Here is a 72,089-nt window from a genome sequence, read left to right as displayed (position 1 = left end):
AATTTATTTATCGCAATTTAAATTCTCGCAATATTATTTATTATCATTTAATTTTTGTTATTTATTTTACGCACTTCAAATATCGGGACACGTATACAAGGTTTTGACATATCATATCGACGCATCTATATATATTATTTGGAATAACCATAGACACTCTATATGCAGTAATGATCGAGTTAGCTATACAGGGTTGAGGTTGATTCTACAATAATATATACAGTTTGAGTTGTGATCGAGTCTGAGACATGTGTACGGGTCACGATACGTATTAATTAATTCGAGTATTATATATTAAACTATATATAAATTATTGAATTATTAATTGTGGACTGCTAACTGTGGACTGCCAACATTGGACAATTAAAATAGATTAAAATATTGATTTTAACATATGAAACTAAATAATTCTTCAAGTTGCCACTTGATTTCATCTTAAACCTCGTTTGTATCTTAACGATTACAATCTGCGTTCAAACATTTCATGATTCTTGAAAACACCTCGATCGAGGGGATGAACCAACCTCACTTCACCTACGGAAGGAAAGATTTATGCATATAGTTATACACCTGAAAAACTCTCGAAACCCGAGTAAACGTTTAACACGTATATGTGCTAGCTCCTTTGGCATTGTTAATATCAAAAATAACACTGCAATTTTTTTTTCAAATTAGTCAATTTTGTCACAGCTTCAGCAAATCAACTTCGACTTTCATTCGGACTAGCCTTACTATAACCTTGATATATATGATTGCCTTATTCATCATCGTTACAGGAGAAACCTTTTATATTCCACCATATTACCATCAGCGTTTAATCATCTAAAAACATAATTCTCCTGAAACCACCTCGAATTGATAACCGATGACTCAGATATCGTAGCATTAAATGCAGAGGAAACAGAAAAATTGTAGATGGTATAAACGGCCAAAAGTTGATGATAAAGAATTGTATGTTGGCAAAGCTCAGAAAAAGTTTGAAACTGAAAAACTGATTAAGCAAACTACGAAGGAGTCTCTGAACAAATCACAAGGACTAAACTTGTACATTAAGAATCCTGATGATTCTGTTTCTGATGAAATCTTTAGCGAATACCTTGCTTCTGACTCCAAACTCTTGCGGACAAATTTTCTTCACCATCCTTCGATATTAGAAATTCCAAGATATCATAGTATCTTTCATTATAAATATCCTCCATAATTCTGAAGATATTTTGTGACGACCCGGAGATTTCCGACCAAATTTAAACTTAATCTTAATATGAAATCGACACGATAAGTAAAGCCTGTTAGGTTTAGTCTCAAAAACTTTGAACTGGTTCATCTATTCATTTGACCTTCGACTGCTCTCGACGATTCACGGACCATTATTTGTAAATAGATAAATATATATAAATAAGTAAATATAAATAATTATGCATAAGAATATTAATAAACTATTATATACAATATACAATTTGTTATAAATAAATATGTAAATTAATATAAGATATATTAAAATTTATTATAAAAGTGAATATATAAAGTATGTTATATATATATATAAGAAATTTTGAAGTTATTTAGCAAACGATCATTTGTCATTCAATTGATAGTAAACGAATTAAAAAGAAACTTATATTATTTTAAAATAAATGGTGATACAAAAATGAGTTTTATAAATTTTAGGCTTACTAAAATTATATTTAGGACCTAGTTATTAAATTTCAACACTTTTTATTTTCATCCATAAATGAGAGGGACCGTTTAGGTAATTTTTATTTAACAAGTTAATGCTCGAATTTTATACTATAATGTCTGAAATAAATAAAGATAATTAATTTAAAATTTTGAGATTTTTCTGGAGACTTTTATCCGCCACCGATTAATCACGGACTACGATATATCACTCCGTGTAAATCTGCCGGTAGAGTGAATACAAGAAGGCTGCTAATATATATTTAATTAACACATTTTCTATTTATTAATTATTATAATATTACTTTATTCTATTATTATAACATATATCTCTATATAAATATATATGATCCATCGATTCATTAAACCACCAATTATTGGTTATTGTTCAACACTACCCTACAACACCACTCAAAATTATTCATTGGGATCTGCCATTTCACCACTACACATTTGTTCATTAATTTAGCCTTTCATGTATATCTATAAAATGGAAAATATACTTTTGTGAGATACATTAACGGCTATTTTGGGGTGTTCAACCTCAATCAATGATAAGTTCTTCAGTAACAAGCAAGTCTCTTATATATTTTCATTGTTCTTCAATCGAGACAACTAGTTTTGCATTACCATGCTCAATCTTCTTTTCGCAAGCTTCCTTGCATGCATTATACGAGACGAAGTCATGTGGAAATTCTCATCACTATCTAACTCTATATATATACATGTATAGATATAGATATATACATAGAACCTCACAATTTTAGCTATAACAGCCACCACCATACCTGCTATCTTCTACTTCTTCTTCTTCACCCAACAACCACTACAATACCACCATAACCCACCACTTGATGATCAATTCAATATCTTGAACTGCTCCTAATTCTATCGTATTATTCAGACCCAAACCACCCACAGAACTTGCATGTCTACTGCTATCAAAGTGCAAGTAGGCTGCTCAAATAATTAGTACAAGACTGCTGCTCCAGTTTCTTTTATTACTCCGGTCATTCGAACAAACACCACTCGTTCCCTTTTCCTCGTTCAAACCAAAGGTATAAAACCCTAAACTTGTGTTTTTGATTCAAGCTTTAAAAGACGTACATGTTATGATTAACAATGCAAGATTTAAAAAAAAAATGTAAATTAATACTTTGTTACATGGTTCTGCTCAAACGACTGCGAAAAAAAAAAACTTAAAAGTAAAGAGACAAGTACTGGTTTTCATGTATATCAAATTTTGAAAGTTGCAACAACATTTGTCTTTATTTTATTCATATAAATAAATAATTAATAATTATTAATTAATAAAGATATGTGCTATTGAACCAGCTTTGGTCTAAAAATCGAATGATTAGTTAACAAAAAGTTATTAATTCACTCAAAATTTCAGCTTTTCTCTTCTATGAATTTAAAATAGGGCTCACCTCTATAAGGCACGAACACTATGTCAGTATTCTCTCTATACGTGGCATACAATTACGACTATCATTTAATAACTTTTCTTTTATTACTTTTATTTTCATTCATATTACTAATAACACACTCCTATAATATTAATAATATTAATTAATATTAATAGTACATGTAGTCAAATTAATATTGGTAATAAACATAAAAATCAAGCAAATGCTTCATAATTCATGCAGTAAGGAGTATAATGTTAACATACACTTAATTACACGATACTTAATTATGTAAGTATATGAACAGGGACGGATCTTTGGGTGGTATGGGTGGACCATGACCCTCTCAAAACTTTGTGTTATTAGTGTAAATTTCAACTACAAGGATCTATAAAATTATATATTTTATGTTGCAACCTCTCTAAAATGATATTTAAACAATTTTGACCCTCTTACTAATGTTGTCCAAGATCCGCCCCTGTATATGAAGACATGTAATTCCAATTAGGAAAAAAAAAAGATGTAAACTTAAAAATTAAGAACGTAAAATGAAAAAGAAAGACGTAAATGAAAAAGCGTAAATGTAAAATTTAAAAACATAATTATTACTACAATAATTAAGTAAGGATATAAATGGTCTAAAGAAATGAAAGGATGGTTCATTTGCATAAAGCTTATTTTGATTGTCATTCAAGACCTGTACCATTACGGGAAAGAATTGACATTTTAAAATTTTCATAATTAGTCCCTAGACTATGAATAGATTTTAAGTTAATAATAAGGAATGAGATAATTATAAGTACACTCTTTAAACGATAGATATTTAAAAAAAAATTACTTTTAATAAGAATTTGATATATAAATATTAATTATTAATTTAAAATATATACATAATAGTTATAATTAATATATTTATTAATATAACATATAACAAGTATATTAATAATATTAATATATTAACTTGTTAAATATTATTATAAGTTTTAATATATATAATTGATATAGGTTCGTGAATCCAAGGCCAACCCTACATTGTTCAATGTCGTCATATGTATTTTTACTACAAAATACAGTATAGTGAGTTCATTTGATTCCCTTTTACTCTTTACATTTTTGAGACTGAGAATACATGCGCTGTTTTTACAACTGCTTTATTAAATGCTTTTGAAATATATTTTGAACTGCGAATACATGAATTGCTTTTATAAATGTTTAACGAGATAGACACAAGCAAAACATTCCTCGAATGAATTATGTGGACATGATAATTACCACCTTTGAATTATGTGGACATGATAATTGCCACCATTGAATTATGTGGACATGATAATTGCCACCATTTAATTATGTGGACATGATAATTGCCACCAATTGATATGAATGTTATGTATCGAGAGAATGATTTTATACACAGGTTATGTGTATGTTATTTTTGTGCACGAGATATGTGTACGGTTACTAAGATTTATGAAAGATGATTTTGTATATGAGAAAGGTGTACTGTATTTAAAAAGATATTGCATGTACATTACAGGTGGGTATAGGATTCGGGCCCATTTGTACCATGCAGCATTTAAATCTTGTGGTCTATCAAAATGATGAATTTTATTGTTTTATGATAAACTTATGAACTCACCAACCTTTTGGTTGACACTTTAAAGCATGTTTATTCTCAGGTATGAAAGAAACCTTCCGCTGTGCATTTGCTCATTTTAAAGACATTATTTGGAGTCGATCATCGCAATGGGACCAGATGTTGGTGACTTCGTCCAGATAGATTAGTACGGGGTATGACATGTGGTATCAGAGCGGTGGTCTTAGCGAACCAGGTCTTGCATTAGTGTGTCTAACTGATAGTTGTTATGATGCATTAGTGAGTCTGGACTTCGACCGTGTCTGCATGTCAAAAGTTTTGCTTATCATTTCGTGTCGGAAATCATCTGCTTATCATCCTTAGGAAATTACCTGCTTATCATTCTTAGTCTAGACACATCTTACTGCATTGATTGCATTAATAGTGTATAGACAAATTCATATCTTAGCATATCTGCTAATTCATATCTTAGCGTATCTGTTACTGTTACCTTTGCCTGACAGCTTCCGTAGATCCCTCCGTAACTTATGGGATTTTAGTATTATATATGCATATGTAAATTATGTATTGCAGGGTACTAATCTACATTCTATAATCTATTTCTTATCGAAAATCCTTCATATGATCGTACGAGATGAATCCCTCAACCAGTTCGAATTCCACGGATTCCGACAGCTATTTTGATATGGAGTTTCACCTAAGCTCCGAAAGCAGTGTCACCAGAATGAATCAACCAATTCATTTGATGGGTTCGTATTCTTCTTAATCATTGGAGACAAGAATAAGGTGATTCTTTTCATCGACCGAATTCACCTCTTGGCGATGAACCTGAAGCACTTACCGGCAAACCTATTCGAAACACCATTTTCACCCTCATTTCCAGAATATCTCACCATGATTATATTCCATCTACAATTCTAAACCTTATTCATCCGCTCGTTCCAACCGACAATCCAACCGGAATAATAGAAGAAGTCAACGAACTTCGCGCTCGTGTAATTAATTTGGAGAATATGGTGCAAAATTTACCAGCTTCAACAACATCATCGATACCAACAGTACCATCAGTAACAGCACCAGTACCATCAACAATCCATACCTTAACATCTCATTCTGTACCTCGAGTATAATCATCGTTCTACGTATCGTTCTACATCAATTATATTCGTTCAGTATGGCGATTATGTAATCTCTAATGTTTTAGAGATTATATATTCTCATTCTAACAATAAATCAAATGAGATTAATATCACATTAACTCATTAAATCCGTGATTATATCTGAAGAAAATATATATGTATATATATTTTCATAAAGATTATAATTAAAAATTCTTTCGTGCAAACTGTTAATGGTGAAAATATTTTAACGGGTAGGTAATACCCGAGGAATATTTAGATTTCACATTAATAAGTTACATTGTACATTCTTCGAATCTGATTCAATAGTCATTTACTATCCTACTTACATCCACAGAGATACGTATCCGTTCATCGCAGAATAACCATTTTCATTCAATTTCATATTTGGATTTTGACTTATCAGAATCCAACAAGTAGCATAATGAAGAAAACATTAGACAAAATAAAATTTGTTAGAAACAAACAAATTAACCATGAGAAAATTTTGTTAAGAATCCACGCTAACTGTTCCTAGCTAATTATTCCTAGCTAACTGATTACATTTTATTTATCGTAATTTAATTATCGCAATTTACATTCTCGTAATTTTATTTATTGTCATTTAATTCCTGTTATTTACTTTACGCACCTTATTTATCGTCATTTAATTTCTGTTATTTATTTTCCGCTCTTTAAATATCGGGACATGTATACAAGGTTTTGACATATCATATCGACACATATATATATATATATATATATATATATATATATATATATATATATATATATATATATATATATATATATATATATATATATATATATTATTTGGAATCACCATAGACACTCTATATGCAGTAATGGTCGAGTTCTCTATACAGGGTTGAGGTTGATTCTATAATAATATATATACTTTGAGTTGTGATCGAGTCTGAGACATGTACACGGGTCACGATACGTATTAATTAATTCAAATATTATAAACTGTATATGAATTATTGAATTAGTAACTGTGGATTGCTAACTGTGGACTACCCACTTTGGACAATTAAAATGAATTAAAATATTGATTATAACATATGAAACTAAACAATTCTTCAAGTTTGCCACTTGATTTCATCTTAAACCTCGTTTGAATCTTGACGATTTCAATCTGCGTTCAAACCTTTCATGATTCTTGAAAACACCTCAATCGAGAGGATGAACCAACCGCACTTCATCTTCGGAAGGAAAGATTTATGCATATAGTTATGCACTTGAGAAACCCTCGACAACTGAGTAAACGTTTAACACGTAGCTGTGCTAATTCATTTAGTGTTATTATCACCCAAAATAACTTGGTGATTCCTTTCAAAGTAGCAAATTTTGTCACAGCTCTAACAAGACAACTTCGACTTTTCATTCGAAACAACCTTATTATCACTTTGATATATATGTGTGCTCTTTTATTGTTACCGGGAACCTTTCATATTCCACCATATTACCATCAGCGTTTAATCATCTAAAATACAATTCTCCTTAAACCACCTCGGATTAATAACCGATGATTCAGATATCGTAGCATTAAATGCAGAGGAAACAGAAAAATGGTAGATGGTCTAAACGGCCAAGGGTCTGATGATAAAGAATGGAGTGTTGGGAACGCTCGATAGAAAATTTAGTACTGAAAAACAGATTGAACTAACCATGAAGGAGACCAAGGACAAAGACAAGGACCAAACCCTATATTCAAAGAATCCAAGTAATTCTGGATCTGATGAAATCTTTAGAGAATATCTTACTCCGAAGTCATGTTAAAATCTTGCGGAAAATTTTTCTTCATCAACCTTCAAACTTATAAATTCCAAAATATCATCATAAATATCTTCGATATTTCTGAGGATATTTTCATCAATATTCTTGTCCGAAATTATCTATCTCTTCGTGTTTTCTGTATCCCATTATATTGAAAACTTCTGTAAAAATCTAAGTATAAATTATGAATGAATTGTGGAGAAGTGTTGGGAATTGAAGCATGGGTTAGTATAATATAATGACGCTTGGCCAACGTGATTATATTACAGTAAGTCATGCTGAATTTCTAATGAAACATGATGATGGTTCACAGTAGACCATAGCATCATCATGTGTCATGTTACATAACTCTTTCATTCTGCTTAACTTCTAAACATATCAAGAAAATATATTCTTGATAGTTCTATTCTCAGTGATTCTGGTTATTTGACAAATCAAATTGTGCTATTATGTTCCTTCCTGCTTAGAACATTATGATCATTCGAAACTCTATATCTATGAATTCTGGACCATTATTCGCTTGGTTTAGAATCGGGAAGAGGAAACAAGAGCATGGAGCTTCGAAATATAAGGGAAAATATAAAGTCCGATAACAGCACTGAAATTACAAACCGTGCACATTAATACGAATAGCAATATAAAGACACGGGAGTATGATAAACACAATAACCCCAAGAGAGAAGTAGAAGTAAACAAATTTCTCCGGTGGTTGATGAAAAAGGAGAATGATCTATATGAAAGTCAGGAAAATATCCAGAATTAAAACTGGATGAAGCATATTGACTAATGATTTAGAAGTATGAATGGAGGAAGAAAGTATGGGAGTGGTGAGAAATAATGGAACGGAAGAAGTTTATTTATAGTGGAAATGCCAGACAGAGCAATCCGGACAGATGATCGCATTTAATTAAAGAGATCTTAAATTCCATAAATTCCGAAGAACCAGTTCTTATAGATTTCCATGATTTTATTTTAAATTCCTTGAATTCCGGAATTCAACCAAGACAACATCAAAAGATAAGACGCACCTTATTTTCTAAATTCAACCCTGCTACGTCAAAAGTAAGACGAATCTTAAATTCCTCATTTCACTCTTTTGTGACAGCTTCACTCTTACGCTTCACATAATCGAATCATTTTATCTATATTAATCAATAATGATAAAACTCTATTTATCAATTCATATTCATCATGAAAACATTTTTATTGTTAGCCATGACCACCTCACTCAAATTTCGGGACGAAATTTCTTTAACGGGTAGGTACTGTGACGACCCGGAGATTTCCGACCAAATTTAAACTTAATCTTAATATGAAATCGACACGATAAGTAAAGCCTGTTAGGTTTAGTCTCAAAAACTTTGAACTGGTTCATCTATTCATTTGACCTTCGACTGCTCTCGACGATTCACGGACCATTATTTGTAAATAGATAAATATATATAAATAAGTAAATATAAATAATTATGCATAAGAATATTAATAAACTATTATATACAATATACAATTTGTTATAAATAAATATGTAAATTAATATAAGATATATTAAAATTTATTATAAAAGTGAATATATAAAGTATGTATATATATATATATATAAGAAATTTTGAAGTTATTTAGCAAACGATCATTTGTCATTCAATTGATAGTAAACGAATTAAAAAGAAACTTATATTATTTTAAAATAAACGGTGATACGAAAATGAGTTTTATAAATTTTAGGCTTACTAAAATTATATTTAGGACCTAGTTATTAAATTTCAACACTTTTTATTTTCATCCATAAATGAGAGGGACCGTTGAGGTAATTTTTATTTAACAAGTTAATGCTCGAATTTTATACTATAATGTCTGAAATAAATAAAGATAACTAATTTAAAATTTTGAGATTTTTCTGGAGACTTTTATCCGCCACCGATTAATCACGGACTACGATATATCACTCCGTGTAAATCTGTCGGTAGAGTGAATACAAGAAGGCTGCTAATATATATTTAATTAACACATTTTCTTTTTATTAATTATTATAATATTACTTTATTCTATTATTATAACATATATCTCTATATAAATATATATGATCCATCGATTCATTGAACCACCAATTATTGGTTATTGTTCAACACTACCCTACAACACCACTCAAAATTATTCATTGGGATATGCCATTTCACCACTACACATTTGTTCATTAATTTAGCCTTTCATGTATATCTATAAAATGGCAAATATACTTTTGTAAATACATTAACGGCTATTTTGGGGTGTTCAACCTCAATCAATGATGAGTTCTTCGGTAACAAGCAAGTCTCTTATATATTTTCATTGTTCTTCAACCGAGACAACTAGTTTTGCATTACCATGCTCAATCTTCTTTTCGCAAGCTTCCTTGCATGCATTATACGAGACGAAGTCATGTGGAAATTCTCATCACTATCTAACTCTATATATATACATGTATAGATATAGATATATACATAGAACCTCACAATTTTAGCTATAACAGCCACCACCATACCCGCTATCTTCTACTTCTTCTTCTTCACCCAACAACCACTACAATACCACCATAACCCACCACTTGATGATCAATTCAATATCTTGAACTGCTCCTAATTCTGTCGTATTATTCAGACCCAAACCACCCACAGAACTTGCATGTCTGCTGCTATCAAAGTGCAAGTAGCCTGCTCAAATAATTAGTACAAGACTGCTGCTCCGGTTTCTTTTATTACTCCGGTCATTCGAACAAACACCACTCGTTCCCTTTTCCTCGTTCAAACCAAAGGTATAAAACCCTAAACTTGTGTTTTTGATTCAAGCTTTAAAAGACGTACATGTTATGATTAACAATGCAAGATTTAAAAAAAAATGTAAATTAATACTTTGTTACATGGTTCTGCTCAAACGACTGCGAAAAAAAAAAAAATTAAAAGTAAAGAGACAAGTACTGGTTTTCATGTATATCAAATTTTGAAAGTTGCAACAACATTTGTCTTTATTTTATTCATATAAATAAATAATTATTAATTATTAATTATTAATTAATAAAGATATGTGCTATTGAACCAGCTTTGGTCTAAAAATCGAATGATTAGTCAACAAAAAGTTATTAATTCACTCAAAATTTCAGCTTTTCTCTTCTATGAATTTAAAATAGGGCTCACCTCTATAAGGCACGAACACTATGTTAGTATTCTCTCTATACGTGGCATACAATTACGACTATCATTTAATAACTTTTCTATTATTATTTTTATTTTCATTCATATTACTAATAACACACTCCTATAATATTAATAATATTAATTAATATTAATAGTACATGTAGTCAAATTAATATTGGTAATAAACATAAAAATCAAGCAAATGCTTCATAATTCATGCAGTAAGGAGTATAATGTTAACATACACTTAATTACACGATACTTAATTATGTAAGTATATGAACAGGGACGGATCTTTGGGTGGTATGGGTGGACCATGACCCTCTCAAAACTTTGTGTTATTAGTGTAAATTTCAACTACAAGGATCTATAAAATTATATATTTTATGTTGCAACCTCTCTAAAATGATATTTAAACAATTTTGACCCCCTTACTAATGTTTTCCAAGATCCGCCCCTGTATATGAAGACATGTAATTCCAATTAGGAAAAAAAAAAGATGTAAACTTAAAAATTAAGAACGTAAAATGAAAAAGAAAGACGTAAATGAAAAAGCGTAAATGTAAAATTTAAAAACATAATTATTACTACAATAATTAAGTAAGGATATAAATGGTCCAAAGAAATGAAAGGATGGTTCATTTACATAAAGCTTATTTTGATTGTGATTCAAATCCTGTACCACTACGGGAAAGAATTGACATTTTAAAATTTTCATAATTAATCCCTAGACTATGAACAGATTTTAAGGTAATAATAAGGAATGAGATAATTATAAGTACACTCTTTAAACTATAGATATTTAAAAAAAAATTACTTTTAATAAGAATTTGATATATAAATATTAATTATTAATTTAAAATATATACATAATAGTTATAATTAATATATTTATTAATATAACATATAACAAGTATATTAATAATATTAATATATTAACTTGTTAAATATTATTATAAGTTTTAATATATATAATTGATATAGGTTCGTGAATCCAAGGCCAACTCTACATTGTTCAATGTCGTCATATGTATTTTTACTACAAAATACAGTATAGTGAGTTCATTTGATTCCCTTTTACTCTTTACATTTTTGGGACTGAGAATACATGCGCTGTTTTTACAACTGATTTATTAAATGCTTTTGAAATATATTTTGAACTGCGAATACATGAATTGCTTTTATAAATGTTTAACGAGATAGACACAAGCAAAACATTCCTCGAATGAATTATGTGGACATGATAATTGCCACCTTTGAATTATGTGATCATGATAATTGCCACCATTGAATTATGTGGACATGATAATTGCCACCATTGAATTATGTGGACATGATAATTGCCACCAATTGATATGAATGTTATGTATCGAGAGAATGATTTTATACACAGGTTATGTGTATGTTATTTTTGTGCACGAGATATGTGTACGGTTACTAAGATTTATGAAAGATGATTTTGTATATGAGAAAGGTGTACTGTATTTAAAAAGATATCGCATGTACATTACATGTGGGTATAGGATTCGGGCCCATTTGTACCATGCAGCATTTAAATCTTGTAGTCTATCAAAATGATGAATTTTATTATTTTATGATAAACTTATGAACTCACCAACCTTTTGGTTGACACTTTAAAGCATGTTTATTCTCAGGTATGAAAGAAACCTTCCGCTGTGCATTTGCTCATTTTAAAGACATTATTTGGAGTCGATCATCGCAATGGGACCAGATGTTGGTGACTTCATCCAGATGGATTAGGACGGGGTATGCCAATTTTCATAACTATTCTTATATGAAATCATTAATCTCTTCGTGCTATCAGTGTTACATCATATAGAAACTGTTAGTTTCTATATTCTATAAACTTTCGAGCTTAAAATATGAATGTTATTGAAGTAATGTTGGAAACTGATGCATGAGTTAGTATAATATAATGACACTTGATCAACGTGATTATAATACAGTAAGTCATGCTGAGTTTCTAATGGGACGTGATGATTCACAGATCATAACGTCATCATGTGCCATGTTACATAACTCTTTCATTCTGCTTAACTTATGAACATATCAAGAAAGTATATTCTTGATAGTTATATTCTCAGTGATTTAGGTAATTTGACAAATCAAATCGTGCTATTACGTTATTTCTTGTTTAAGAACATTAAGTTCATTCGAAGTTCCATACTTACGAATTCTAGACCATTACTCGCTTTACTAGAGGTCGAGAAGATAATAAAAAGGCAAAGAGCTCCAAAATATAAGAGAAAATATAAAGCCCAATAACAACACGGAGGTTACAAACTGTAGATATTAATACGAATAGCAATATAAAGACACGGTAGAATTAAGAATAGTATCACCCCAAGGTAATAGTAAAAGCAAACAAATTTTTCTGATGAAAGATTGAAAAGAAGGATGACAGAAATGATAATTAGGAAAATATCAAGGATTAGAAAATGGATTAAGCATTTTCACAATCTTTTGGATGTATGAACTAAGAAAAAAAGTATAGAAATGGTGAAAATAATGGAACGAAAAAAGTTTAATTTATAATAGAAATATCAGACAGAGTAATCGAGACAGATCATCGTATTTAATTATAGAGATCTTAATTTCCTTAATCGCCAAAGAATCAAATCTTTTAGATTTCGAAGATTTTCTTTGAATCCCTGGAATTCCGAAAATCCACCGTGACTACGTCACCGTTAAGACGAACCTGTATTTACTCATTCCACTCTTTTGTAATAGCTTCACTTGTACGCTTCAATTAATCGAATCGTTTTATCTATATTACTCAATAATGACAAAACTCTATTTATCAACTCATATTCATCATGAAAACATTTTTATTGTTAACCATGACCACCTCACTCAAATTTCGGGACGAAATTTCTTTAACGGGTAGGTACTGTGACGACACGGAAATTTTCGACCAAAATTAAACTTAAATTTTATATGATTTCGACACGATAAGCAAAATCTGAAATGTTGCGTCTCAAAATGTTTTGAACTAGGTCATGAAATCAATTACCCTCTGACTATTTTTGATGATTCACGAACAATTGTTTGTAAATAAAAAATGTATATACATATATATATAAATATAAATATAAATTTAATGCATTTAATTTGTTATATAACTACTATTATTATTAGTATCATTAGTATTGTTGTTATCATTATTCATACCGTAAATAGTAGTAAGATTACAATTTTAGTTACTATAAATGATTATGTATTATCATTATTATCTTTAACAAGATTATTATTATTAATATCATTATTATTATAATTAGTAGTAAAAAGTATAATTTTTGGTTATTATGTTTATTATTTTTACTACTACTAAAAATAATCATTTTTATTTAAAAGTTATTATTATCATTATTCTTATCACTATATATATTATTATTATTTTTTATTAAGATTATTAGTATCTTTATTTGTAATTATTAGAATTTTGTGGTTAAAATATTTATAATTATAAATTAATAATGCGAATCAGATGGAGATAAAATGTTTAGGTAATAAAGTCATAAAATTGGTACGAGTCTGTTTAAATTTCGCTATCTGAGTATTCTTTTTCATATTGTGATTGATTTTCCTGTCTACGAGTTTGATACACATCAAATTAAATTCTCAATTCAAACAAAATCAATCATATCATATGTACTACTTCAACTGCTTGATTACCATTCATATACACATGCTTACATAATTGATACCCACTTCTATATCACCAACTACACTTTTGTGTTTCATGACAACTAACATTCACACTCTCTAGTACCATTTTTTTTCGCCATCTCCAAACCATCATAAACGAGAACCAAAACTACCTTCGTTACCTATCATTTTTTTTTCGTTCACTAGCACCACCATGACCATCACCAACAACCATTATTGATCCACCACCTTCATCGTTTTTCTCCTCCAACCACCACCATCTTTTCCATGTTAAACCATCAACGAACCCTTTTGAAATTTTTGTTGTTGCGTTTGAAGCAACATCAAATCACCACCATCATCCTACACCTCTTCTTGTTACAATTACAAACCCACAACTTCGAAAACGTATACCATCATCAGACACCATCACCGGTTACTACCAAGTTCGATTCAACACAACACCGCCCCTACAACCTCAATACTCACTGCAATTGCAGCTAAGGTATTGCTACTACTAAACTACTTCTATGTCTGTTTATAATCATGATTCATAGAACCCAACATCAAACGAACATGCTTCATGTTGATGTTGTATCTCTCGTGACAAAACGACCCTACTTGATCACGGTTTCATTCTTTTTCAATGCTACTATAAACATTTTCTTTTTTTCTCCTGTTTCTACTGAACCACAACCCAACAATAAACACCTCACTTCTGTTTTATGTTTTCCTATCTCCTGTCATTGCTGCTGCTATTCCGTTCAAATCATCACCAAGTCTATTGATGTATTCGTTGTGAACGCTGTGATATTACATAAATTATTGATGCGATAATAAATAAATGCAAAAGTAATACTAGTAGCAGCCTAAATTAAATAAGTTAGTGGAATCGTGATGATGAAAGGTATTTCTTAAAGTGTGGGCCGGGGAATTGTTTACGTATCAAACTCAAGATATTGACACACTTGTGGTATGGCCAGAAAGTTAAACACACTTGATTATTATAAGAAAAGGGAACGAGCTGTACTAGATAATAGAATCGTTTTGTTTACAAAGTGGTTTGTTGGGCCACATTTTATTTTGTTAATTGATTTTGAGCCGAGAATTTCTTCATGTGGGTCGTACGTAGTAGGTTAGAATATTAGGATGAATAAGATTGATAGTGATCGTAAAAAAAATGATCATGATCCAAAATAATAATGTTAAGTGATGATTGTTTGATTATGAATAACGATGACGAGGATGGAAGAACAATTATGATGATATTTATATTATAATGAAAGTAATGATCATGATAATACACGATCATGAGGGTATACGAATGTTGATAAGGGTTATATGATGACATTTAAAAAGAAGGTGATAGCGTGAATGTTGATCGAATACATAAACTGGTAATATGTATTTTGAGCCGAGTTCTATTTTAGTGTAGTTGGGGTCGAGGTTTAATTTAACTGTTGGGCTCATGAAATTGTTGTTGGACTCCTTAAAACGGGTTAAATATATTTGGGTTACAAATTAATTCAGGAAAATAGAATTTGTGGAGTGGTTTGTGATGGTATCGGGTTAGCGGGACGTCGCGGGTGCAAATCCGGGCTTGGGCATTTTTTTAAGGGCTACTTTTTTTGAGGTAGTATTACTAATACCATTATTATTATTATTATTATTATTATTATTATTATTATTATTATTATTATTATTATTATTATTGTTATTGTTATTATTACTATTATTGTTATTGTGTTATTACTAATAATAATATATATATATATATATATATATATATATATATATATATATATATATATATATATATATATTATCATTAACACAATTAATATAATTATCATTATTATTATTATTATTATTAGTATTAGTATTAGTATTAGTATTAGTAAAACTATCATTATTATTATCGTTATTACTATCATTATTATTATTTTCATTAACATGATTTTTATATATAATTTTATTTACATTATTATTATTATTATCATTAATATTACGATTATTACAGTATTATTATTACTACAAATATAATAATATTATTTACATAAATATTTACATATAACAAATTTTGATTTAACAATATAATACTAATTATATTGATATATATGTATTAGTATAACTATATGTATAAATAAACAAAATAAATATATATCTATATATTACCTTTGAATTAACAAATAGATTACTAAATTAAATAAGTAATATACATAAACTAGGTTGATTATTATTACATGTTAATTATGTGTTAATATACATACTTGATATAGGTTCGTGAATCCGATGCCAACCTTGCATTTGTTCAATGCCGTCATATGTATTTTTACTACGAAATACAGTATTGTGAGTTTCATTTGCTCCCTTTTTAAATGCTTTTGCAATATATATATTTTTGGGACTGAGAATACATGCGCTTTTATAAATGCTTTACGAAATAGACAAAAGTAATCGAAACTACATTCTATGGTTGAATCGTTATACCGGATATCGCCCTTGTTGAACTTGGTAGCCTAAGAATTGGTGTTTATTATAATTGCCACCAATTGACGCGAATCCTAATGATAGATCTATGGGCTTTGACACGCCCCAGACAGAGAATTTGAACTGCTTTAGTACTTCGATATTTATTTATGGGGATATTCTAGATGCATTTTGTTAATGTCGGTTACCAGGTTTTCAATCCATACGAATGATTTTTTTAAACACTTGCGAGTATATGATTATTGAATAAAAGGAAATCTTGTGGTCTATTATATTATTGAAAATGATTGATTATGATAAACTAATGAACTCACCAACCTTTTGGTTGACACTTTAAAGCATGTTTATTCTCATGTATTAAAGAAATCTTCCGCTGTGCATTTGCTCATATTAGAGATATTACTTGGAGTCATTCATGACATATTTCAAAAGACATTGCATTCGAGTCGTTGAGTTCATCAAGATTATTATTAAGTCAATTATAGTTGGATATAGTATGAAATGATATGCATATCGTCAACTTTCGATGTAATGAAAATTTGTCTTTTAAAAACGAATGCAATGTTTATAAAATTTATCATATAGAGGTCAAGTAGCTCGCGATGTAATCAACTGTTGTGAATCGTTTGTAATCAATATGGACTTCGTCCAGATGGATTATGACGGGTTATGAAAAATTGTTATTGTTCGTAAACAGAAAAAAATAAATACACCGGTTGGTTGTAGTTCAAACGGTAAACAGAAAATTGGTGATGGTTTCGATGGTGATCTCGGTGGTTGAGTCGATGGTTGTGGTGTGCGTGGATGGTGATCGAGGAAGGTAGTTTGGTTGGTTGTTCATTCAAAATAGAAAAATAAAGGAAGCAACAGCACTAAACGTTCAGTAGGAGTGATAGGCTGTGTTGGTGCTCGTATGAAAAAAAAAACATGGAAGAGAAATTGAGTGTTGCAGGTGTATTGGTCGGTTGTAGTGGTGATTCAAAGTAGTTGCTATTTAAGGTGATTAAGGTGATTAGTGGTTGTTGATCGAAGTAGAACAGAAGATGACTAGCGGTGGTGTTTGGTGGGTTTCGATGATCATGAAAGTTATAATCAAAACAGTATCGTGATTGAGGTTGATGGTATTTGTTGTGATCGGTCAGATAAAAAGGATGCAGTAGTAGGAACCATAACAGAAAAAGAAACGAGTTTGATGGTGTATGGTTGCAGGTGGTTTTCCTTCGGTTTTTAAACAGTAACACAGAAACAAATTAGCTGCAACAGCTATGGTTCGATGATGGTTGTTTATGGTTGTGGTGGCGGATGGTTGTCACGGTGGTGTAGTGGTAGAGGCCAGAGGTAGAAGAGGATGGTTGAACTATAGGTGGTTCGATTGATCAACGAAAGAGATGATTGATCGGTGGTGGTTTGAACCAGAAATATATAGCAGCTGCAACAGTGGCCTGTTCGGGTTGATCAGGTAACCAAACGAAAATATTTAGTAGTTTATGAGGGTGTTTGATGATGAGGTATCTTCGGTTGGTAGTATGCAATATAGCAGCAACAGTACATAACCGATACAGTTTATCGAAGATATTGGACTGATCAAAGTGATGAGGTTATGTTGTTTGGGCTGTTTCAATAGAAAGCAGTAACGGTAAGCATATAGCGAAAGTTCACGATGGCTTTAGGTTTGTTGGATCAAAACAAGAAGGAATATGTAAGAATCAAAGGTGTTCGATGGTGATGGGGTTGAACATGGTGGCTCGCGGTTGTTGGCTTCGAACAGAAACATGAGGGTTGTAGCAGCAGCTACAACGAGTGGTTTATGGTGCTGTTTGGGTGGCGTGGAGGTTCACAGTAGTAGCAGTCGACGGCTTAAGCAGCAGCCTTAGTCACCAGTGGGTTTGGTTTTGGTTGTTGACATAAGTATGTAAAAAAAATATGTTGAGTGAATTGATTTTTGTAAATGGTTTGGAGTATATGATTATGAGTTCAAGGAACTAAAATGATATCTGAATTTTGTATATGCAAGTCGGCTTTAAGTATTCAGATAAGTTAACATGGGGTAATTATTTGGACCGACAATTATGGAATAATGATTAAGTTTGTTTGGCTTTGTGCATCTCAAATAATTATCAAGTTCATTACTCGTTTTCATATTTTTAATTTGTAAACTCATAGATACACTATATTCCTAATTATTAAAATAGTACAGAGTAATATTTGAATTCAAGTACTTAAATCTTAAAATTATCATTTTAACATAGACTCGATTAGTCAGGCCAAGTCATTTCTAATTCAAGTTTGAACTTTTAAAAGTGATAGGATTTTAATCACGTATTATTTTACATTTTTAGTTCCAACGATTAAATCGTATATTATTTCAAAGTATATTTCAAATTAATATATATATTTATATATTTAAATATATATGTATCTATTTACAAATAGTTGTTCGTGAATCGTCGAGAACAGTCGAAGGTCAATTGCATATATGAAAATAGTTCAAAATTTATGAGACTCAGCCTAACAGACTTTGCTCATCGTGTCAAAAATATAATATCGTATCGAGAGTTTGATTTAAAATTAGTCAAAAATTTTCGGGTCATGACAATCTGGACTCCGTACGTTGTCCTATTTGCAATGATGATGTGGAGACCGTCGAGCATATTCTATTAAAATGTTCTTTTGCCAAAGATTTATGGGAAAGAGTTTTTCGATGGTGGAATATAAATTTTCAATCTTACTCCAGCTTAGAAGAGATGTTCAAAGGCAAAAGAATTCGACATCAAATTCATCCTCAAACATTTGGTAAGCTATCGAGTAGATATGTGGTTACACCATTTGGCAAAATAGAAACCAAGCCATCTTTCAAAAAAGAAAGGATATGGTCCTATGGCGCTAAATGAAATCCAAGTCAAATCATTTGAATGGTTATCGAAACATTCTAGAAAAATAAAGCTTGAATGGCACCAATGGCTCTCAAATCCGAGTTATTTTGATGATCATGGTTGAAATTGTAGAAAACAACCATATTCATGCGTCAAAGTCATATGGGTTGTAATTTTTCTTCATGTTTATGCATCTGTTTTTTTCTTCATCCATGGTAAGCTCTCGCATACTAGTATGTATTGTACTCCTTTTTATTTAATATAATTCGGTCGTTAAAAAAAAAAAAACTTATATGTAATGACAAAAACATATTGAGTATTAAATATAATATAATAAATAAATATCTTACTAAAAATGAAATATATTTTAGATAAACAATTAATTGTCATTTAGTTAAACAATTAATTGTTACTTTTAATCTAGGAATATGTTATTCAATTCATTAATTTGATTCTACTATATTTTAGATAAGTTTGTCTAATCAATTAGAATTAAAATTAGAATTCAATATAAAGATAATGTATACAACTACTCTTTATTTAATTAAGTTGGTATACAACCTTAAAATACGAGATTAAAATTAAGTTTGTATTACAATGTATACAACTACTATTTATTTAATTAAGTTTGTACACAACCTTAAGATACAAGATTAAAATTAAGTTTGTATATTACTAAGTATACAACCTTACACTTCATTATTTAATTTTTTGACATGATTTTAGTGGATGATAAAATACATATTACATTGTAAATATTAATAAATATATTAGAACAAATGGTGCTGAGATATATTCCATTACAAATTTTCAATGAATTCATATTTTCTTTAAATATTACGTACTATATAATTTATATATAATAAAAAAATGATATTAATGGTGATCGGTGAGAACTAAAAAAAATATGTAGGTGTTAAGTTACTAACACTACTCAAAACCACTTATTAAATTTGTCAATACAGCTCTTAAACTCAAAAGAACTTTTAAAATTTGTTAACATCACGAGATCTTAAATTCAAAAGAATAATTGTTTGAAAATATTATTTAATTTTGCATGATTATTTTACTCACATGTGCAATGCACGTGCTCTAACGTTTTATTTACTTTCACTATTTACTATTTATATACTTGAATGAATGATATAATCTGTTACGATTTTTGTACGATTTTTTACACAACCGTGCAACGCATGAGCTATAAAACCCAGTAGATATAGATATATATAATAAAAAGTATCGTATATAACATGCATGTGAAGGTATTTGCATATTCCATTAATGGTTAATTTGCAACAAGAATCAATGTTTGATGGCTTACGAAATGAATGTTCAATAAATAGAACTACCAAACAACCTAATCATAAATCAATAGACCACATAAATCAATAGACCACAGCTTCATATGATTACTTCACAAATTCATTCCAATTTAAGCATCAGATCATAATTTACATATTTAATGATTCAACAAAAGGGCTAGTTTCGGCCATGAATTACCAAACTTTTCTCTGACCCATAAGCCCAAGAACCTCTTCCCAAAGCCCAACACTTCCTACAGTTGCTAGCCCAAATACATTTGGGCTACAAGCAGCAACAGACCAATATCCAGCCTTTATCTCATCTCTCAATTGTTCTTTTTCCCACCCACAATATCCATCAAAGAATCTAAACTCACCAACACTAACCATATTTCTTTTCACCATTTCAGCAGCACATCCTACACTTTCTTTAGTCCCATAATACAACCCATTCATTACCTCATCAAACACACCACTATTGTTAACCCCTTCATCCCCTCTCACCAAAAACAACCCTTCTTCAAGTGGCCCACCAAAGAACAACGGGCGGTCAGAAAATGTCCCCGACACGTCTAGTGAAGTTGACCTCATTTCCTTAATTGACATAAGTGAAGGGCGGTTGAGTATTATGCCCGTTGGGCCCACTGGGCCCGTTGATAGTAAAAGAACTACTGTCCTCTCAAAGATGTGGACCCCATCTAGTTTCTCTGTTGCTATGAGTAAGCAACCTTTTTCGGGCTCATGTATTGCATGAGCCCATTTGTCACCTATTGAAACGGACGGTGGCCCGTCCGTTATTGTATCACGATCGCTAGTTGGAGAAGATTCTTGTGTGCTAAATGCTTGTTCTCCGGCTACTAGTCTTGCTCTAAACGATCGCCAATCCGCATTTAAAGGAGTCCTGTCCTCGTCTCTAGATGAGGGCGATGGTGAATTTGATTGAGATTGACAACCTTTAATCCGATACATAAAAATTCATCAAATTAAATATTAAAAAAGGAGTAAACCAAGCACACAAAGCAAACTAGATAACCAAACGTTCATAATTAAAATTCTTTTTTAACATATGCATATCTTTTATAGCCATAACAATTTATCTACTTTAATTAAACTGCCCCTGTGTGATATCGCAAACAGCCAAACACTAATGATAAAAACATACAATACAGTTTTTGGAATATGAGTTATTGGAAAACAGGTGCCAAATATCATAGTTTCTGTTATGTACACTCGCATTTTTACAGAATGCCCAGACTATCTAATTATACCAAACTTACTTATCTTTTGGGGTACTATACATAAACAATGATCACTAAAAAATATCAATGCAATACAACAATCACTCAATACATAAAGCATCATCTTTAAACAATATAGTGTCATCACAAACATAAATCTACAGTGATCTGTAATAATTAAATAAATTTATGACAAATGAATGTTTAGTAGGAAAAAACTTACATGTTGTTGAAAAGTGAGTGCCAATTTTCCTAAGATGAAATTGGGAAGATGATCTCTTGGGTTGCACAATGATTCTTGCTTTAATTGAAGGGATGACAACATCCAATGATTTAGTGAATGAATTTGAAGAAAGAAAGCAAGCTTCCATGTTTCTTGATTCTTTAAATAAATGTATGTTATATAATCAATGCAAGATTGAGTATGCAGTTGAGTTACAACAAGTTTGATGTCATTCATATATAATGGTAAACTAGATGAATGTAGACCACAAGGTTCTTTTTAACCTAATCCCATCATAGTAGGATTCGCCTTTTTCCAAATTATCAGTATGGGCCAGTGGATAAAGTTTTACATATTAGATGATATAGCCAATAAGATGGTTACATATGGTCCTTAGGTAGTTGAAGCAAACTGGCAAATAATTTAAGTGCTTTTGAGGGATGTGTCTTGTTCCTTGCCATTTAGTTAGGTGGAATATTTAGACAAGTATGAAATGTTGAGCAGCTGTCTAAAACTTTACTAGGGAACCACTTAGAAAAAGTGCACCTTTTGTATTGATGATTGTAAGATACATTTTTCTCCCCAAAAACAAATATTAAATTAAGATTTATCTCTAATTATTACAAAAATTGATTTAGACCCGAAAACATCTAACTGATAGATCATATAATCTTTTTTTTTTTGAAACGCAAGGTGAGATTTTATTACCATCAAAACATCGAATGTTTACAAAGTATGCTATCGGAGCTAACCGAAGCAAGTAAAGATTACAACTCGAATATACAAGCAGGGAGCGAAGAGAGCATCACACAACACTTAGCTACCTAAATACAAAGAGGGATTTGTGAGCCAAGTGAGCCAATCGATACTTATGCCTTTAACTCGATTCGTAATCCATTCGTAAGATCTTACTTGGATTTCGTTTAGCACAACCGGGGGGCTCCAAGCTTTGTTTTGGAAAACCATCAAGTTACGATTCTTCCAAAGATGATACGCACAAGTCCACAACACGGCTTGCCAAATTATCAAACCATGAGCAGACATATTACACAATGATTTCCCGAGTAACAGATCATGCAAACTATGATTTGGAGAAGGAGCTACGTTCCACCATTTCAAAAGTCTAGACCAAATATCCATCGCGAATTTGCAAGAAACTATTGAATGATCAACCGATTCGAGGTCTTCATCGCAAACGGGGCATCGAATACTATGTAGGTCCACACCCCTTTTGTCAAGTTCTATCCGAACCGGTATCCTTTTTTTCATTAACCTCCACACAAATATCTCCACTTTTTTGGGAACGAGGTTATTGCACAAGGTTTGTTGAGCTGAAACAGTGGGGTTGGAGAGAAGCTTCTGATCAATGAGATGAGCAAGTTTCTTCACCGTGAAAATACCATTTTTAGCGAGACTCCACGACCAAGTTTCACCACCATTAACATCCAAAGAGACTGAACGTAGCAGATTGGATAGCTCTTCTAGCTCGGTGGCTGTTCGACCCGTCGGGACACGCGACCAGCACCAATTAAAAGAAACCGAATTGTTGCTGCTGCTGCCTGTTACTGTCACGAAGTCAACACCGCTGCTGTTACCTTGATGACTTCTATTACCATTCGGAACAGCTTGTCTGTCATCGGCCATATTATTGTTGTTATTGAAACCCATACGAAGTCTGTCTCTGACCGCCACGTCTTTGTTGCACTCGAGCCTAAAAAGCCTAGGGAACAAATCTTGAAAACACATTGACCCGCACCATACATCCTTCCAAAATAATGTTGATCTTCCGTCGCCAATCGATTTTTTAAAAGACTGTAGGAATGGAATTTGAGCCATCTCAATTTTGCTACCTGCAAGAATAATATTCCTCCAAGTGCCCGAGGTCGAGATATGAGCAAACCCATTCCCCGACCGCAAGCATCCGTCAATTCCATAAATGCTACGAATAAATTTGGTCCAAAAGCAATTGGTTTCAGTTTTAAACCTCCACCACCATTTGCCCAAGAGGGCAAGGTTCTTACTTTTAAGCGACCCAATGTTCAACCCACCCGACCCGTAAGGAAGAAGGGTATTATCCCATTTGACCCAAGATATTTTAGAACCCGAGAGATCCCCGCCCCAAAAAAAGTTGCGTCTCACACTCTCTAAAATTTTAAGCACACAAGGCGGGGCACGAAAGAGCGAGAAGTAATACAAGGGAAGACTACTAAGCACCGATTTTAGAAGAGTCAACCTTCCACCATAGGACAACGTTTTCATTTTCCATTCCGATAATTTTTTCTTGAATTTGTCAATTACCGGCGCCCAATCACACAACTTCTTCATTTTTGCACCAATAGGGAGGCCAAGGTAAATAAATGGGAATTTCCCGGCTTGACATCCCATAAGCCTAGCAAGAACATCTACCTCAGCCGAACTAACTCCAACACCATAGAGACAACTTTTTTGAAGATTTACTTTTAACCCCGATGCCAATTCAAAACATTTTAGTATATATTGAGGAGATTTCTTGCATTTAATCTAGACCATTCACCAAAAAAAAGAGTATCATCGGCGTATTGTAAGTGCGAAACCACTACTTTTTCCATCCCTATTTCGACACCTTTGAAAAGACCACGATCCACCGCCGCTTTTGTAAGAATGGTAAGGCCTTCGGCTGCAAGAATGAACAAAAAGGGGGACAACGGGTCACCTTGGCGAACCCCCTACCCATATGAAACTCACCCGTAGGGGACCCATTTACTAAGATAGAGATGCCAGCCGACTGTAAACAAGACATAATCCACTTCCCTCCATTTAATACCAAAACCCATACACGTCATGACCTCCATGAGGAAATCCCAATTCAAGCTATCGAAGACCATCCAAAATGAATCTCTCCTTTAGGATCGCACTTTGTTCCGACCCGACTAACCTTGGCATAACCTTCCGGAGTCTATTGGAAAGGATTTTAGCAACGATTTTGTAAAAACTCCCAATGAGGCTAATGGGTCGGTAGTCACTAAGGTTGATGGGATCGATTTTTTTTTTGGTATAAGTGTGACAAAAGAAGCGTTACATCCTCTCGAAAATTCCCCATTACTCCAAAACCAAGAGATAGCATTAAAAACATCACCTTTGATGACATCCCAAAATTTTTTAAAGAACCTGAAGTTAAAACCGTCCGGCCCGGGTGCTTTGTTATTGCCACATCCATTAATTGCCTCAAGTATTTCCTCTTCACTAATGATGGTTTCCAGACACTTCGCTTCATCAGCCGTCAAAGAGGGATAAGATAGATCACCTAGACTAGGTCTAGAAGTCGTGTGATCCTCGAAACGTCCCTTATAATGATTAAAAATCGCCTCTTTGATTTCAAAGGGATCCTCGCTCCAAACTCCATTAATAGATAGTCCCCGGATGTTGTTTCTATTGTATCCTCTTCTAATCAAAGCGTGAAAGAATTTGGAGTTCTCGTCCCCTTCAACGATCCATTTTACACGAGCCTTTTGTTTTAGCATGTTAACTTTTATCTTTTCCTTTTGTAGCGATTCCTTCCTAGCATTCAACCATTGAGCCCTTTCTTCGTCACTAATTAACCTCGATTTGGCCTTTAGTTCAAGGGAGTTCGCCATTCCCTTAAAAGCCTCAATTTCCCCATCCAAATTCCCAAGTTTTTGTTGACTTAGTTCTTTTAACGCAAGCTTTGTTTTTTTCATCTTATTCCTTAAACAACAATCCTTCCTCGGACCACTCCCATCACAAGAATCCCAAGCCTCTTTTATTACCTGTTCCGCACCTTCAATATCGAGCCAATCATCAAAAACTTTGATGGGTTTAGCGCCAAAATTTTTATCATCGTCTTTAAGAACAATGGGACAATGGTCTGATTGCTTTCGATCAAGTGCGACCACTGAAAGACATGTCCATGAGGTGTGAAATACATCGTTGACTAGAAATCGATCCAACTTACTGAACTTGAGACCGTCATCACTGATTCGGGTGTATTTCCTACCGCCAAGAGGAATGTCAATTAACTTTGCTTTGTCAATGAACTCGTTTGTAGTGACCCGAACTTTTCCATGTTTATATATATATATTAAATGAAATTGTTATTTTACATGATTAAGTGTTTTCAACATGTTAAGCAATCAAACTTGTTAAGACTTGATTAATTGAAATAGGTTTTATATAGACAATTGACCACCCAAGTTGACCGGTGATTCACGAACGTTAAAACTTGTAAAAACTATATGATGACATATATATGGTTATATATATAGTTAACATAATATTATGATAAGTAAACATATCATTAAGTATATTAACAATGAACTACATATGTAAAAACAAGACTACTAACTTAATGATTTTGAAACGAGACATATATGTAACGATTATCGTTGTAACGACATTTAATGTATATATATCATATTAAGAGATATTCGTACATCATAATATCATGATAATAAAATAATTTAAAATCTCTTTTGATATTATAAACATTGGGTTAACAACATTTAACAAGATCGTTAACCTAAAGATTTCAAAACAACACTTACATGTAACGACTAACGATGACTTAACGACTCAGTTAAAATGTATATACATGTAGTGTTTTAATATGTATTCATACACTTTTTAAAGACTTCAAGACACTTATCAAAATACTTCTACTTAACAAAAATGCTTACAATTACATCCTCGTTCAGTTTCATCAACAATTCTACTCGTATGCACCCGTATTTGTACTCGTACAATACACAGCTTTTAGATGTATGTACTATTGGTATATACACTCCAATGATCAGCTCTTAGCAGCCCATGTGAGTCACCTAACACATGTGGGAACCATCATTTGGCAACTAGCATGAAATATCTCATAAAATTACAAAAATATGAGTAATCATTCATGACTTATTTACATGAAAACAAAATTACATATCCTTTATATCTAATCCATACACCAACGACCAAAAACACCTACAAACACTTTCATTCTTCAATTTTCTTCATCTAATTGATCTCTCTCAAGTTCTATCTTCAAGTTCTAAGTGTTCTTCATAAATTCCAAAAGTTCTAGTTTCATAAAATCAAGAATACTTCCAAGATTGCAAGTTTACTTCCAAGTTTTCTAAATCAATTCCAAGTAATCATCCAAGATCAAGAAACCTTTGTTACTTATAGTAGGTTATCTTTCTAATACAAGGTAATAATCATATTCAAACTTTAATTCAATTTCTATAACTATAACAATCTTATTTCGAGTGGAAATCTTACTTGAAATTGTTTTCGTGTCATGATTCTGCTTCAAGAACTTTCAAGCCATCCAAGGATCCTTTGAAGCTAGATCCATTTTTCAAATTTCCAGTAGGTTTATCCAAGGAACTTGAGGTAGTAATGATGTTCATAACATCATTCGATTCATACATAAAAAGCTGTCTTATTCAACGTTATAAACTTGTAATCACTAGAACATAGTTTAGTTAATTCTAAACTTGTTCGCAAATAAAGTTAATTCTTCTAACTAGACTTTTAAAATCAACTAAACACATGTTCTATATCTATATTATATGCTAACTTAATGATTTAAAACCCGGAAACACGATAAACACCATAAAACTGGATATACGCCGTCGTAGTAAAACCGGGGGCTGTTTTGGTTGGGATAATTAAAAGCTAAGAAGAACTTTGATTTAAAAGCTATACTTCTGGAAAAATGATTTTTCTTATGAACATGAAACTATATCCAAAAATCATGGTTAAACTCAAAGTGAAAGTATGTTTTTCAAAATGGTCTTCAAGATGTCGTTCTTTTGACGGAAATGACTACCTCTTTCAAAAACGACTTGTAACTTGTATTTCTGACTATAAACTTATACTTTTTCTGTTTAGATTCATAAAGTTAAGTTCAATACGAAACCGTGGCCACTGGAATTAGGGAACAGACACCCTAATTGACGCGAATCCTAAAGATAGATCTATTGGGCCTAACAAACCCCATCCAAAGTACCGGATGCTTTAGTACTTCGAAATTTATATCATATCCAAAGGGTGTCCCGGAATGATGGGGATATTCTTATATATGCATCTTGTTAATGTCGGTTACCAGGTGTTCACCATACGAATGATTTTTATCTCTATGTATGGGATGTGTATTGAAATATGAAATCTTGTGGTCCATTGTTACGATTTGATATATATAGGTTAAACCTATAACTCACCAACATATTTGTTGACGTTTAAAGCATGTTTATTATCAGGTGAATACTAAGAGCTTCCGCTGTTGCATACTAAAATAAGGACAAGATTTGGAGTCCATGTTTGTATGATATTGTGTAAAAACTGCATTCAAGAAACTGATTTCGATGTAACATATTTGTATTGTAAACCATTATGTAATGGTCGTGTGTAAACAGGATATTTTAGATTATCATTATTTGATAATCTACGTAAAGCTTTTTAAACCTTTATTTATGAAATAAAGGTTATGGTTTGTTTTAAAATGAATGCAGTCTTTGAAAAACGTCTCATATAGAGGTCAAAACCTAGCAACGAAATCAATTAATATGGAACGTTTTTAATCAATAAGAACGGGACATTTCAGTTGGTATCCGAGCGTTGGTCTTAGAGAAAAAAGAATTTTGCATTAGTGTGTCTTATCGAGTTTGTTAGGATGCATTAGTGAGTCTGGACTTCGACCGTGTTTACTTGAAAAATGATTGCTTAACAAATTTTGTTGGAAACTATATATTTTTAACATGTGAATATTATGTGATATATTAATCTCTTAACATGTTTGATATTGTGTGATAGATGTCTACCTCTAGAACAAATCCCATTGACTCACCTAATAATAATGAAGAGTCAAATGTAAATTGGAATAATTCGTGGACTGATTCACAAGTTCCCGAAGAGGAACCGGAAGAAGAGTCGGAACCGGAAGGAGAATCAGAACCGGAAGAAGAATCGGAACCGAAAGAAGAACCAGTGGGGGAAATAATAAAAAGATTAAGTAGAAGAAAATCCTCAACCAACCGACCAAAGTTAATTATGGTCAACGGTGTTTCCGCCAAGGAAGCAAAATATTGGGAGGATTACCAATTCTCCGATGAATCAGATCCCGACGAGGATTTCGATGATGTTATAGAAATTACCCCAACTGAATTTAAAAGGGCAAAAGATAATAATAAGGGAAAGGGCATAAAAATAGAGAAATCTGATTCCAACCCCGATGAACTTTATATGTATCGTCAACACTCGTATTTCTTAAGTTGTAACAATAACCCGGGAACCTCTAAACCACCAGGTTTTTCTAGACCAATGTGGAAAACGACGGCTCGTATTAGGGGAACATCATATATCCTTAAAAACTTAGCAAAAAGAACCAAGTTCGAAAAAGAAGAAACGAGTGAGTCGGAATAAGATAGTTGTATTTGTGCGGTGTAATATATGTAATATAGTGTGCTTATGCTTTACGATATATGTAAAAATTGCTTGTATTAATAAGTATCTTTTATGAATCTAACTCTTGTCTATTTTACAGTATAAAAACACAAAATGGATAGACAACCCAATATTTTAGAAGACTTACCCGGAGACATGATTGATGAAATCTTGTCTAGAGTCGGTCAGAATTCCTCGGCACAACTATTTAAGGCGAGATCAGTTTGTAAGACATTAGAAGAACGTTCCAAGAATTCCTTGGTTTATAAAAGGCTTTCGTTCGAAAGATGGGGGATATCACATTGGGAAATCCATAAGTTACGATGTGTTTACTTTGACGCATATATTGCGGGGAACCCAAATGCTATTTTACGCAACGGGTTAAGAAATTATTTTGACTCAATATATCCGAATATAGGATTTCGTGATTTAGAAAAAGCGGCTAACATGCAACATAAAGAAGCATGTTATGCTTACGACTTAGTAATGTTCGCTTCTCACCAAAGTGAGAACAAGAACATTGGGCTATAACTATTAAACAAAACGTTCCCACAAGTGACGGAGTTGGTAATTGGGGTAAGAAATGAGGTTTTTAGATTGTTACGGGACTGTTGGACATTACGTAACCCTCGTCCCTTTGACGATGTTACAACACGCTGTCTTATCAACGGCCATAACGGTTATGTTCCACAAGACCAAGGATGGGAAGTAGTCCTAGTAAAACCAGAATGCATGACTTGTTTCTGGACGTATGAATTACGTGTCCTTATTGCCTTTGCTGAACCACTTGTGTACTAGCTAGAATTATCTTCACAACCATCTTGTATCAAATTTATTGTGTGCTATATTTCATGCTATATGTAAAATAAGCGGTATTGTAAGTTTGTAAAATATTGTGTAAAAGTATGAACGCAAAATATTATTATAATCAGTTTTTCATATAGAATTGTAGTAGTTGAATTGTATATTAGCTACTAAGTATGAACTTAACGGGTAGGTACTACCCGAATTTAAACTTATAAAACGCTAATATGAAGAAAAAGCTTTTATAAATGAGTTCATATTATGCTACGAGATACTATTGACTACTCTTAATATTCTGTATGATTAACTTGTTTCATTTGACTATTTGAAGGAAATGGCACCGACTACTCGACAAACCTTGAATATGAGCGAAGAGGAATTTCGTGCCTTTCTTGCTTCAAACATAGCCGCAGTACAGGCTGCGCTACATACCAATAATAACCTTGGATCTAGCAGTACAGGAAATCGTGTAGGATGCACCTACAAAGAATTCACTGCCTGCAAACCTTTGGAATTTGATGGAACCGAAGGACCAATAGGATTGAAACGGTGGACCGAGAAGGTCGAATCAGTGTTTGCCATAAGTAAGTGTACTGAAGAGGACAAAGTGAAGTACGCTACGCATACCTTCACAGGTTCTGCGTTAACATGGTGGAATACCTATCTAGAGCAAGTGGGACAAGATGATGCTTACGCACTACCGTGGTCAGCATACAAGCACTTTATGAACGAGAAGTACCGTCCCAGAACCGAGGTCAATAAGCTCAAGACAGAACTTAGAGGGTTACGAACCCAAGAATTTGATATTACCACGTACGAAATACGATTCACAGAATTGTGCCTATTGTGTCCGGGAGCGTTCGAAGATGAGTAAGAGAAGATCGACGCGTTCGTGAAAGGATTACCGGAAAGAATCCAAGAAGATATAAGTTCACACGAGCCCGCCTCCATACAACAGGCATGTAAAATGGCTCACAAACTAGTGAACCAGATTGAAGAAATAATTAAAGAACAGACTGCTGAAGAGGCCAATGTAAAGCAAGTCAAAAGAAAGCGGGAGGAAAACGGTGATAAGAAAATCACCAATACAACATCAACAACAATTACAACAATAATCGCAACAACTATCCCAACAATCGCAACATCAATCGCAACTACAACAAACGGCCTAACAACAACAACAACAACAACAACAACAACAATAACAACAACAACAACAACAACAACAACAACAACAACTACAACAATCATCCCAACAACAATAACAACCGCAACAACAACAACAATCAGAAGCAGCTATGCCAAAGGTGTGAAAAGTATCACTCGGGGTTCTGCACCAAATTTTACAACAAGTGTAAAAAAAATGGTCATAGCGCGGCGAAGTGTGAGGTCTACGGACCAGGGGTTAACAGAACGAAAGGAACAAATGGTGTCGGAACGAGTAATGGCGGAGCAAGTAGTGTCGGAGCAAGTTATGCCAATGTAGTTTGTTATAAATGTGGAAAACCGGGCCACATTATTAGAAATTGCCCGAACCAGGAGAACACGAATGGACAAGGCCGTGGAAGAGTTTTCAATATTAATGCGGCAGAGGCACAGGAAGACCCGGAGCTTGTTACGGGTACGTTTCTTATTGACAATAAATCTGCTTACGTTTTATTTGATTCGGGTGCGGATAGAAGCTATATGAGTAGAGATTTTTGTGCTAAATTAAGTTGTCCATTGACGCCTTTGGATAGTAAATTTTTACTCGAATTAGCAAATGGTAAATTAATTTCAGCAGATAATATATGTCGGAATCGAGAAATTAAACTGGTTAGCGAAACATTTAAGATTGACTTGATACCAGTAGAGTTAGGGAGTTTTGATGTGATAATCGGTATGGACTGGTTGAAAGAAGTGAAAGCAGAGATCGTTTGTTACAAAAATGCAATTCGCATTATACGAGAAAAAGGAAAACCCTTAATGGTGTACGGAGAAAAGGGCAACACGAAGCTACATCTTATTAGTAATTTGAAGGCACAAAAACTAATAAGAAAAGGTTGCTATGCTGTTCTAGCACACGTCGAGAAAGTACAAACTGAAGGAAAGAGCATCAATGATGTTCCCGTCGCAAAAGAATTTCCCGATGTATTTCCGAAAGAATTACCGGGATTACCCCCACATCGATCCGTTGAATTTCAAATAGATCTTGTACCAGGAGCTGCACCAATAGCTCATGCTCCTTAAAGACTCGCACCCAGCGAGATGAAAGAACTGCAAAGCCAATTACAAGAACTTTTAGAGCATGGTTTCATTCGACCAAGCACATCACCTTGGGGAGCTCCTGGTTTGTTTGTCAAGAAGAAAGATGGTACATTCAGGTTGTGTATCGACTACCGAGAGTTGAACAAACTTACCATAAAGAACCGCTACCCACTACCGAGAATTGACGACTTATTTGATCAACTACAAGGCTCGTCTGTTTATTCAAAGATTGACTTAAGTTCCGGGTATCATCAAATGCGGGTGAAAGAAGATGATATTCCAAAGACTGCTGTCAGAACACGTTACGGTCATTACGAGTTTATGGTCATGCCATTTGGTTTAACTAATGCACCAGCTGTGTTCATGGACCTTATGAACCGAGTGTGTGGACCATACCTTGATAAGTTTGTCATTGTTTTCATTGATGACATACTTATTTACTCAAAGAATAACCAAGAACACGGTGAACATTTGAGAAAGGTGTTAGAAGTATTGAGGAAGGAATAATTGTACGCTAAGTTTTCAAAGTGTGCATTTTGGTTGGAAGAAGCTCAATTCCTCGGTCACATAGTGAACAAAGAAGGTATTAAGGTGGATCCGGCAAAGATAGAAACTGTTGAAAAGTGGGAAACCCTGAAAACTCTGAAACACATACGCCAGTTTTTAGGACTAGCTGGTTACTACAGAAGGTTCATCCAAGACTTTTCCAGAATAGCAAAACCCTTGACTGGATTAACGCATAAAGGGAAGAAATTTGAATGGAAGGATGAACAAGAGAAAGCGTTTCAGTTATTGAAGAAAATGCTAACTACGGCACCTATATTGTCATTGCCTGAAGGGAATGATGATTTTGTGATTTATTGTGACGCATCAAAGCAAGGTCTCGGTTGTGTATTAATGCAACGAACGAAGGTGATTGCTTATGCGTCTAGACAATTGAAGATTCACGAACAAAATTATACGACGCATGATTTGGAATTAGGCGCGGTTGTTTTTGCATTAAAGACTTGGAGGCACTACTTATATGGGGTCAAAAGTATTATATATACCGACCACAAAAGTCTTCAGCACATATATACGGTAGACATGAGTACTGCCTATCATCCACAAACTAATGGGCAGAGTGAAAGGACGATACAAACGCTTGAAGATATGCTACGAGCATGTGTTATTGATTTTGGAAGCAGTTGGGATCGACATCTACCGTTAGCAGAATTTTCCTATAACAACAGCTACCATTCAAGCATTGAGATGGCGCCGTTTGAACCACTTTATGGTAGAAAGTGCAGGTCTCTGATTTGTTGGAGTGAAGTGGGGGATAGACAGATTACGGGTCCGGAGATAATACAAGAAACTACCGAGAAGATCAACCAAATTCAACAACGGTTGAAAACCGCCCAAAGTCGACAAAAGAGCTACGCTGACATTAAAAGAACAGATATAGAATTTGAAATTGGAGAGATGGTCATGCTTAAAGTTGCACCTTGGAAAGGCGTTGTTCGATTTGGTAAACGAGGGAAATTAAATCCAAGGTATATTGGACCATTCAAGATTATTGATCGTGTCGGACCAGTAGCTTATCGACTTGAGTTACCTCAACAACTCGCGGCTGTACATAACACTTTCCACGTCTCAAATTTGAAGAAATGTTTTGCTAAAGAAGATCTCACTATTCCGTTAGACGAAATTCAAATCAACGAAAAACTTCAATTCATCGAAGAACCCGTCGAAATAATAGATCGTGAGGTTAAAAGACTTAAACAAAACAAGATACCAATTGTTAAGGTTCGATGGAATGCTCGTAGAGGACTCGAGTTCACCTGGGAATGAGAAGATCAGATGAAGAAGAAATACCCGCATTTATTTCCAGAAGATACGTCAACACATCCAACTGCTTAAAATTTCGGGACGAAATTTATTTAACGGGTAGGTACTGTAGTGACCCGAACTTTTCCATGTTTATATATATATATATATATATATATATATATATATATATATATATATATATATATATATATATATATATATATATATATATATATATTAAATGAAATTTTTATTTTACATGATTAAGTGTTTCCAACATGTTAAGCAATCAAACTTGTTAAGACTTGATTAATTGAAATAGGTTTCATATAGACAATTGACCACCCAAGTTGACCGGTGATTCACGAACGTTAAAACTTGTAAAAACTATATGATGACATATATATGGTTATATATATAGTTAACATAATATTATGATAAGTAAACATATCATTAAGTATATTAACAATGAACTACATATGTAAAAACAAGACTACTAACTTAATGATTTTGAAACGAGACATATATGTAACGATTATCGTTGTAACGACATTTAATGTATATATATCATATTAAGAGATATTCGTACATCATAATATCATGATAATAAAATAATTTAAAATCTCTTTTGATATTATAAACATTGGGTTAACAACATTTAACAAGATCGTTAACCTAAAGGTTTCAAAACAACACTTACATGTAACGACTAACGATGACTTAACGACTCAGTTAAAATGTATATACATGTAGTATTTTAATATGTATTCATACACTTTTGAAAGACTTCAAGACACTTATCAAAATACTTCTACTTAACAAAAATGCTTACAATTACATCCTCGTTCAGTTTCATCAACAATTCTACTCGTATGCACCCGTATTTGTACTCGTACAATACATAGCTTTTAGATGTATGTACTATTGGTATATACACTCCAATGATCAACTATTAGCAGCCCATGTGAGTCACCTAACACATGTGGGAACCATCATTTGGCAACTAGCATGAAATATCTCATAAAATTACAAAAATATGAGTAATCATTCATGACTTATTTACATGAAAACAAAATTACATATCCTTTATATATATATATATATATATATATATATATATATATATATATATATATATATATATATATATATATATATATATACAAAAACACCTACAAACACTTTCATTCTTCAATTGTCTCCATCTAATTGATCTCTCTCAAGTTCTATCTTCAAGTTCTAAGTGTTCTTCATAAATTCCAAAAGTTCTAGTTTCATAAAATCAAGAATACTTCCAAGATTGCAAGTTTACTTCCAAGTTTTCTAAATCCATTCCAAGTAATCATCCAAGATCAAGAAACCTTTGTTACTTATAGTAGGTTATCTTTCTAATACAAGGTAATAATCATATTCAAACTTTAATTCAATTTCTATAACTATAACAATCTTATTTCGAGTGGAAATCTTACTTGAAATTGTTTGTCATGATTCTGCTTCAAGAACTTTCAAGCCATCCAAGGATCCTTTGAAGCTAGATCCATTTTTCAAATTTCCAGTAGGTTTATCCAAGGAACTTGAGGTAGTAATGATGTTCATAACATCATTCGATTCATACATAAAAAGCTGTCTTATTCAACGTTATAAACTTGTAATCACTAGAACATAGTTTAGTTAATTCTAAACTTGTTCGCAAATAAAGTTAATTCTTCTAAATAGACTTTTAAAATCAACTAAACACATGTTCTATATCTATATGATATGCTAACTTAATGATTTAAAACCCGGAAACACGATAAACACCATAAAACTGGATATACGCCGTCGTAGTAAAACCGGGGGCTGTTTTGGTTGGGATAATTAAAAGCTAAGAAGAACTTTGATTTAAAAGCTATACTTCTGGAAAAATGATTTTTCTTATGAACATGAAACTATATCCAAAAATCATGGTTAAACTCAAAGTGTTTCAAAATGGTCATCAAGATGTCGTTCTTTCGACGGAAATGACTACCTCTTTCAAAAACGACTTGTAACTTGTATTTCTGACTATAAACTTATACTTTTTCTGTTTAGATTCATAAAGTTAAGTTCAATACGAAACCGTGGCCACTGGAATCACTCAAAACGGATTAGAAACGAAGAAATGGCGAGTAAAACAAGATTGATAAAAACTACGCATTTTACCTACGTGAAAGTTAGTAATAAATCTATTTCAACCATAACTTAATCAACTTATATTGTATATTATGTAATCTTGAGATACCATAGACACGTATACAATGTTTCGACCTATCATGTCGACCCATCTATATATATATTGCGGAACAACCATAGACACTCTATATGTGAATGTTGAAGTTAGCTATACAGGGTTGAGGTTGATTCCAAAATATATATATATAGTTTGAGTTGTGATCAATACTGAGATACGTATACACTGGGTCGTGGATTGATTCAAGATAATATTTATCGATTTATTTCTGTACATCTAACTGTGGACAACTAGTTGTAGGTTACTAACGAGGACAACTGACTTAATAAACTTAAAACATCAAAATGTATTAAAAGTTTTGTAAATATATTTTGAACATACTTTGATATATATATGTATATATTATTATAGGTTTGTGAATCAACCAGTGGCCAAGTCTTACTTCCCGACGAAGTAAAAATCTGTGAAAGTGAGTTATAGTCCCACTTTTTAAAATCTAATATTTTTGGGATGAGAATACATGCAGGTTTTATAAATGATTTACAAAATAGACACAAGTACGTGAAACTACATTCTATGGTTGAATTATCGAAATCGAATATGCCCCTTTTTATTAAGTCTGGTAATCTAAGAATTAGGGAACAGACACCCTAATTGACGCGAATCCTAAAGATAGATCTATTGGGCCAAACAAACCCCATCCAAAGTACCGGATGCTTTAGTACTTCGAAATTTATATCATATCCAAAGGGTGTCCCGGAATGATGGGGATATTCTTATATATGCATCTTGTTAATGTCGGTTACCAGGTGTTCACCATATGAATGATTTTTATCTCTATGTATGGGATGTGTATAGAAATATGAAATCTTGTGGTCTATTGTTACGATTTGATATATATAGGTTAAACCTATAACTCACCAACATTTTTGTTGACGTTTAAAGCATGTTTATTCTCAGGTGAATACTAAGAGCTTCCGCTGTTGCATACTAAAATAAGGACAAGATTTGGAGTCCATGTTTGTATGATATTGTGTAAAAATTGCATTCAAGAAACTGATTTCGATGTAACATATTTGTATTGTAAACCATTATGTAATGGTCGTGTGTAAACAGGATATTTTAGATTATCATTATTTGATAATCTACGTAAAGCTTTTTAAACCTTTATTTATGAAATAAAGGTTATGGTTTGTTTTAAAATGAATGCAGTCTTTGAAAAACGTCTCATATAGAGGTCAAAACCTCGCAACGAAATCAATTAATATGGAACGTTTTTAATCAATAAGAACGGGACATTTCATCGTTGAATTTTTTTGCCCTACTCTCGATGAAATTGCAGTTCAGCCTTTCGTCCTCCATTCTTACTTCATTGAAATCACCGCATAAGACCCAAGCGTCATTGCCATTTGACGTGACAGAATCGCACAACAACTTCCATAACCTTTGCTTGTTTAGAGCATTGTGAGGCCCGTAGACATTTACAACGTTTAGTACATCACCACTCCGCACCCAGTTTCCTCGAATACAAATACAGAAATCAGAAATATACGAATTAGTGACATTGAGTATATTACTGTTCCAAATAATAATTTGACCACCCGACTTTCCCACCATCTCTCTCTGGATAAAATTGCAATCATTGTTTCCCCAAATACCACGAATCCAGTTTAAATTTACAGTTTGCAGTTTAGTTTCTTGAAGTGCAACCAAGTCTGGCTTTTCAACGCGACACAACTTCTATTATATAATCTATTTGATAGATCATATAATCTATTTGATACATCTATTGAACTCTTGAAACAAATATTGAAACACCTTTAAATCCGTCTAAAATAACGTGTAGACGAATTTACTAGATCTTAGAATCAATCTTGACTCGATCTAGAGGAGACCTAGACTCAATCAAATATCGGTTTGTTCACGGGACCGAATTAGTCGAACCGGGACCTTAATATAGATTAGAACAATGCCTATAACGTGTTATTCGATGAGTTGGAGGTCTGGGAATGATAACTCCGGAGTGAGTCAGGCGGCTAAGCCTTTAATCCTGATAAAAGAAATAGTTTTCCCACCCTCCAAGTATCCATAAATGGAATCGGTTTGAGTGAATTACTTACCGCAGTCAAAGCCAATAGGGAAAGTCAGGTCAAGAGAGAGTCTCTTTCCGATTAGTGCATCTCGAAAATGACAGAAATCAGCTAGGGCTTCATAGAAGTGTGTAAACAATCAATGAAACACGAAACCCGTATATATACTAGTCTGCAGCGACAGTCGGTCGACTGATCGACTATGTCAATCGGTCGACTGACTCTATCAGTCGATCAACTGTCTAGTTAGTTTAGCTATTGATTAATCATTCACCTACAATATCAAACATTCAATAGTCACAATACAACATTCAACATTTACATGATTGGCATACATGATAACGTTCATAGAACCAGGAATTACAAATATGCACCAATAAACTCCCCCTAAGACCTAGTTCTTGATAGGTCGTCACTCATATGATCAGTCCTCATACGGATCTGTTACCATATTTTTCAAGTAGCACACTTTTTCAACACGAGTAAACTGCTCTGCTTGAACATGATTTTCTTCTCTAAACAACATCCGGTTATAATACAGAGTGAAGATGTCGGCTTCACAGAATTCCTCAACCATACGGGATCTAATACCCGTATCGAGTCGTCATCACCATTCCCACTCTTCTCCAACACAATGACCGCTTCCTCTAAGTGTTCATCGTAACACCGCCAATGAAAATGAGGGCTAAAATTCCGTGGCATTCTTTTTTACAGGAACGTTTTTCATACACTTTACCGCTTCATATCGAACAATCTTTCTCGATACGCCCATTTTCTTGTTAGTCCGATAAGAGATATTTGGAAATTGAGGTCGAAATCCCTCAAACTTCTTTGACATAAACGATCTCCTTATCTTCCTTGCCAGAATATCAGGGATCTCGACATCCTCAACCTAGCAACCTGTATAAACTCAAAGCAAGGAAGTGTATTGAATTCAGGAGCATACTCAATGTAATCCACTCCAAACTCCTTCTTGAGTGCATAAATTTCAAATTTCTTGATGTATGCCCAGGCTAGGATCTTCCCTTTCGCCATATGCTGGTCTTTCTTTTCAATGTACTTAAAAAACTTAGGCTCAAGCTTTGGCTTTTCACAGTACTTTCTGATCCTCATCAGGATCTTCCATTCTTCCCCAGAAAACTCTACCTTCTCCTTATTAATCTTGACCGTCAAAAACCCTTTTGGTAAAACCTCGGTCTTTTCTTTCTTCTTACACTTTCTATTCAAAAGCTCCTCATTCATCTTGAAGTACTAAGCAAAAGTTGGAAGATCAAAATTTTTTACACCATCGTATATAGGATAATCTTTAGTTGGCTCGCTCTCTATAATCACTTCATCAAAATCATCATCACTTTCATTCACAACAGTTGTTTCACTCGATTCATCCCCAGAGTTGAAAGGCTCTGCATATGATAGGGCAACCTTAACGTCAGCAGATGTAGCTTCTTCTTTCTCTTGACGCACTAGCTGATCGAACTCTTTTCTAGTGAGATCGTTAGGGATCTCCCCTCCTGTTAAATTATCATACACAGCAGCATCATTCAGCTTATACTGCATTGGTAAATAGTCATTCAAAGTATAAGCAACATTAAGTGGAAGTACTGACATTGGGTTGTCATTAGTTCTCTTAACCAAAGTGAAAGTGAACGGTTCGGTTCTGTTTTTAAAGTGGATGAAGCTATAGTTTTCAATACGTTTCTTGATGATGTTGGTTTGATTGATATTCAACTCGAGGGTAGAAAGTTTACGTGGATAAACAAGTTTGCTACGGAAAAGAGTAGAATTGACCGGGTTCTTGTATCCCCTTGTGTGATTGAATGCTTCGGGGACCTGAAACTGACTGCGCAACCACGAGGTTACTCGGAACATTTTCCATTAGCTTGCCTCAACTCTAAAGTGGATTTGGTCCGACACCTTTCAAATTTTTTTATTCTTGGTACTCGGATGTTTCTTTTGACCCCATGGTACGTGACGCTATTCGGCTATCCTTTATTGATGAAGTTGCAACTTATCTTGATAAGATAAAAAGGGTAAAGTCAAGGATTAAAGAATGGGTTAAGGAGAAACGTTCTAGAAAGTTACTTATTATGAGGCGAATTAACGAGATTGAAGGGAGTATTGAACATGGTTTTGCAATAGAGGTGGATAAAAAGGAAAGGTGTGATATCATTTCAAGAACTAGCGATTATTCAAAAAGTGGAGGATTCGGATGTGAAACAAAAGCTCGAGTTAAGTGGGACGTCGAAGGGGATAAAGACTCAGATTTTTTCCACAATTTGCTGACAAAGAAGAAGTACGTAGTCAATTCGTGGGATTGATACAAATGGTGATTGGCTAACGGACCCGATTATGATTAAAAAATATTTCTACGATTTTTATTTTGTAAAATTCTCTCGGGTAGCACGTGCGATAATCAGTCCTTCATTGGATCCATATGTGACTTTTTCTGTTGATGATAAAGATTGGTTACAAAGAGTCGTGATACAGGAAGAATTTTGTGACGCGGTGTGGGATTGTGGTAGTTGTAAAACCCCCGGTCTTGACGTTTTTTCTTTTTCGTTCGTAAAAATATTTTGGGATGACTTAAAAGGTGATTTTTTTGGTAAGCGAGGAAACCCTCATATGAATGAGCACATTGGCTCCCCCATAGAAGGTAAAACCTCGGGTAATCAAGTCCCCCGAGCGCGATACCTGATACCGGGTGAATTGCGCATTATGCGAGACCTAGATCGACATTTGTAACGTTGATTCCCAAAGTGTCTAATCCCACTTTAATTAAAGATTTCCGTCCAATTCTCTAACTGGTGTGATTTAAAAAATTATTACCTAAATTTTAGCAGTCCGGTTGGCCAAAGTTATTGAGAAAATTATTGAAAATGAACAATAAGCTTTTATTCGGAGAAGACAAATTTTGGGCAGACCATTGATTTTAAATGAAACGATGGATGGGTATTAAAAAAAGGAAGAAGAAGTTAATGATCTTGAAGGTCGATTTCGAGAAGGCATACGATACTGTTTGTTGGGATTTTTTGGATCGTATGATCGCGATACTGGGTTTTGGTGATACACGGAGAGCGTGTATTAGGATGTGTCTTCAATCAGCCCGTAACCTCTATTCTAGTAAACGGTAGTCTAACGGGCGAGTTTCTAGTTCAAAGAGGGCTTCGGCAAGGTGATCCCTTAAGCTCTTTTTTTTTTTATTTCTCATTGTTATGGAAGGGCTTCATTTATGTATTAAAAAGGGTATCCTTTCGGGCAGTATTACCGGTGCACGTATGGGTAATACTTCGGTAACTGTATCCCACTTATTTTACGCTGATGATGCTATTTTTGTTACCGACTGGAATAGGGGTAACCTTGAGTGCATTATCCAGGTGTTGGATTATTTTTATTCTTGTTCAGGGTTGAAGATAAATCTTGACTTGGGTCAATGACTTAGAGTTGGATGAGTTTTCCAACTTCGCAAGTTGTATCAGAGGGGATTTTTCATTTGATTACTTAGGTATTCCAGTCGGCGCAAATATGGCATTTGTTAATAATTGAAAAAGGTGATTGGTCGATTTAAAAAGCAGTGTTCGGGGTGGAAAGCTAACTTCTTATCTAATGGTGGATGGCTTACTCTTCTCAAATCGGTTCTTGAGAGTATGACCATCTATTTATTGTGTATTTATAAGTGCCCCGAAACCGTTTAAACGAACTCGAATCAATTCATGCTAGTTTCTTTTGGGGGTCCTCTAATGGTGTTAAGAAGATACATTAGGTCGCATGGAATAATGTTAAAATCACGTGATTCAGAGGGGGGGGGGGGGGGGGGGGGGGGGGGGGGTCTTCAAGTTGGTAGTTCGCGTTCATTCAATTATGGCTTGTTAATGAAATTGATATGAAGGTTTGTTACATGTCCTTCTAGTTTGTGGGTCAACGTGATTCGGTCTATACATGATCCATATGCCATGGTTGACGGAACCACTATTAGGGGATCAAGTAATTGGATTTTCATTATTAAGATTTTCAAAAAACTTAAAAGAGAAGGTGTGATTTCGGGTGACGTTTTACGGGTCCAAGTCAGAAATGAAAGTTCTACTCGTTTTTGGAAGGATAATTGGAGAGGAAATGGGTCACTTAGAAGTCGTTATGGTAGGCTTTGTCTTCTCGATGTTAACGAAGATTGTCTTATTGCGGATGAGCGGATCGTATCAACGAGAATGGATGGAAATTGGAGTGGAGTAGGGAGGAAATTGGCTCACATAATAGCGATCTTGTTAATCAGCTTGTGACCGAACTTGGAACCATTTAGTTAACTGCAGCTCATGACTCTTGGTACTGGTCGATTTCAGATCAAGGGGTATTCTCGGTTTGTTAAATGAGGGGACATATGGACGAGGTTATTTAGCTAGCTCGTATATCTCGACTAGATGGATGAGACTTATTCCACGAAAGGTGAACATTCTTATTTGGAGAATCGCTTTAGATCGACTTCCTACGAGGCTGAATTTCTCAAAGAGGGGATGGAGATTGAGGCTATCGGGTGTACCTTATGTGACTATAGAGTTGAATCGGTTGACCACATTTTTTTCGGGTGTACGCTAGCGAAGAATATTTGGATACAAATTAAGATTTGGGTAGATTTTCAATGGCCAGAGTGTCATGCTTGGTCCAAATGGATAGCATGGTTCGATTCTTGGGATTTTTCATCCGACGCAAAAAAAAAGTTATATGTGATCGTCGTGACTTCCGTTTGGCACATATGGAGATATCGAAACAGTGTGGTCTTCGCGTCAACATTTATGAAGAAGGAGATGTTATTCGATTCTATTCGTATTTATGCTTCTAATCGGTTTTGTAATAGAAGTAAAAGTAACGTTGTTACGTCGGTTGTGTAGTGACCCGAACTTTTCCATGTTTATATATATTAATTGAGATTGATATTTACATGATTAAATGTTTCCAACATGTTAAGCAATCAAACTTGTTAAGACTTGATTAATTGAAATATGTTTCATATAGACAATTGACCACCCAAGTTGACCGGTGATTCACGAACGTTAAAACTTGTAAAAACTATATGATGACATATATATGGATTTATATATATAGTTAACATGATACTATGATAAGTAAACATATCATTAAGTATATTAACAATGAACTACATATGTAAAAACAAGACTACTAACTTAATGATTTTTAAACGAGACATATATGTAACGATTATCGTTGTAAAGACATTTAATGTATATATATCATATTAAGAGATATTCATACATGATAATATCATGATAATATAATAATTTAAAATCTCATTTGATATTATAAACATTGGGTTAACAACATTTAACAAGATCGTTAACCTAAAGGTTTCAAAACAACACTTACATGTAACGACTAACGATGACTTAACGACTCAGTTAAAATGTATATACATGTAGTGTTTTAATATGTATTTATACACTTTTGAAAGACTTCAATACACTTATCAAAATACTTCTACTTAACAAAAATGCTTACAATTACATCCTCGTTCAGTTTCATCAACAATTCTACTCGTATGCACCCGTATTCGTACTCGTACAATACACAGCTTTTAGATCTATGTACTATTGGTATATACACTCCAATGATCAGCTCTTAGCAGCCCATGTGAGTCACCTAATACATGTGGGAACCATCATTTGGCAACTAGCATGAAATATCTCATAAAATTACAAAAATATGAGTAATCATTCATGACTTATTTACATGAAAACAAAATTACATATCCTTTATATCTAATCCATACACCAATGACCAAAAACACCTACAAACACTTTCATTCTTCAATTTTCTTCATCTAATTGATCTCTCTCAAGTTCTATCTTCAAGTTCTAAGTGTTCTTCATATATTCTACAAGTTCTAGTTACATAAAATCAAGAATACTTTCAAGTTTGCTAGCTCACTTCCAATCTTGTAAGGTGATCATCCAACCTCAAGAAATCTTTGTTTCTTACAGTAGGTTATCATTCTAATACAAGGTAATAATCATATTCAAACTTTGGTTCAATTTCTATAACTATAACAATCTTATTTCAAGTGATGATCTTACTTGAACTTGTTTTCGTGTCATGATTCTGCTTCAAGAACTTCGAGCCATCCAAGGATCCATTGAAGCTAGATCCATTTTTTTCTTTTCTAGTAGGTTTATCCAAGGAACTTAAGGTAGTAATGATGTTCATAACATCATTCGATTCATACATATAAAGCTATCTTATTCGAAGGTTTAAACTTGTAATCACTAGAACATAGTTTAGTTAATTCTAAACTTGTTCGCAAACAAAAGTTAATCCTTCTAAATTGACTTTTAAAATCAACTAAACACATGTTATATATCTATATGATATGCTAACTTAATGATTTAAAACCTGGAAACACGAAAAACACCGTAAAACCGGATTTACGCCGTTGTAGTAACACCGCGGGATGTTTTGGGTTAGTTAATTAAAAACTATGATAAACTTTGATTTAAAAGTTTTTATTCTGAGAAAATAATTTTTATTATGAACATGAAACTATATCCAAAAATTATGATTAAACTCAAAGTGGAAGTATGTTTTCTAAAATGGTCATCTAGACGTCGTTCTTTCGACTGAAATGACTACCTTTACAAAAACGACTTGTAACTTATTTTTCCGACTATAAACCTATAATTTTTCTGTTTAGATTCATAAAATAGAGTTCAATATGAAACCATAGCAATTTGATTCACTCAAAACGGATTTAAAATGAAGAAGTTATGGGTAAAACAAGATTGGATAATTTTTCTCATTTTAGCTACGTGAAAATTGGTAACAAATCTATTCCAACCATAACTTAATCAACTTGTATTGTATATTATGTAATCTTGAGATACCATAGACACGTATACAATGTTTCGACCTATCATGTCGACACATCTATATATATTTCAGAACAACCATAGACACTCTATATGTGAATGTTGGAGTTAGCTATACAGGGTTGAGGTTGATTCCAAAATATATATAGTTTGAGTTGTGATCAATACTGAGATACGTATACACTGGGTCGTGGATTGATTCAAGATAATATTTATCAATTTATTTCTATACATCTAACTGTGGACAACTAGTTGTAGGTTACTAACGAGGACAGCTGACTTAATAAACTTAAAACATCAAAATATATTAAAAGTGTTGTAAATATATTTTGAACATACTTTGATATATATGTATATATTGTTATAGGTTCATGAATCAACCAGTGGCCAAGTCTTACTTCTCGACGAAGTAAAAATTTGTGAAAGTGAGTTATAGTCCCACTTTTAAAATCTAATATTTTTGGGATGAGAATACATGCAGGTTTTATAAATGATTTACAAAATAGACACAAGTACGTGAAACTACATTCTATGGTTGAATTATCGAAATCGAATATGCCCCTTTTTATTAAGTCTGGTAATCTAAGAATTAGGGAACAGACACCCTAATTGACGCGAATCCTAAAGATAGATCTATTGGGTCTAACAAACCCCATCCAAAGTACCGGATGCTTTAGTACTTCGAAATTTATATCATATCCGAAGGGTGTCCCGGAATGATGGGGATATTCTTATATATGCATCTTGTTAATGTCGGTTACCAGGTGTTCACCATATGAATGATTTTTATCTCTATGTATGGGATGTGTATTGAAATATGAAATCTTGTGGTCTATTATTATGATTTGATATATATAGGTTAAACCTATAACTCACCAACATTTTTGTTGACGTTTTAAGCATGTTTATTCTCAGGTGATTATTAAGAGCTTCCGCTGTCGCATACTTAAATAAGGACGAGATTTGGAGTCCATGCTTGTATGATATTCTGTAAAAACTGCATTCAAGAAACTTATTTTGTTGTAACATATTTGTATTGTAAACCATTATGTAATGGTCGTGTGTAAACAGGATATTTTAGATTATCATTATTTGATAATCTACGTAAAGCTTTTTAAAACCTTTATCTATGAAATAAAGGTTATGGTTTGTTTTAAAAATGAATGCAGTCTTTGAAAAACGTCTCATATAGAGGTCAAAACCTCGCAACGAAATCAATTAATATGGAACGTTTTTAATCCATAAGAACGGGACATTTCAGTTGGTATCCGAGCGTTGGTCTTAGAGAACCAGAATTTTGCATTAGTGTGTCTTATCGAATTTGTTAGGATGCATTAGTGAGTCTGGACTTCGACCGTGTTTACTTGAAAAATGATTGCTTAACAAATTTTGTTGGAAACTATATATTTTTAACATGTGAATATTATGTGATATATTAATCTCTTAACGCGTTTGATATTATGTGATAGATGTCTACCTCTAGAACAAGTCCCATTGACTCATCTAATAATAATGAATAGTCAAATGTAAATTGGAATGATTCGTGGACTGATTCACAAGTTCCCGAAGAGGAACCGGAAGAAGAGTCGGAACCGGAAGAAGAATCGGAACCGGAAGAAGAATCGGAACCGGATGAAGAAATAGAACCGGTGGGGGAAATAATAAAACGGTTAAGTAAAATAAAATCCTCAACCAACCGACCAAGGTTAATTATGGTCAATGGTGTTTCCGCCAAGGAAGCAAAATATTGGGAGGATTACCAATTCTCCGATGAATCGGATTCCGACGAGAATTCCGATGATGTTATAGAAATTACCCCAACTGAATTTAAAAAGGCAAAAGAAAATAATAAGGGAAAGGGCATAAAAATAGAGAAATCTAATTCCAACCCCGATGAACTTTATATGTATCGTCAACCCCCGAAGTCCTTAAGTTGTAACAATGACCCGGGAACCTCTAAACCACCAGGTTTTTCTAAACCAATGTGGAAAACGACGGCTCGTATTAGGGGAACATCATATATCCCTAGAAACTTGGAAAAACGAACCAAAACCGAAGAAGAAGAAACAAGCGAGTCGGAATAAGATAGTTGTATTCGTGTGGTGTAATATATGTAATATAGTGTGCTTATGCTTTATGATATATGTAAAAATTGCTTGTATTAATAAGTATTTTTTTATGAATCTAACTCTTGTCTATTTTACAGTATAAAAACACAAAATGGATAGACAACCCAATATTTTAAGAGACCTACCCGGAGACATGATTGATGAAATCTTGTCTAGAGTCGGTCAGAATTCTTCGGCACAACTATTTAAGGCGAGATCAGTTTGTAAGACATTCGAAGAACGTTCCAAGAATGCCTTGGTTTATAAAAGGCTTTCGTTCGAAAGATGTGGTATATCACATTGGGAAATCCATAAGTTACGATGTGTTTACTTTGACGCATATATTGCGGGGAACCCAAATGCTATTTTACGCAATGGGTTAAGAAATTATTTTGACTCAATATATCCGAATATTGGACTTCGTGATTTAGAAAAAGCGGCTAACATGCAACATAAAGAAGCATGTTATGCTTACGGATTAGTAATGTTCGCTTCTCACCAAAGTGAGAACAAGAACATCGGGCTACAACTATTAAACAAAACGTTTCCACAAGTGACGGAGTCGGTAATTGGGGTAAGAAATGAGGTTTTTAGATTGTTACGGGACTGTTGGACATTACGTAACCCTCGTCCCTTTGACGACGTTACAACACACTGTCTTATCAACGACCATAACGGTTATGTTCCACAAGACCAAGGATGGGAAGTAATCCTAGTAAAACCAGAATGCATGACTTGTTTCTGGACGTATGAATTACGTGTCTTTATTGCCTTTGCTGAACGACTTGTGTACTAGCTAGAATTATCTTCACAACCATCTTGTATCAAATTTATTGTGTGCTATATTTCATGCTATATGTAAAATAAGCAGTATTGTAAGTTTGTAAAATATTGTGTAAAAGTTTGAACGCGAAATATTATTATAATCAGTTTTTCATATAGAATTGTAGTAGTTGAATTGTATATTAGCTACTAAGTATGAACTTAACGGGTAGGTACTACCCGAATTTAAACTTATAAAACGCTAATATGAAGAAAAAGCTTTTATAAATGAGTTCATATTATGCTACGAAATACTATTAACTACTCTTAATATTCTGTATGATTAACTTGTTCCATTTGACTATTTTGAAGGAAATGGCACCGACTACTCGACACACCGTGAATATGAATGAAGAGAAATTCCGTACTTTTCTAGCTTCAAACATAGCCGCAGTACAGGCTGCGCTACATACCAACAATAACCTTGGATCTAGCAGTACAGGAAATCGTGTAGGATGCACCTACAAAGAATTCACTGCCTGCAAACCTTTGGAATCTGATGGAACCGAAGGACCGATCGGATTGAAACGGTGGACCGAGAAGGTCGAATCGGTGTTTGCCATAAGTAAGTGTACTGAAGAGGACAAAGTGAAGTACGCTACGCATACCTTCACAGGTTCTGCGTTAACATGGTGGAATACCTATCTAGAGCAAGTGGGACAAGACGATGCGTACGCACTACCGTGGTCAGCATTCAAGCACTTGATGAACGAGAAGTACCGTCCCAGAACCGAGGTCAATAAGCTCAAGACAGAACTTAGAGGGTTACGAACCCAAGGATTTGATATTACCACGTACGAAAGACGATTCACAGAATTGTGCCTATTGTGTCCGGGAGCATTCGAAGATGAGGAAGAGAAGATCGACGCTTTTGTGAAAGGATTACCGGAAAGAATCCAAGAAGATATAAATTCACACGAGCCCGCCTCCATACAACAGGCATGTAGAATGGCTCATAAACTAGTGAACCAGATTGAAGAAAGAATTAAAGAACAGACTGCTGGAGAGGCCAATGTGAAGCAAGTCAAAAGAAAGTGGGAGGAAAACGGTGATAAGAATCACCAATACAACAACAACAGCAATTACAACAATAATCGCAACAATTATCCCAACAATCGCAACATCAATCGCAACTACAATAAACGGCCCAACAACAACAACAACAACAACAACAACAACAACAACATCAACTACAACAATCATCCCAACAACAATAATAACCGCAACAACAACAACAATCAGAAGCAGTTATGCCAAAGGTGTGAAAAGTATCACTCGGGGTTCTGCACCAAATTTTGCAACAAGTGTAAAATAAATGGTCATAGCGCGGCGAAGTGTGAGGTCTACGGACCAGGGGTTAATAGAACGAAAGGAACAAATGGTGTCGGAACGAGTAATGGCGGAGCAAGTAGTGTCGGAGCAAGTTATGCCAATGTAGTTTGTTATAAATATGGAAAACCGGGCCACATTATTAGAAATTGCCCGAACCAGGAGAACACGAATGGACAAGGCCGCGGAAGAGTTTTCAATATTAATGCGGCAGAGGCACAGGAAGACCCGGAGCTTGTTACGGGTACGTTTCTTATTGACAATAAACCTGCTTACGTTTTATTTGATTCGGGTGCGGATAGAAGCTATATGAATAGAGATTTTTGTGCTAAATTAAGTTGTCCATTGACGCCTTTGGATAGTAAATTTTTACTCGAATTAGCAAATGGTAAATTAATTTCAGCAGATAATATATGTCGGAATCGAGAAATTAAACTGGTTAGCGAAATATTTAAGATTGATTTGATACCAGTAGAGTTAGGGAGTTTTGATGTGATAATCGGTATGGACTGGTTGAAAGAAGTGAAAGCAGAGATCGTTTGTTACAAAAATGCAATTCGCATTATACGAGAAAAAGGAAAACCCTTAATGGTGTACGGAGAAAAGGGCAACACGAAGCTACATCTTATTAGTAATTTGAAGGCACAAAAACTAATAAGAAAAGGTTGCTATGCTGTTCTAGCATACGCCGAGAAAGTACAAACTGAAGAAAAGAGCATCAATGATGTTCCCATTGCAAAAGAATTTCCCGATGTATTTCCGAAAGAATTACCGGGATTACCCCCACATCGATCCGTTGAATTTCAAATAGATCTTGTACCAGGAGCTGCACCAATAGCTCGTGCTCCTTACAGACTCGCACCCAGTGAGATGAAAGAACTGCAAAGCCAATTACAAGAACTTTTAGAGCATGGTTTCATTCGACCAAGTACATCACCGTGGGGAGCTCCTGTTTTGTTTGTCAAGAAGAAAGATGGTATATTCAGGTTGTGTATCGACTACCGAGAGTTGAACAAACTTACCATCAAGAACCGCTACCCACTACCGAGAATCGACGACTTATTTGATCAACTACAAGGCTCGTCTGTTTATTCAAAGATTGACTTACGTTCCGGGTATCATCAAATGCGGGTGAAAGAAGATGATATTCCAAAGACTGCTTTCAGAACACGTTACGGTCATTACGAGTTTATGGTCATGCCGTTTGGTTTAACTAATGCACCAGCTGTGTTCATGGACCTTATGAACCGAGTGTGTGGACCATACCTTGACAAGTTTTTCATTGTTTTCATTGATGACATACTTATTTACTCAAAGAATGACCAAGAACACGGTGAACATTTGAGAAAGGTGTTAGAAGTATTGAGGAAGGAAGAATTGTACGCTAAGTTTTCAAAGTGTGCATTTTGGTTGGAAGAAGTTCAATTCCTCGGTCACATAGTGAACAAAGAAGGTATTAAGGTGGATCCGGCAAAGATAGAAACTGTTGAAAAGTGGGAAACTCCGAAAACTCCGAAACACATACGCCAGTTTTTAGGACTAGCTGGTTACTACAGAAGGTTCATCCAAGACTTTTCCAGAATAGCAAAACCCTTGACTGCATTAACGCATAAAGGGAAGAAATTTGAATGGAATGATGAACAAGAGAAAGCGTTTCAGTTATTGAAGAAAAAGCTAACTACGGCACCTATATTGTCATTGCCTGAAGGGAATGATGATTTTGTGATTTATTGTGACGCATCAAAGCAAGGTCTCGGTTGTGTATTAATGCAACGAACGAAGGTGATTGCTTATGCGTCTAGACAATTGAAGATTCACGAACAAAATTATACGACGCATGATTTGGAATTAGGCGCGGTTGTTTTTGCCTTAAAGACTTGGAGGCACTACTTATATGGGGTCAAAAGTATTATATATACCGACCACAAAACTCTTCAACACATATTTAATCAGAAACAACTGAATATGAGGCAGCGTAGGTGGATTGAATTATTGAATGATTACAACTTTGATATTCGTTACCACCCGGGGAAGGCAAATGTGGTAGCCGATGCCTTGAGCAGGAAGGACAGAGAACCCATTCGAGTAAAATCTATGAATATAATGATTCATAATAACCTTACTACTCAAATAAAGGAGGCGCAACAAGGATTTTTAAAAAAGAGAAATTTAAAGGATGAACTACTCAAAGGATTGGAGAAGCATCTTAATATTCGGGAAGATGGAACCCGGTATAGGACTGAAAGGATTTGGGTACCAAAATTTGGAGATATGAGAGAAATGGTACTTAGAGAAGCTCATAAAACCAGATACTGAATACATCCTGGAACGGGGAAGATGTACAAGGATCTCAAGAAAACATTTTTGGTGGCCGGGTATGAAAGCCGATGTTGCTAAATACGTAGGAGAATGTTTGACGTGTTCTAAGGTCAAAGCTGAGCATCAGAAACCATCAGGTCTACTTCAACAACCCGAAATCCCGGAATGGAAATGGGAAAACATTACCATGGATTTCATCACTAAATTGCCAAGGACTGCAAGTGGATTTGATACTATTTGGGTAATAGTTGATCGTCTCACCAAATCAGCACACTTCCTGCCAATAAGAGAAGACGACAAGATGGAGAAGTTAGCACGACTGTATTTGAAGGAAGTCATCTCCAGACATGGAATACCAATCTCTATTATCTCTGATAGGGATGGCAGATTTATTTCAAGATTCTGGCAGACATTACAGCAAGCATTAGGAACTCGTCTAGACATGAGTACTGCCTATCATCCACAAACTGATGGGCAGAGCGAAAGGACGATACAAACGCTTGAAGACATGCTACGAGCATGTGTTATTGATTTCGGAAACAGTTGGGATCGACATCTACCGTTAGCAGAATTTTCCTACAACAACAGCTACCATTCAAGCATTGAGATGGTGCCGTTTGAAGCACTTTATGGTAGAAAGTGCAGGTCTCCGATTTGTTGGAGTGAAGTGGGGGATAGACAGATTACGGATCCGGAGATTATATAAGAAACTACCGAGAAGATCATCCAAATTCAACAACGGTTGAAAACCGCCCAAAGTCGACAAAAGAGCTACGCTGACATTAAAAGAAAAGATATAGAATTTGAAATTGGAGAGATGGTCATGCTTAAAGTTGCACCTTGGAAAGGTGTTGTTCGATTTGGTAAACGAGGGAAATTAAATCCAAGGTATATTGGACCATTCAAGATTATTGATCGTGTCGGACCAGTAGTTTACCGACTTGAGTTACCTCAACAACTCGCGGCTGTACATAACACTTTCCACGTCTCGAATTTGAAGAAATGCTTTGCTAAAGAAGATCTCACTATTCCGTTAGATGAAATCCAAATCAACGAAAAACTTCAATTCATCGAAGAACCCGTCGAAATAATGGATCGTGAGGTTAAAAGACTTAAGCAAAACAAGATACCAATTGTTAAGGTTCGATGGAATGCTCGTAGAGGACCCGAGTTCACCTGGGAGCGTGAAGATTAGATGAAGAAGAAATACCCGCATCTATTTTCAGAAGATTCGTCAACACCTTCAACAGCTTAAAATTTCGGGACGAAATTTATTTAACGGGTAGGTACTGTAGTGACCCGAACTTTTCCATGTTTATATATATTAATTGAGATTGATATTTACATGATTAAATGTTTCCAACATGTTAAGCAATCAAACTTGTTAAGACTTGATTAATTGAAATATGTTTCATATAGACAATTGACCACCCAAGTTGACCGGTGATTCACGAACGTTAAAACTTGTAAAAACTATATGATGACATATATATGGATTTATATATATAGTTAACATGATACTATGATAAGTAAACATATCATTAAGTATATTAACAATGAACTACATATGTAAAAACAAGACTACTAACTTAATGATTTTTAAACGAGACATATATGTAACGATTATCGTTGTAAAGACATTTAATGTATATATATCATATTAAGAGATATTCATACATGATAATATCATGATAATATAATAATTTAAAATCTCATTTGATATTATAAATATTGGGTTAACAACATTTAACAAGATCGTTAACCTAAAGGTTTCAAAACAACACTTACATGTAATGACTAACGATGACTTAACGACTCAGTTAAAATGTATATACATGTAGTGTTTTAATATGTATTTATACACTTTTGAAAGACTTCAATACACTTATCAAAATACTTCTACTTAACAAAAATGCTTACAATTACATCCTCGTTCAGTTTCATCAACAATTCTACTCGTATGCACCCGTATTCGTACTCGTACAATACACAGCTTTTAGATGTATGTACTATTGGTATATACACTCCAATGATCAGCTCTTAGCAGCCCATGTGAGTCACCTAACACATGTGGGAACCATCATTTGGCAACTAGCATGAAATATCTCATAAAATTACAAAAATATGAGTAATCATTCATGACTTATTTACATGAAAACAAAATTACATATCCTTTATATCTAATCCATACACCAATGACCAAAAACACCTACAAACACTTTCATTCTTCAATTTTCTTCATCTAATTGATCTCTCTCAAGTTCTATCTTCAAGTTCTAAGTGTTCTTCATATATTCTACAAGTTCTAGTTACATAAAATCAAGAATACTTTCAAGTTTGCTAGCTCACTTTCAATCTTGTAAGGTGATCATCCAACCTCAAGAAATCTTTGTTTCTTACAGTAGGTTATCATTCTAATACAAGGTAATAATCATATTCAAACTTTGGTTCAATTTCTATAGCTGTAACAATCTTATTTCAAGTGATGATCTTACTTGAACTTGTTTTCGTGTCATGATTCTGCTTCAAGAACTTCGAGCCATCCAAGGATCCGTTGAAGCTAGATCCATTTTTCTATTTTTCAGTAGGTTTATCCAAGGAACTTAAGGTAGTAATGATGTTCATAACATCATTCGATTCATACATATAAAGCTATCTTATTCGAAGGTTTAAACTTGTAATCACTAGAACATAGTTTAGTTAATTCTAAACTTGTTCGCAAACAAAAGTTAATCCTTCTAACTTGACTTTTAAAATCAACTAAACACATGTTCTATATCTATATGATATGCTAACTTAATGATTTAAAACCTGGAAACACGAAAAACACCGTAAAACCGAATTTACGCCGTCGTAGTAACACCGCGGGCTGTTTTGGGTTAGTTAATTAAAAACTATGATAAACTTTGATTTAAAAGTTGTTATTCTGAGAAAATGATTTTTATTATGAACATGAAACTATATCCAAAAATTATGATTAAACTCAAAGTGGAAGTATGTTTTCTAAAATGGTCATCTAGACGTCGTTCTTTCGACTGAAATGACTACCTTTACAAAAATGACTTGTAACTTATTTTTCCGACTATAAACCTATACTTTTTCTGTTTAGATTCATAAAATAGAGTTCAATATGAAATCATAGCAATTTGATTCACTCAAAACGGATTTAAAATGAAGAAGTTATGGGTAAAACAAGATTGGATAATTTTTCTCATTTTAGCAACGTGAAAATTGATAACAAATCTATTGCAACCATAACTTAATCAACTTGTATTATATATTATGTAATCTTGAGATACCATAGACACGTATACAATGTTTTGACCTATCATGTCGACACATCTATATATATTTCGGAACAACCATAGACACTCTATATGTGAATGTTGGAGTTAGCTATACAGGGTTGAAGTTGATTCCAAAATATATATAGTTTGAGTTGTGATCAATACTGAGATACGTATACACTGGGTCGTGGATTGATTCAAGATAATATTTATCGATTTATTTCTGTACATCTAACTGTGGACAACTAGTTGTAGGTTACTAACGAGGACAGCTGACTTAGTAAACTTAAAACATCAAAATATATTAAAAGTGTTGTAAATATATTTTGAACATACTTTGATATATATGTATATATTGTTATAGGTTCGTGAATCAACCAGTGATCAAGTCTTACTTCCCGACGAAGTAAAAATTTGTGAAAGTGAGTTATAGTCCCACTTTTAAAATCTAATATTTTTGGGATGAGAATACATGCAGGTTTTATAAATGATTTACAAAATAGACACAAGTACGTGAAACTACATTCTATGGTTGAATTATCGAAATCGAATATGCCCCTTTTTATTAAGTCTGGTAATCTAAGAATTAGGGAACAGACACCCTAATTAACGCGAATCCTAAAGATAGATCTATTGGGCCTAACAAACCCCATCCAAAGTACCGGATGCTTTAGTACTTCGAAATTTATATCATATCCGAAGGGTGTCCCGGAATGATGGGGATATTCTTATATATGCATCTTGTTAATGTCGGTTACCAGGTGTTCACCATATGAATGATTTTTATCTCTATGTATGGGATGTGTATTGAAATATGAAATCTTGTGGTCTATTATTATGATTTGATATATATAGGTTAAACCTATAACTCACCAACATTTTTGTTGACGTTTTAAGCATGTTTATTCTCAGGTGATTATTAAGAGCTTCCGCTGTCGCATACTTAAATAAGGACGAGATTTGGAGTCCATGCTTGTATGATATTGTGTAAAAACTGCATTCAAGAAACTTATTTTGTTGTAACATATTTGTATTGTAAATCATTATGTAATGGTCGTGTGTAAACAGGATATTTTAGATTATCATTATTTGATAATCTACGTAAAGCTTTTTAAAACCTTTATCTATGAAATAAAGGTTATGGTTTGTTTTAAAAATGAATGCAGTCTTTGAAAAACGTCTCATATAGAGGTCAAAACCTCGCAACGAAATCAATTAATATGGAACGTTTTTAATTAATAAGAACAGGACATTTCAGGTTGATTGGCTTATAAAGCTGTTGCAACTTGTAACTATTGTTGGTTTTCCTCCCTAGCTCCTAACCGTTAGGGAGGTTTGGCTTTTCATAAATTTTGCTGTTAAAAAAAAAAGGTTTTGCCTAATACTTTTAGCAAATTGATAATTAGTTTTTGATTAGTTGTTCTAGTTGACTTCTCTTGGTTTATTAATTTTAAATTTTATTCATGTGCTAACACCAACAATTGGCAATACATCGAATAAACTGATTTATTGAACTTCAAAAGGCAAATAATTTATATTAAAGAAATTGAGATTTTTGGATTACCGAGAAAACTCCCTAATAAACGAGTACACTGACTCTCCCATGAAGAGTAAACCTCGGGTAATCAAGCCCCTGAGCGCGAGACCTGATACTGGGTGAATTGCGCATAAGGCGCTCCCTGTGGTCACACTCCTTTTTTGAACGAATGGCTTTGCAAAGATTCAAACCCGGGTGATGTGTTTCATCGGGCAACTCAGTGGCCACTCAAACAAGCATGCTTGGTTATTGGGATAGAAACATAGTAGTACTAGATTTGTATATATTAATTGTATTGTGATCAAAGTAAAACCAATTGATACAAACAGCATATAATTGGTGCTGTATCATATTTGCAAAACTTCCAACATACTATAGTTTATCAGTTAACCAGAATTCAAGAAATAAAACCTCTAAATTCATTTGATTTACTCACTCACTCCAAAAATGAGGCGGAACTACAACAGCAGTAAATGGACAGTGACGGTGGCGTTAGCATTCTGCGCCGCATTAGTGGAAATGTTCCCGGATGTCTACGGTATACGGTTTATTACGGGCGGTAATATGGGCTGGACTTCATATGTTAACTACACTCTTTGGACTGGAAATCAAACATTTTACTTCGGTGACTGGCTTTGTAAGTATTTATTTATTTTAATTATGTTTGCATATGTATATATATTTGTATTTGTATAACTTTATGTTTTTGTTCTATTTAATTTGAAGTAAGGGTGTTCATCGGTTTGGATGATTTTCTTGATTTTGTTTGTTTTTGAAAATTTTAATATCAAAATTGAAAGCGAATTCAACTTCATAACTGAAACCGAATCAAAAATAAAATTTGGTTCTTTTCGATCAAACAAATAGAAAATGAAAAAAGATATAATTAAACCAAATTAATCATAACAAATCGATGTTATATTGTCTTTGGATTTGAATATTTAAATTAAGAATTTTATATATTACTCTTTATTAGTTGAATTTGGTTATAAATTCTGTTTTCGGTTAAACCATTACAAAATAGTCCATTACATGTACGGAACTCATAATCTTAAGATTGATGAGTTATATTGCTACCACTAATCGACGTTTTGATAATCATGTTATAGTTTCATATAGAAGGTGTGATACATTAGTGTGTGTTTGTATTAGTTTGTACCTTGTGATCGTTTATAAACATTTATCAGTTTACCTGAGATCCTTTATCTAGAATTATTATTAGACATCTTTTAAAGGTTAAATATTTTGTGGTTGATTCTTACATCACCTCATTTTTAGAAGGTGTGACAGTGAAACGCTACTATGTATGTATTTTAGAGATATGAAGCAATTTTTTGTGTAAATTTGAACTAAGAAGCTTGGATTCAAATATTCAATCACAATATCAACCCACCCACTTACATATTATAAGTTAATTTGGATATTTGATGTTTCTTTTGTCCTAATTGTAGTTTGTATGTTTGTAGTTTTCGTGTATGACAGAGACCAGGACTGCGTACTAGAAGTGAGCAAAACCAACTACAAAACGTGCAATGGCGAGCATCCATTGCACAATTACACGAGAGGATTTGGAAGAGACGTAGTCGAACTAAACGTGACCCACGATCGCTACTTCATTAGTAGCAAAAGGTCATGCTTAAGAGGCATGAAACTGCACATACATCTCAGCCCTCTACCACGACCGCCACATGCCGCCCCTTCAAAAAGTAACTTTTCAGGTCTCAGCACTCTAACACCACCACCACCAATTGCCGCTCCTTTAAAGAGTCAAACTTCAGATATCAGCCTTCCACCACCACCGCCAGTTGCCGGCTTGCCGCCCCTTCAAATAGTCACTCGACACATCTCAGCCCTCTATCACAACAGCCACTTGCCGCCCTTATAAAGAGTCATTCTTCAAGATTCAACGTTCTAGGAAAACATTTTGTGCTTCATGCTGTTGTCCCCATTGCTGCCTTTTTGGACTTGCTACTTTTACGTGTTTGATCATAAAATTAATTTTTTTTAAACAACATATGGCAAGCTAAATTGTTTGATCGAAATCAATATGTAGCTAGGTTTATTTGCTCAAATGGGTACAAGTTGTATTTGGTTTTGTTTTGGTTTAATGTTGATCATATCTGTAATAGTTTGACTAATGAATTCAAATTCGTTTTATGGACGTGATTGGTGTTGAGTAGTTGAACGTAACTGAACATTGAGGTTTTTTTAGACTATTTTAATTTTAGTTATCGCGTTAGTGGCCGATTCAATTTTTAATTTCATTTATATTATATTGCACGTGGTCTGTCATGTACAATTTGTACATATATCTCTTTAAACTTTTGCCACGATGAGTAGAGGTGCAAAGTCTAAGTTACTCCGTAGAACATAAAAAAGTGGTGATGGTTTTAGTGTTGAAATGACAATTAACATTTGATTTGTTCTGATGGATAATCATCCTATTCAATCCGGCTTTAGCACTACAAGAAAAGTCCGACTTTAGCACTACAAGAAAAGTGATAGTTGGGGACGACAAAGAGGCGTCCCCAAAAATACACTAAAGGACAAAAATGTGGGTAGTTTTTCATAAGAAGTTTGACCATTTTTTTAGGGACGACATTCTGGGACGACATGTCCCGAAAGAAAATTTCATTTTTAATTATTTCTAGTGTCAAAAACTGGCTCCAAAAACCAAAAAATTTCGCGCCAACTTTTTCGGGACGACATGTCGTCCCGATATGTCGTCTCAAAAGAAAATATAATTTCTTTTGTTTTTTTTTTCGGTGCAAAAAAATTTGGCTACAAAAAGGTAAAAATTTTCGCGCTATATTTGTCGTCCCTAAAAACTTTCGTGGACAACTTTTTTGCCAAATTTTTTCTTATTTAAACACACCATTATCAACAACATTACTAACATCAAACACACATCAAACACACCGAAAATGTCTACCCTTCCGCCGTTGATTGTAAGTGTATTACGGAAGTAAAATTCCGTAATGAAATGAAACTTTACGATTATACGCGTAGTTCGAAATATACGTTCGAAGAAATTGACGTTCGCGACGTAGGTTTAGAGGACCTTTTATATTTTTTGAATGAAATGGTTCCATTCGAACACACGGACGTCTACGGACGTCTTGTATTACGAAGAAGACTGTGTTCCGGAATTGTCCGCTACATATCTCCGTACAGAGGATCAGTGGAACGGTATAAAAGAGACCATGAGTTGGCGTTCTAATAGCATTTCTCTTTATTTAGTTTTCAAAGTTGAGAAACTTTTATTATGTTTTAGTTTAATAATGTTTTGTTATAATATTTTATTGTGTTTTAGTTTAATTATGTCGTTGTTTTAATATCTTATTGTACTTTCTATTAAATGAATGAAAAATCGCAGTTATTTTCGATTTATAACATAGTTACTGAAATTAAAACATTTCAACAACGAGCAACATCATACAAAGTTACTGAATTAAATTGCATTATAACGACGAACATTAAATGAAAATTATACAAGGTTACTGAAATTAAATCACACTGATAACGACGAGGTGAATATTATACAAAGTTGCTGAATCTTCTTTACAACTTATAAAGCATGTGGGGTTCTGCTGACATGTCACATCAAGAGATTATCTACTAATCATATTCCACGTGTAAATCTCGGATTTAATCAAAATTAATTAGCTTAATTACCATAGAATAACACGTGTCCCGATTATAATCCCTAATAACCCACCAGTTTCAATTGTCACGACCAAAATCCAGAAAAAAACCCAATATCCTTAATTAGGGTTAGCAAAATTTGCCTATCAAAAATTACCACAACATCAAAACCATATTCATTGATAGTGATCGATCCATAGATGAAATCAAATCGGATTGTGTGATGCCCCGTCCAAAACCTCCATGGTACGGATCATCAACAACAGGTCCATTACACGGTATAACACTATATGCTGTTTTAAAACAAAGTTTGCATTCATAAAAAGATAACATTTTTCCAACGACAAATGTTTAACAAGAGTAACGTGCTTCTACGAATAGAAAGCGTTAACAAATGTACGTGACACCGAGGTCATTACAAAACCATAGTTCAAATAAAACATAAGTGATGAATGCAAAGTAAAAAGTTCCATGATTGAGACATCTCTAAACAATGCAGCGGAAGTCTAACACAGCAAGTCTAATACAGCGGAAGCAATAAGCGTCTTAGTTCCCTGAGAATAAAACATGCTAAAAAGTCAACACGAATGTTGGTGAATTATAGTTTTCTTGTAAACGATAATGTAATGTAGACCACGAGATTTCGTATTCAAAACAGTATGAAAAGTATATGCTTAACCGTGGACACTCGGTAACTAACTTAACGTAAAATAATATATCACCCCCTAAAAGTACACTTGGCGAGTGCGTTAAAAAAAACGAAGTATTAAACACCCGTTAAATGCTAGCGCGACTAGCCCAGGTGGAGATGTCAAACCCTATGGATCCATATCTAAGATTCGCGTCTACCGGTTCATAAACCAATAGTTAAACATTACCGAGAAAAGGGGAAAATTTGTGCCGTTATATCACCCACAAATATATAAAGTTAAAGTACTTGTGTCTAGTATGTAAAACATAAAAAGCGCATGTATTCTCAGTTTCAAAAATAGTAAAGTAAAACGGGAGCTATAACTCACAATGAATGTGCGGTAAAGTCGATATGAAAATGTAAGCAAGTAGTAAGTCGGTCCGAAAGGTCCTCAACCTAAGTCAAAGGTTACTAAGTCAGTAAATCGTCCCCAAAAAGTTTAAAGGTAAATAAGTTAAGTCTTAAGTATCATCATTATCATCATTCGTGAAAGATAAAGTAAAGTTTCAACAAGAATAGAGATCAAAATGAATAGCTGAATTTGTACAGCCGCTACGACCTCTACACAAATTGAAATGTCGCGCGGTCAGTGGCCAGGGCTCCGCTTGTGAGTCCTTTTACCGCTGTCCGAAAATCAGATCCTAACTCGATGACGTTTGACCGTGGCGACGGTCAAAGCGCGAGTAGGTCAGAAATTTCAGCACGTCGTTACAAAAACGTAGTGAACTTTGGAAGGCTATAAATCCTAAACCGTACATCGGATTTAGACGAGTCTTAAATGAAAAGTTATGTACACATCAACTTTCTGGAAATCAATTTTCCAGAAGCTCCAGGAGTCGGATCAGACCCCGAAAAACAGATTCAAGTGCTCCGGTGGGTTTCTTGGTGTTTGATGCTTATCACGGTTCTCGTCCTTGATGCGTATAAGCCTCAAGTGTACAACTCTTTGATGTTTTAGCATCATTTTGACCAAGTTTTAACCATCAACACACTTATTAACATTAAATGAAAAGAAAAACCAACTCTTTAAGAGTTACATGCTACATGATGAACCAAAGTTACATCCTTAGTATTAAGCATTGTTTCTCATCATCTTTATATAAGTTTATGTGCCTTTACCATATGCAGATGATAAAGACTTGATTTTTTATCACCATAAAAATCATAAAAAGGTTACAAGTAAATGAGATCTACAACAAACTTAGATCTCAAGTATTATGAAACCCTAAGCTAGAAAGCTTGGATTCTTACAAGATTAATGAGACCATAAGCTAGAAAGCTTAGATCTAAACAAGCTATATGAGACCATAAGCTAGAGAGCTCAGATCTAGTAAAAATAATGAGATCAAAAGCAAAAAACGCTTAGATCTAAACAAAATGGTGAAACCCTAAGCTAGAAAGCTTGGATCTCTAATGTTCTTGTAGATCCTTAAAGCATAAAGCTAGATCTACAAGTTTTATGAAAATCATAAACACAAGTTTTGATCTTTTAACAAAAATAAAGTGATCTTAAGCTCTAAAACTTATATCCAACAAATTAATGAAGATTCAAAGCTAGAAAGCTTGAATCTTTTATGTTCTTGAAGATTTTCCATCAAGGTTTGAATCTTCAAGATATAACAAGATCAAAAAGCTAAAAAGCTTGATCTCTTGATGATGATGATGATGATTTCGTGACTTAGAAAGAAAAAAGAAGAAGAAATTCATGAAAAACTTGCAAGTTCTTAAGCTTTTAGTGTGAGAAAGACTAGAGAGAAAATTTGAGGGAAAATGTGTGTGTTTTGAGAATGAAATGAAGTGTGAAATGAGAAATCAAGTTTGAATTTAAAGTGGTGGTGGTGGTGTACATGGCCGACGGCCTTAACGGTGTTGGGGGGACCATTTTTCTTTTGCATGGGTGGTGGTACAAAGGTGGTGCTTGTATGTTGGGATCCCATGCAACATGGTGTAGGAATTTGTACAAAAGCATACAAGTATGTTGGCTTATATCTAAATGGGTTTTGTCCTACATCTTAATGGATCATAAGTCCATTTAAAATGGGCTAACATAATAGTCCAATAGCTAGAGTAGGATGGGCCCAAGTCCATTAAGGTAAAAAGTCCATTAAGACTAACTAGTGTGCATTAGTAAAACACTAAGCGTAATTAAGCAACCAATAAGCCAAGTAATTGTCATTTAGAAATAACAGTTAGTTTTAAGTAGTCATAATATTCCAATTATGACAAAAGTTTAACGTGTACTAAGGTCATTGCTCGTTCTAAACGACAAGTGACACTAACGGTCATAAAAGCATTCGAGGATCAAGTTAAGTGACTAAGCACTTAATAACACGTTGTAAGGTATTAACGAAAGTAATTAGCATGAATAATGATCCCAGAATATAATATAGCTCAGTACGCACAAATACGAAGTTTCGTGAAAATAATTAGTATAAATATAAGTCGAAGTAGTCGGGTCGTTACATTACCCACCTGTTAAAGAAATTTTGTCCCGAAATTTTAAGTTGAGGTAGACGGTAGAGTCGGGAAAAGGTGAGGATATTTCTGCATCATCTGATCCTCTCGTTCCTAAGTAAACTAGGGTCCTCGCTTAGTATTCCAACGGACTCGGACAATTGGAATCTTGTTGTGCTTCAAAGTCTTGACCTCGCGGTCCATGACCTCAACAGGTTCTTCCACGAAGTGGAGTTTGTTATCAATCGTAAGCTCCTCGAGTGGTATGACAAGTTCTGGTTTGGCAGGACACTTCTTCAGATTCGATACATTGAAAGTGGGATGTACAGAACTTAATTGAGATGGAAGGTCCAAATGGTAAGCAACGGGTCCAATACGCTCCAAGATTTCAAAAGGACCAATATATCGTGGATTTAGCTTTCCACGCTTTTCGAAACGGATTACACCTTTCCAAGGTGCGACTTTTAACATTACGCGGTCACCCACTTAGAATACGAGATCTTTACCTCTGACGCCGGCATAGCTCTTTTGGCGATTACGGGCCGTCTTGAGCCTTTCTTGGATTTGAACGATCTTCTCGGTTGTTTCATGAATGAGTTCGGTTCCAGTGATTTGTTTATCACCTACCTCGGCCTAAAAAATGGGATAACGACATTACGGCTATATAAAGCTTCGAAAGGTGCGGCTTTAATACTCGTGTGATAGCTATTGTTGTAAGAGAATTCGGCTAGAGGCAAATATTTTTTCCAAGCTTTTTCGAAGTCAATAACACAAGCACGTAACATGTCTTCCAAGGTTTGATTCGTGCGTTCGCTTTGTCCATCGGTTTGTGGGTGATATGCAGTACTCATGTCTAAACGTGTTCCCAAGGCTTCTTGCAAAGAACGCCAAAATCTAGAAGCGAAACGGGCATCTCGGTCGGAAATAATCGATAAGGGTACACCGTGACGGGATACAATTTCCTTTATGTACAGTTGTGCAAGTTTGTCCATTGTATCAGTTTCTTTCATGGCTAGGAATTGAGCGAATTTAGTGAGACGATCAATAATAACCCAAATGGTATTATAACCGCCTACTGTTTTTGGTAGTTTCGTGATGAAGTCCATCGTTATCCTTTCCCACTTCCATTGCGGGATTTTGAGTTGTTGAAGTAACCCATACGGCTTCTGATGTTCGATTTTGATCTTGGAACAAGTTAAACACTTTCCAACGTAAATAGCAACATCCTTTTTAAGGTTTGGCCACCAATATTGTTCTTTGAGATCGTGGTACATCTTACCGGCTCCTGGATGAATTGAATATCTTGACTTATGGGCTTCGTCTAGAATAAGGCTTCGTAAATCCCCATAACTAGGCACCCAAATTCTTCCGACGAGATATCAGAGTCCGGTTTCCTTAACCTTGAATCGAGAGACGAGAATGTTCAAGCGTTCGTGAGAAATATTCTCATCCTTGAGAGCATCATCTTGGGCTACACGGATTTAGCTATTGAGACTTGTGTGGATGGTGATGTTTAAGGCTTGGACACGAAGAGGTACCATTCTATCCTTTCGGCTCAAGGCATCGGCTACTACATTTGCCTTGCCAGGATGGTAACAAAGTTCACAATCATAATCGTTCAACATTTCGATCCACCATCGTTGTCTCATATTCAGCTGTTTCTGATCGAAAATGTGTTGGAGGATTTTGTGGTTGGTGAAGACGGTACTTTTGGTTTAGTAAAGATAGTGTCTCCACAGTTTGAGCACAAAGACAACAGCTCCAAGTTCGAGATCGTGAGTCGTGTAATTTCATTCATGAATCTTCAATTGTCGGGAGGTGTAAGCTATAACTTTCTTCCGTTGCATCAATACACACCCAAAATCATGTTTTGAGGCATCGCAATATACAAAAAAATCATCATTGCCTTCGGGAAGGGATAAGATAGGTGCGGTGGTTAACTCCTGCTTCAGGGTTTGGAATGCCGACTCTTGTTCAGCTGCCCAAACAAATTTCTTCCCTTTGTGAGTTAACGCGGTTAAAGGACGTGCAATCAAAGAGAAACCTTCGATGAATCTACGATAATAACTGGCGAGGCCTAAAAATTGACGAATATGAGTAGGAGTCGTGGGAGTCTCCCAATTTCTTATGGCTTCGATTTTTGCCGGATCAACTTTGATACCTTGGCTACTAACAACGTGGCCAAGAAATTGAACTTCGCGCAATCAAAATTCACACTTAAAGAATTTGGCATAGAGTTGCTCTTTTCTCAAGAGTTCGGGCATGAGACGGAGATGTTGCTCGTGTTCCTTCTCACTTTTGGAATAGATTAAGATATCGTCTATGAATACGATAACGAATTTGTCCAGATAAGGTTGCATACGCGATTTATAAGATGCTGTATTCATGGATCTTACAAGGAACTCATAATGACCATACCGAGTTCGAAACGCGGTCTTAGGCACATCTTCTTCCTTCACCCTCAATTGGTGATAGTCTGACCGTATATCAATCTTCGAATAAATGCTCGATCCTTGAAGTTGATCAAATAAAGCATCAATCCTTGGGAGAGGATATCGATTCTTGATTGTCAACTTGTTTAGTTCGCGATAGTCGATACACATAAGGAAAGATCCATCCTTCTTCTTTACGAACAAAACGGGAGCGCCCAAGGCAAAGAACTTGGTTGAATAAATCCACGGTCTAGCAATTCTTGTAGTTGACTCCGCAACTCTTGTAGTTCAGAAAGTGCAAATCGATAAGGCGCGCGAGCAACTGGAGCAACTCCTGGCACTAAATCGATCTGGAGCTCTGCCGTTCGCGGTGGCAGTAGTCCAGGCAACTTTTTCGGAAAAACTTTTGGAAATTTACTAACGATTGGGACTTCATTAAATTTCCGATATCTGCTAGGTGGAACCGGCACAACCCGCCCGTCGGCGGTGTGTCTGACCCAATGTCTACGTTCGTTAAGAAATGGACGGCCCCCGTTTATTCTAGGGATTACGGTACCATCGGAATGATACTGTGGCCCCGGGAGACTAGGGCTGGGTGGAGCTGGGATCTCCTCGGGATCCTCGTCACTGTCAGAGATGACCATCAGGTCAGGCGAGTGACTACTATCCCCAGAAGACGAGTCGTCAGAGTCGTCGGAGGGTAGAGGTAACGGAATAGGTGAGTCAGCAACAACAGTTGGTGAAGTAGCAGACGAGTCCGAATCACTCTCCAAGTCAATAATCAAAGGTGGTATGTCCGACATCTGAAGAAGGAAAAATAACTTTTTCCATGTCAGTAAGACATATAGCAAGCACGTAATCAGGCATAGTAACAACAGTAGACTAGATCATCTACAGCAGTACATTGCAATAATAGCAGTAACATACTGAAGTGTCATGCAATCAAAAGCAGATAGTAGCATGCAGTAGTGAGAATATACAGTAGCATATGGAAATAACATATAGCAGTAATAGTAAGCAGTAGCATACAACAATTCCGCAGAAACAAGTAAACGAGCAAGTTGTAGATTAGTCCTATTGGTGAATTTTAATCGACTCGGTCAAGACACACTAATGCAACCTAATTCCCTACAACCAATGATTTTATACCAAATGTGATACCCCGTCCAAAACCTCCATGGTACAGATCATCAACAACAGGTCCATTACACGGTATAACACTATATGCTGTTTTAAAACAAAATTTGCATTCATAAAAAGATAATATTTTTCCAACGACAAATGTTTAACAAGAGTAACGTGCTTCTATGAATAGAAAGCGTTAACAAAAGTACGTGACACCGAGGTCATTACAAAACCATAGTTCAAATAAAACATAAGTGATGAATGCAAAGTAAAAAGTTCCATGATTGAGACATCTCTAAAAAATGCAGCGGAAGTCTAACACATCAAGTCTAATACAGCGGAAGCAATAAGCGTCTTAGTTCCCTGAGAATAAAACATGCTAAAAAGTCAACACGAATGTTAGTGAGCTATAGTTTTATTGTAAATGATAATGTAATGTAGACCACGAGATTTCGTATTCAAAAAAGTATGAAAAGTATATGCTTAACCGTGGGCACTTGGTAACTAACTTAACGTAAAATAATATATCACCCCCTAAAAGTACACTTGGCGTGTGCGTTAAAACATACAAAGTATTAAACACCCGTTAAATGCTAGCGCGACTAGCCCGAGTGGGGATGTCAAACCCTATGGATCCATATCTAAGATTCGCGTCTACTGGTTCATAAACCAATAGTTAAACATTACCGAGCTAAGGGGAAAATTTGTGTTGTTATATCACCCACACATATATAAAGTTAAAGTACTCGTGTCTAGTATGTAAAACATAAAAAGCGCATGTATTCTCAGTCCCAAAAATAGTAAAGTAAAAAGGGAGCTATAACTCACAGTGAATGTGCTATAAAGTCGATATGAAAATGTAAGCAAGTAGTAAGTCGGTCCGAAAGGTCCTCAACCTAAGTCAAAGGTTACTAAGTCAGTAAATCATCCTCAAAAAGTTTAAAGGTAAATAAGATAAGTCATAAGTATCATCATTAACATCATTCGTGAAAGATAAAGTAAAGTTTCAACAAGAATAGAGATAAAAAAGAATAGCTGAATTCGTACAGCTGCTACAATCTCTACACAAACTGAAATGACGCGCGATCAGTGGCCAGGGCTCCGTTTATGAGTCCTTTTACTTCTATACGAAAAATAGATCCTAAATCGATGTCGTTTGATCGTGGTGACGGTCAAAGCGCGAGTAGGTCAGAAATTTCAGCACGTCGTTACAAAGACGTAGTGAACTTTGGAAGGCTATAAATCCTAAATCGTACATCGAATTTAGACGAGTCTTAAACGAAAAGTTATCTACACATCAAATTTTTGGAAATCAATTTTCCAGAAGCTCCAGGAGTCGGATCAGTCTCTGAAAAACAGATTCAAGTGCTCCGGTGGGTTTCTTGGTGTTGGATGCTTATCACGGTTCTCGTCCTTGATGCGTATAAGCCTCAAGTGTACAACTCTTTGATGTTTTAGCATCATTTTGACCAAGTGTTAACCATCAACACACTTATTAACATTAAATGAAAAGAAAAACCAACTCTTTAAGAGTTTCATGCTACATGATGAACCAAAGTTACATCCTTAGCATTAAGCATTGTTTCTCATTATCTTTATATAAGTTTATGTGCCTTTACCATATGCAGATGATAAAGACTTGATTTTTTTATCACCATAAAAATCATAAAAAGGTTACAAGTAAATGAGATCTACAACAAACTTAGATCTCAAGTATTATGAAACCCTAAGCTAGAAAGCTTGGATTCTTACAAGATTAATGAGACCATAAGCTAGAAAGCTTATATCTAAACAAGATATATGAGACCATAAGCTAGAGAGCTCAGATCTAGTAAAAGTAATGAGATCAAAAGCAAAAAAAGCTTAGATCTAAATAAAATGGTGAAACCCAAAGCTAGAAAGCTTGGATCTCTAATGTTCTTGTAGATCCTTAAAGCATAAAGCTAGATCTACAAGTTTTATGAAAATTATAAACACAAGTTTTGATGTTTTAACAAAAATAAAGTGATCTTAAGCTATAAAACTTAGATTCAACAAAGTAATGAAGATTCAAAGCTAGAAAGTTTTGATCTTTTATGTTCTTGAAGATTTTCCATCAAGGTTTGAATCTTCAAGATATAACAAGATCAAAAACCTAGAAAGCTTGATCTCTTGATGATGATGATGATGATTATGATGATGATGATGATGATTTCGTGACTTAGAAAGAAAAAGGAAGAAGAAATTCATGAAAAACTTACAAGTTCTTAAGCTTTTAGTGTGAGAAAGACTAGAGAGAAAATTTGAGAGAAAGTGTGTGTGTTTTGAGAAAGAAATGAAGTGTGAAATGAGAAATCAAGTTTGAATTTAAAGTGGTGGTGGTGGTGTACATGGCCGACGGCCTTAAGGGTATTGGGGGAACCATTTTGCTTTTGCATGGGTGGTGGTACAAAGGTGGTGCTTGTATGTTGGGATCCCATGCAACATGGTGTAGGAATTTGTACAAAAGCATACAAGTATGTTGGCTTATATCTAAATGGGTTTTGTCCTACATCTTAATGGATCATAAGTCCATTTAAAATGGGCTAACATAATAGTCCAATAGCCAGAGTAGGGTGGGCCTAAGTCCATTAAGGTAAAAAGTCCATTAAGACTAACTAGTGTGCATTAGTAAAACACTAAGCGTAATTAAGCAACCAATAAGCCAAGTAATTGTCATTTATAAATAACAATTAGTTTTAAGTAGTCATAATATTCCAATTATGACAAAAGTTTAACGTGTACTAAGTACATAGCTCGTTCTAAACGACAAGTGACACTAACGGTGTCATACCCCATCTTAATCCGTCCGGACGAAGTCACTAACATCTGGTTCCATTGCGATGATCGACTCCAAATAATGACTTTACAATGAGCAAATGCACATCGGAAGTTTTCTTTCATACCTGAGAATAAACATGCTTTCAAGTGTCAACCAAAATGTTGGTGAGTTCATAGGTTTATCATAAAACAATAAAATTCATCATTTTGATAGACCACAATATTTAAATGCTGCATGGTACAAATGGGCCCGAATCCTACACCCACCTTTAATGTACATGCTATATCTTTTAAAAAACAGTACACCTTTCTCGTGTACGAAATCCTTTTTCATAAATCTTAATAACCGTACACATATCTCATGTACAAAATATAGTACACATAACCTGTGTATAAAAATCATTCTCTCGATACATAACATTCATATCAATTGGTGGCATTTATCATGTCCACATAATTCAATGGTGGCAATTATCATGTCCACATAATTCAATGGTGGTAATTATCATGTCCACATAATTCATTGGTGGCAATTATCATGTCCACATAATTCAACAATAATCCGCAGAACTTCTGTCTGCATAATAATTCATTCGAGGAATGTTTTGCTTGTGTCTATCTCGTCAAACATTTATAAAAGCATTTCATGTATTCGCAATTCAAAATATATTTCAAAAGCATTTAATAAAGCAGTTATAAAAACAGCGCATGTATTCACAGTCTCAAAAATGTAAAGAGTAAAAAGGAATCAAATGAACTCACCATACTGTATTTCGTAGTAAAAATACATATAACATCATTGAACAAGTGTAAGGTTGGCCTTGGATTCACGAACCTATATAATTTGTATATTTATTAATACACATAATCGTAATCGAATAAGTTTATATATATATGACTTATTAATTATATCATTTTTATATTAATAATATATTTATGTTTTATATATTCCTTTTATATAAAAAAATATTTTGTTATGTTATATGTGTTAAACATAATTATTTATGTATTTCATTTATTTATCAAAACAGTGGTTCTAATTATATTAAGTTAATATTAGTACAGATAAATGTAATGATAATAACGTTAATAATATACTTATGTTAATAATAATAATTCTTATTATTTATAAAATGATAATAATACTAATATTTATGAAAGTACCAATAAATTGTATCATTTTTATAAATATATTAATAATACTAATCATAATCATAATATTGATAATAATACTTAAAATGGTAAGATTTATAATATTAGTATTACTTATAATAATACTAAAGATAATATTAATAATAATATTACTTAATAATATTTATAACAAGAATCATAGTAATAATAATAGTGATATTAATAATAATACTTGTAACAATATTGATAATTATAATTATGGTGATCTTAATAATAATAATAATAATAATAATAATAATAATAATAATAATAATAATAATAATAATAATAATAATAATAATAATAATAATAATAATAATAATAATAATAATAATAATAATAATAATAAAGGAAACTTG

General features: G+C 34.0%; 3 protein-coding genes across 3 annotated transcripts; 1 reads left to right on the top strand and 2 right to left on the bottom strand.

The window, feature by feature from the left end:
• Positions 1-21,129: 21,129 nt before the first annotated feature.
• On the bottom strand, positions 21,130-22,754 carry LOC139867555 (uncharacterized). Its single transcript, XM_071855923.1, has 2 exons — positions 22,560-22,754; positions 21,130-22,051 (listed from the first exon to the last, which is right to left on the bottom strand). Exons 1-2 carry the CDS (start codon positions 22,705-22,707, stop codon positions 21,294-21,296), a joined length of 906 nt encoding a protein of 301 aa, XP_071712024.1. The 5' UTR covers positions 22,708-22,754; the 3' UTR covers positions 21,130-21,293.
• A 621-nt stretch (positions 22,755-23,375) lies between these two features.
• LOC139868680 (uncharacterized) lies at positions 23,376-39,845 on the bottom strand. Its single transcript, XM_071857014.1, has 6 exons — positions 39,683-39,845; positions 39,174-39,260; positions 38,351-38,573; positions 25,474-26,549; positions 25,139-25,215; positions 23,376-25,079 (listed from the first exon to the last, which is right to left on the bottom strand). Exons 1-6 carry the CDS (start codon positions 39,843-39,845, stop codon positions 23,376-23,378), a joined length of 3,330 nt encoding a protein of 1,109 aa, XP_071713115.1.
• An 18,016-nt stretch (positions 39,846-57,861) lies between these two features.
• LOC139868679 (early nodulin-like protein 17) lies at positions 57,862-59,299 on the top strand. Its single transcript, XM_071857013.1, has 2 exons — positions 57,862-58,051; positions 58,881-59,299. The coding sequence occupies exons 1-2, from the start codon at positions 57,862-57,864 to the stop codon at positions 59,297-59,299; spliced, it is 609 nt and encodes a 202-aa protein (XP_071713114.1).
• Positions 59,300-72,089: the final 12,790 nt, after the last annotated feature.

Source organism: Rutidosis leptorrhynchoides, chromosome 9 (genome assembly GCF_046630445.1).
Source record: "Rutidosis leptorrhynchoides isolate AG116_Rl617_1_P2 chromosome 9, CSIRO_AGI_Rlap_v1, whole genome shotgun sequence".
In the NCBI taxonomy this organism is placed as follows: Eukaryota; Viridiplantae; Streptophyta; class Magnoliopsida; order Asterales; family Asteraceae; genus Rutidosis; species Rutidosis leptorrhynchoides.
This window is presented reverse-complemented; position numbering and strand designations above follow the sequence as displayed.

Bases quoted from the DNA above. Each gene is read 5' to 3' on its own strand.
- LOC139868679 (XM_071857013.1), top strand. From the start codon at position 57,862: ATGAGGCGGAACTACAACAGCAGTAAATGGACAGTGACGGTGGCGTTA. The intron at 58,052-58,880 runs GTAAGTATTTAT...GTATGTTTGTAG, and splicing joins TTACTTCGGTGACTGGCTTT to TTTTCGTGTATGACAGAGAC.
- LOC139868680 (XM_071857014.1), bottom strand. From the start codon at position 39,845: ATGCCACGGAATTTTAGCCCTCATTTTCATTGGCGGTGTTACGATGAA. The intron at 38,574-39,173 runs GTAAGTAATTCA...TTTGTATTCGAG, and splicing joins CCCTATTGGCTTTGACTGCG to GAAACTGGGTGCGGAGTGGT. The intron at 25,216-25,473 runs GTTAGTCGGGTC...TCATTCTTGCAG, and splicing joins CTCCGGAAGGTTATGCCAAG to CCGAAGGCCTTACCATTCTT.
- LOC139867555 (XM_071855923.1), bottom strand. From the start codon at position 22,707: ATGGAAGCTTGCTTTCTTTCTTCAAATTCATTCACTAAATCATTGGAT. The intron at 22,052-22,559 runs GTAAGTTTTTTC...ATCGGATTAAAG, and splicing joins CACTCACTTTTCAACAACAT to GTTGTCAATCTCAATCAAAT.